The sequence below is a fragment of the Vigna unguiculata genome, chromosome 9 (assembly GCF_004118075.2).
Source record: "Vigna unguiculata cultivar IT97K-499-35 chromosome 9, ASM411807v1, whole genome shotgun sequence".
Lineage (NCBI taxonomy): Eukaryota > Viridiplantae > Streptophyta > Magnoliopsida > Fabales > Fabaceae > Vigna > Vigna unguiculata.
In genome coordinates, this window is record NC_040287.1 from 24,439,795 (window position 1) to 24,511,883 (window position 72,089).

The 72,089-nt window shown below is 38.0% G+C and overlaps 5 protein-coding genes across 5 annotated transcripts; 4 read left to right on the plus strand and 1 right to left on the minus strand.

The window, feature by feature from the left end:
• The first annotated feature begins 10,372 nt into the window (after window positions 1–10,372).
• Window positions 10,373–19,859, plus strand: LOC114163154 (CLPTM1-like membrane protein cnrB). The gene is made up of 12 exons (XM_028047284.1): window positions 10,373–10,665; window positions 11,127–11,273; window positions 11,390–11,504; window positions 11,595–11,689; window positions 12,818–12,942; window positions 15,360–15,397; window positions 15,760–15,995; window positions 16,840–16,933; window positions 17,041–17,231; window positions 17,518–17,737; window positions 18,490–18,657; window positions 19,373–19,859. The coding sequence occupies exons 1-12, from the start codon at window positions 10,468–10,470 to the stop codon at window positions 19,516–19,518; spliced, it is 1,773 nt and encodes a 590-aa protein (XP_027903085.1). The 5' UTR covers window positions 10,373–10,467; the 3' UTR covers window positions 19,519–19,859.
• A 2,807-nt stretch (window positions 19,860–22,666) lies between these two features.
• Window positions 22,667–25,278, plus strand: LOC114195873 (protein phosphatase 1 regulatory subunit INH3-like). The gene has a single exon (XM_028086300.1). The coding sequence runs from the start codon at window positions 24,692–24,694 to the stop codon at window positions 25,052–25,054; it is 363 nt and encodes a 120-aa protein (XP_027942101.1). The 5' UTR covers window positions 22,667–24,691; the 3' UTR covers window positions 25,055–25,278.
• Window positions 25,279–36,808: 11,530 nt separating this feature from the next.
• LOC114163176 (acyl-coenzyme A thioesterase 13-like) lies at window positions 36,809–38,274 on the plus strand. The gene is made up of 3 exons (XM_028047314.1): window positions 36,809–37,075; window positions 37,160–37,309; window positions 37,875–38,274. The coding sequence occupies exons 1-3, from the start codon at window positions 36,905–36,907 to the stop codon at window positions 38,016–38,018; spliced, it is 465 nt and encodes a 154-aa protein (XP_027903115.1). The 5' UTR covers window positions 36,809–36,904; the 3' UTR covers window positions 38,019–38,274.
• A 90-nt stretch (window positions 38,275–38,364) lies between these two features.
• Window positions 38,365–42,822, minus strand: LOC114163175 (calcium-dependent protein kinase SK5-like). Its single transcript, XM_028047313.1, has 7 exons — window positions 42,153–42,822; window positions 41,481–41,624; window positions 41,228–41,380; window positions 41,035–41,150; window positions 39,029–39,196; window positions 38,724–38,948; window positions 38,365–38,634 (listed from the first exon to the last, which is right to left on the minus strand). The coding sequence occupies exons 1-7, from the start codon at window positions 42,703–42,705 to the stop codon at window positions 38,500–38,502; spliced, it is 1,494 nt and encodes a 497-aa protein (XP_027903114.1). The 5' UTR covers window positions 42,706–42,822; the 3' UTR covers window positions 38,365–38,499.
• A 15,410-nt stretch (window positions 42,823–58,232) lies between these two features.
• LOC114163039 lies at window positions 58,233–60,431 on the plus strand (the record flags this gene model as incomplete). Its single annotated transcript, XM_028047086.1, has 2 exons — window positions 58,233–59,460; window positions 59,503–60,431. Coding segments are annotated over exons 1-2 (2,157 nt in total), but the record flags the coding sequence as incomplete, so codon positions are not given.
• Window positions 60,432–72,089: the final 11,658 nt, after the last annotated feature.

Below are 72,089 nucleotides of genomic sequence, written 5' to 3' on the forward strand. Positions count from 1 at the left end.
CGCCATGACTCCAGTCGCGGTGTCTTCTTCCTCATGTCTCCATCGCACCTCCATCTTCTGCAACTCTCGGCCACCATCGTCCCACCATCGCGCCACCATCACGCCTCCATCGCTGCACCATTCTCGAGGTCCTTCATGCTTCCTCGCGTAAGAACAACGTGCTCCTTCATTCACGTCGCCAGCAACCACCATTGTTGCGGCACTGGCGAGTCCTGCAGTAGCCAACGCGAGCTCCGCTGCGTCGTTCTCGCGCCACCATCGAAGCTATGGAAACCACCACAAGTTTGCCATGGAAGCCACCACGAGTTCGCGCTTGCGCCCTCATCGCGCTCACGTCTGAACTGCGTCGACAATGGCAGCCACCGCGACAACCACCATAATCTCGCCTGAACCACTCACGGCAGCCAAACCCTAATGGGGAGAGAAACTTCCCTGACACGTGGCAATCTCTCAATGGGCTGTCAAAAAGTTAAGACTGGTCAACCAGTCAACTCTGGGCAAGGCTTAGTCACAATTGGTCAAATAGACTATGTGTCACTATTTTTGGCAGGTGGTTCCTTTGCAGGAACCCTAATTGGCCTAGCAAGGAAAAGATAGTCTGGCGGTAGTTCACCACCAACCAAACTAATTATGGAAATTTCCCAGAATCACAACTTAAAAAAATGGAATATACAAATCCTACATAATCATACCAAATTCAGCATACCAATTAGAATTAAATTAATCAACGCATGAATTACCCTATTTAGCATGCCATTCAAATTAAAAATAAAGTTAACGCGTAAAACTCCCCTAACCTGGAATTCCTTCGCTTAAATTGAATTGTTTGAGATACTCTAATGATCACTACGTCTCCCCCTTCTTGATGTGGTCACTCAAACCTCACCAGAACCTTACTCAAACCTTACCAATCTCTCTGATTTTCGTGCTCTAATTCAGGTTGCTATTTCAGTTTGCCAAAACCTTCCCTATGGCCACTTTTTACCCTTTTAAACTTGGCTTTTAGTAGAGTTTAATTACCCAAAACGAAATTTACCTAATGGTACTGTTAACTACCATTTAATTGACCTTTATGATCTGTTTTTCAGCTACCCAAGGCTGCCTCTCAACTATCTAGGGTTTTTTCCCAACCTTTCATATTCAATTCAAAGCCAAAATGCCAAAAATAATGTTTTTAGTTTGGTTCTCCAAGGTTTGAACCCATAACCATTCAATCACAAAGTAATTACACCACCAATTCAACCAAGTCATGTTTCATGCTTAACAAATCCAATTCAGACATCATATCATACCAGAACATAATTACATAGATTTAAATAATAAAACAATAACACAAAAGTTAGCATACATAGGACTCGAACCCAAGTCCTCTCACACAATTTAAGTACTCTCAACCACTTGAGCTAGTACTTTTCCACGTCATACCAACCATAATTTAATGTCATAATTATTTCCCCTCCCGTATTTATTAATTAATTATTTAATTAATTAATTAAATTCTACGGGTCTTACACTTGGATTGGGAGATGCTGTGCCATGAGCGGGTAGGTTCATGGATGGTTATTGACATGTGATGATATGAGCGGGGAGGTTCATATCAAGTTACTCTCACGTGGGGATACGAGCGAGGTAGGTTCGTATGTTCCGTGCTCACGTTGAGAGATGCCACGTGCGGGGAGGTACGGGGGCTGGTGGATCACATGTGTTGGACTACGGGCGGGTAGGTCCGTAGAGTAGGACTACGAGCGGGGAGGTTCGTAGAGGTAGGACCACGAGCGGGCAGGTTCGTGTGAGCATCATGTTCCCGAGTCCAAGGCTAACCAATTGAATGATTTGAAGACTGATAAGTCTTGGGGTTAAGGTCTTGGCCAAGAAATAGATATAATGAATAAAATGGGTTCACGATTTATCTTATGATTTATATACTTGTTATTTTATTTTCTCAGCTCACCCTTTCTGTTTGTGTATGGCGATGATCGTGTAATTCGTTACACGGGAGCAGATGTTGATACAGGTGGTGCTGAGGACGTTCAGATGGCGGAGTGAGGGCTAGCCTGGGACTACAGCTAGGATTTTTCTCTTACATGTATTATTTTAAGTTTTATTATGAACACGAATAATGGGAACTTGAAACCATTGACTAATTATGATATAAATTTTGGCGCGTGCTTTCATGAAATTGAAAATTCCCGCGTTGGGATTCTTACCGAGATGACTATTAATGAATTTATTTCTTTTATTATTTATTTTTAAGTAATATTCCCTAGGGATGTTACAGATTGGATCGTCGATTAGATGTCTGTAGATTGAGAAATGTGTCACGCATTACTATAGTGATTTTGGTTTTGTGATAATAAATTTTCTTAAGAATTTTGATGTAAGAATTATGGTTGTGTGTTGTGCTTGATTATATGGAATTGCAAGTACTTAAATGTTGGCACTCACTTATTTGGAATGAATATTATTTTGTGATATATGTATGTCATGGTATGCATTTATAAAGTATGAGATTAAATGATATCTTGTTATGTTGAGTATGAAATGGAAAAGATGACTTGTTTGGTTGGTGGTGGATTGGCCTGAGACTTGAATGATTGAGATGGCATGTGGAAATTGTTGGTAAAAGAGTTTCAAGGGAAACTCTTAGTGATGATGGTTAGTGTATACCTTGATATAAAAGATGTCTAAATAAAGGAAGGTATCCTGAACTCTAATAATCGTTCACGCTCACATAGAACAAAATGATTTATGTGATGAGAGTGGTAGGAGGTCCTAGTCTTGGGACATATTGGGCCCAATACATTAGAGGATTAATCCTGTGTGTGGTTGGGTGATAACCACTTGTGTCTAGACTCTGCAGAGTTTAGAAACCAGCATAGGCACATACTTCCTTTAGAATTCTATATCAAGAGTATAATCCGTATAATTGAGTCATAAGGTCCTGCATTTGTTTGCTATCACACGAATTGGGTGCTTAATGTTTTGTATGTTTATAACCTGATTTAACATTTACTTGCTTAATAACATGTTGAAAATTATTTTTACTCTAGCTTACCCTTTCTCTTTGTGTTTGTTCTCTTCTTTAGCTTTTCCTTTTTGCAATTATCACTAAATCCTTGGTGTGAGCAGATATGGAGACTCTTGGTGGTCGTGATGTTGGCAGGGAGGTTGCGGTGTAGTTAGGCTTCCTGGATCCTTTATTGCTCATTGTTGAGCCTTTCTTGTACTGTTATTTTGTAGTTTCTTGCTATGTGAGCAAATTTCCAGTTTAATCTAATTTGTGTTTAGATTCTATTCATGGCATTGTGCTATGTCTTTGGGTTTCCATTCCAGTATAATTTGGGATAAATGAAAAAGGTTAATTCTAAATATACTTTATGTCGGTACCCTATTTTATACTATAAACATGCGACGTTCTATTTATTTGAATTATTCAACTAAATTGGGACGTTACAATAATAAAATGATAGTAAAATAAAGTAAAATAAAAATAATAATAATAGTAGTTATAAAATTAACTAAAATAAAAACAATAAGAATAAGAATAATAATAATAATAATAAATAATAATAATAATCATATGTGTGCTATAGAAGAAAAACTCTAAACATCACGTCAAGCCAAAAAGAAGAATCATAATAATCATAGCAGTGATGGGGTCATAGAGAGAACTCAATACAATGGAAACCACAAGCACATACATACTCTCTCTAAAACCATATACGACAAATGTAACATCCCTAGGGAATATTACTTAAAAATAAATATTAAAATAAATAATTGCATTAAATAGCCATCTCGATAAAAATCCCAACGCGGGAAAATTTTAATTTAATAAGATAGCGCGCCAAAACTCATAACTGAATTCATAATTGATTACAAGTTACCAAAATTTGTGTTTAAAACATAAATTACACTTTATCAAAACCCTAGCACTACTCCCATGCTAGCCCTCACTCCGCCATCTGAGCATCCTCAGCACCACCTGTATCAACATCTGCTCCCGTGTAACGAATTACACGATCATCGCCACACACAAACAGAAAGGGTGAGCTGAGAAAATAAAATAACAAGCATGTAAACACAAGATAGATCATTTACCCATCTTATTCATTATCTATAAATCTTGGCCAAGACCCTAACCCCAAGACTTAACAATCTTCAAGTCATACAATTGGTTAGCCTTGGACTCGGGAATCTGATGCTCACACGAACCTGCCCGCTCGTGGTCCTGCCTCTACGAACCTCCCCGCTCGTAGTCCTGCTCTACGGACCTACCCGCCCGTAGTCCAACACATGTGATCCACCAGCCCCCGTACCTCCCCGCACGTGGCATCTCTCAACGTGAGCACGGAACATACGAACCTCCCCGCTCGTATCCCCACGTGAGAGTAACTTGATATGAACCTCCCCGCTCATATCATCACATGTCACACCATCCATGAACCTACCCGCTCATGGCACAGCATCTCCCGATCCAAGCAAAGCATCATTGTCAGTTAAAAACAACACACCAAGTAAAGAACAACAGCGTTTCCGCCTGGCCCGGCCCACACGCCGCCAGGCGAAACTGTTCCAGACCGCCTGGCGGTATGCACTCACCGCCAGGCGCCAGCGCCTTTCAGAGCCACTGTTTCCTCGTCACCGCCTGGCGGACCTCACCGTGCCGCCAGGCGCCTCTCAGTGCAGGGTTCCCTCACGCTGCGTCTATCGCCTGGCGGTGATCAACAAGCCGCCAGACGCCATATTAGAGACATTCTGCAGCTGATATTTGGCACTCCATTTTGGTCAATTCTACAGCCTAAGTTACTCGAAAAGCAACTCACCTTCTGGACTCAATACCCTATTCTGATTTATTGCCAATTCCCATCCTATTTTAATATCGTTATAGCCCAACCTTATCCTTCCCTCATTCCAACTAGAGGTTTATTTATTCTTAAGTCATGCCACCAGGCCTTAATTCACAAATTAACAGATCCGATTCCCATATCTCCCTTTTTCACAATAATACTCACTCGTACATCTCGTATACTCAATTGACAGTCCATACATGAAATCATCCTTCACTCTATTCCCACTCCTCTTCACTATCATTGACCCTCAACATCCACTAATAATTTAGGGTCATGTTCAGATTCGATTAGCACCCAAAACATTCCAATTGCACTTTCCTCCCCCTCATTTCACTCTATATAATCAAAATTCATTTCCTATCCCTTTTTCTCTGCCTCCTTTCAAGCCATCTCTCTCTTCCAACTCCCACTCACATTTCTCTCATTTCCACTATAACAACCTTTACAATTCCCAAGACTCTCTCTCTCTCTCTCGCAGAACTCCCCTGTACAACACTCATTCAAGGCTGCCCCACGTCATCGCCTGGCGGATAGAACAGCCCCGCCAGGCGGCACACCAGAACCGGACTCTCTGCAATGCGTTTCTGCACTTCCCACAAACCTATTCTATTTTCCTCCTTCCCAGATGACCACCATACAGTCCCAACCTTTCCAGCGGCTAAACTCCACACTATTATAATTATCACATTCCTCAATCACAGTTGATTCCTAATTCACGCAACAATCCCGCTTACAAGACCCCAATATAAACACAATTATTCCCACAAGGAGTATATGACAATAATCCATCACACAATCTTATACAATCATTTGGCACTCAACAGTTCATTACACTATTCTAATTTAGCATCAACGACATCAAACAGAACACAATCAAGGTCGCGCCGCCAGGCAGGAACTCATCGCCGCCAGGCGACTCAAACCAAAACAAGAACACACGCTCATCCCTGATGAGCCGCCTGGCGGTAGGGATCAAACCGCCAGGCGGTTTCTGGGAAAAACCCAGAAACCCAATCGAACAGTACAGAAAACAGATGGAATGCATATAGTTTCGATCACAAAAGCATAAAACAATGTGTATGTATCTAAAAGCATCGAAAGCAACTCCCCTTACCTGGATTCCTTGCTAAATTCGAGTTAGTGTGCTTATCCCTTCACCAAAAACCTCTCTAGCCTTGACTTCCCACTCCAACCTTTTCAATTTCAGCCTCAATGCCTTACTCTATCAGCCCCAATCCTCTGAAAAGACTACTCTTATGATAACCATGACCCTAAATGCTATTTTCCCCCTCTTTTAACCTTCTCTCCCACTCTCACTCTCACTTAATTGTCCCTTTAGTGACTTGCACGAATTTTTAAATAAAAAATGATGCAAAACTAACCAAATGCTTATTTAACCCCCTGTTTTCCAGCCCTTAAATTACCCCTCCTTGGCTGCTAGGTTTCTAACCCTTCCACATTCATGCACAAGAAAAATTTGGCAAAAAGGAATTATTTAGTTCTCACCAAGGTTTGAACCCACACTCATGCATACACCAAACCAATGCCAAACCATTCAACCAACACATGTTTCATGCTAAATCCTACAATTTTAAGAGTTTATCATGATCCATACGAGTTCAATATATAAGCACACAAAAACACATAATTTAAATAACATCCAATTGGCACACATAGGACTCAAACCCAAGTCCTCACACACAATAAAGTACTCTCAACCACTTGAGCTAGTACTCTTCCATGTCATAGCTCCTCGCATTTATTGCTTTAAATGTGCTCGCTACCCGTCCTAATTAAATAATTAATTAAATAACTATTTAATTTTCCCGGGTCTTACAACAAACATCAAGAACTTAAACGATACAGGAATTTGGTTCATGAGAAAGCTTTCTTGCATCAATATATAACGCAATTGCATATAATATCATTAAAACAGGAAATGGCAGCTCCCCTAACCTTGATTTCCCGAATCAAAGCTCTTATAGAGTTCTTTTTGCTCCAAAGAGTCACACATTTGCCTCCACACTAAGACGAGCATTAGCTCTCTTTGAATTCAGGTGTGTGCTTGGAAAATTCTTCCTCTGTCACCCACAATTGAATCCCCACCAAAACCTTATTGTTTCCTCTCTACTTTGATCTTAACCTAAGTATTTCACTAACATTACTAAAAAAAAAGAAAATTAAATGGAAGAGGTAAATGACCATCAATTGTCATTTACTTGACAGTTTCCAGCCCTTCTAGTTTCCTTCTATGACAGCTAGGGTTTTATGAACATCTCTCCTCACCGCCAAAATAATATGAGCGCAAAAGAACTATTTTTATGTTCACCAAGGTTCAAACCCACACCCTCACAAATACAAATCCAAAGCACAACCAACCAACCAATTCATGTTTTATGATGTTTTATGCACACATGTGTTTATACATTAAGTCACGAGATCTTATCCCCACACAAAACAAATTAATAATCAATTAACACCACAATGTCATACACAAGACTTGAACCCAAGTCCTTTCATATAATCAAGTACTCTTAACAACTTAAGCTAACATTATTCCTTGTCTTTTCTCTCCACATTAATGAACTTAGAGATTCCCGCCCTCGCATTTATTAAATAAATATTTATTTATTTATTTATTCCGGGTCTTGTGGGCAATATATAGTATAATTATGTTTTGATTTATAACTTGAGAAGAAAAACATGGACCAAAAGTAAGCAAGTTTATCAAGCCATAGTGCCCACGTACAAAAAGTATCAACCCATTTAAAGAATCAAATATAGTTTTGAAAGAAAAGCATGGACTAATATAAGGGAAGATTGAAAGTTTATCAAGCGATACTGCTCACACATGCCGTAAAGTTTTAGCATTCAAACCCATCAAAAGAATCAAATCAATTTCATGTAGAAAGTAACTATCCAAATATATACCAAAATACCTTAAAGGAAACTTAAACTCTCAACTAATCCCAACTCCCTAAAGGGCCTGGCACTGTATCAGGCAAGGTGGATTTTCCAAATGGGAAAAGTAAGCAGTTCAGGAACAGAAGCACCAATAGATGAATAGATGAACAGATGAAGAGAAATGAGAGACTAGCCAATTGATTTGACATAAGTTCTAGATGTATAGCAACATCTTTAGCCAAAAGGGATTGGGTCACTACTAACTAGTCAAGTACATATATGCAAAATAAATACATGGAAGGACATCTACCATATGTCTTAATTGTAGTTGGATAAAGAAAAGTTAGATATAGATGTATAACAACACCTCATATCAAATGAGCCAAAAAATACTCTAGAACAAGGTAAGAATGGTCACACCTTACACCTTCAGTATTAGACAATTCTTGGACCATTCATGGATGTTTCAGTTCAGGAAAATTCACATGTAAAAAATGTTTAATCATCAACGTAAGTGGAAGTGTTAAAGACTCCACATCATCCAATGATATAGTAAAATAAAAAACATATAAGTATGGGTTAAACAAGAAACTAGTTTCAAAGGAATGAACCACACCTAAACCCAAATTCTAAAAGTTCATTTATGTTAGATTAGTTCAACCTTGCGCAACCTACTCATGCAGTATTGAGATATGTTACTCTTTGATTATGAAATAAGATATACAGGCATAATAGTTATCTTTAGTCACAATAGTCCTCGAAGGTAAGAAATATTTGTATTTGTAATTTTAAGAATACCTTCTTTCAATACATAATTTTGAGCATAACCTTTGACATATAACAACTAGCTTAAAATTTTAGTTCAATGTGTTCAGCTAATTTTTGTCTCTATTATTCTCTAAAACATACAAGTTCCACATTTGTGTTGTCGATGCTGATTAATTTATACTTTATTCTTGAAGGGAGAAATAAAAATAAATTGACTATCATATAACCCACCACAAGAATGCAATACCATACATTTCATTTATTGACTATCATATACACCTCCAAGAATTTAGCAGATGTGAATATCTGACAGGGGAAAACTAAGTGATTGTTTGGGTAGCACTTGAAATCCTGGTCGTGGGACGAAAACTGTGTTTTTATAGTACATTAATTGTTTGGGTGCCTTCCAAAATTTCAAAATGAAATTTGAGGCAAGAATTGATATTGAGAACCGTGATCGAGTATTAAACGTGCCAGAGCGGACAATACCTCAGATACATAATGATTGACCCTAAACATTGTCACTCTACAGACTTAATATCGGAACACAAATATTTTTTATTTTCAAATTAATTATACATCAAGTTAAATTCTCAAATGCATAATAACCTATGTGCACGAATACGATACATGTATCAGATACGACACGTATCCGATACGTTGATACATTTATTTTGAAAATAATAGGACACGATACGTGATAGATACATGATATATGAATATTGAAAAATGTGTACAATAATTCTTAAAAACATAATAAATATATTATTGTTATTGTGTTAATCCAAATTAAAACTATATGTACTAAAGTATCAACATAAAAAATATAAATTATTACCATCATAAAAGTACCATATAAGAAAACTCTTAAATAATGACCAATTTTAGTAACCAAAAATATTATAGAGACCAATTTCCTAATTAGAGACCAATTAACTAATTATTTTGGTAGCCGAAACTTCGGTAACTAATGTTAGTGGCTAATTTAGAAACCAATTATTTTGGTAGCTAATGTTAGGGATCAATTTATAATAAAAAATATTTTAATTATCAATTTAGAGACTAATTATAATTTTTTAGAACTATTTTAGTTGCCAATAATTTTTAGTTTTTTAAACTGATACTTAAATTGGTTACTATAGAGTGACTAATTATTTTTGTTACTAAAATTGATCATTATTCAAATATTTTCTTGTATTACGATTTTGTAAATTAGGTACTTAACTGATAGGTATTGATAAAATATCCTAAAATATCATAGATGAATACGTGACCGATACAGATACATGACTCAAATTGAAATATTGGTGCATCATAGATAATAACTATGAATATTTTACGATTTTGATTAATTACGTGTTGTGCGTTCCGGTATCATATATTTTTTTCATAATCTACTCATTTGCTAAACATATAATAACAATATACTTGATATGTCATCAAAATAATAAAAAAGGTCATTTAATATTAAAATTTTATTATAATGATTTTATTTTATTTATTTTTTTAACACATCTTGTGCTTTTAATTGATCGATAAAATATAACAAAAATTGAAAATATATTAGGAAAGTATATATAAACCATTGAAAATGATGATTCTTTTATGTTATAATGTTGAATGATAACTTTTATAATTAAGTGAATAATTTTTGTGTCAATTTTTTTAAAATTATATTTTTTTGACAGTATTGTTGAAACAGATTATCAAGTGTAATGTTTTTTTTTTTTAAGTTTTTTATATATTTGCATAAAGCGGGGTGGAGAAGATTGCGTGGCCACCCAGTTCTAAAATAATTCCATTTTTCTTTTTTCTTTTTTCCCTTTACTAATACGCATCTCATATACCGTCTTACTCGAAGTATCAGTTTTCAAATCTTCGATTCCATCACTGATATTTCTCTCCTTCTTTCCCTTTCTCTCTCTCTCTCCCTCCGCCGAAGATGGCGCCGCCTGCGGCAGCAGTTGAAGGCGGCCAGGCACCGCAAGGGAGGCAGCAACAGCCGCAAGGAGGGTTCGGCCTCACAGGAATCATACGCATGGTCGTTTTCTGGTACTTCGCTTCTAAATTCTTCTCTCCCAAAAAACCTACCGAACCTTCCGCTCTCATCTCCAATCTCTTCCAGAAAGCACAGCCTCTGGTACTCTCAATCTCTCTCTCTCTCTCTCTCTCCCTCTCTCTCTCTCTCACACACACGCCCACTTTTACCTCTGCTAACTCAGCTTATATTGCATGATCTCACTTCGATTTTAGCATTATTATTATTTCTCTAAATTCGCTTGTTTTGTAGTCACTTAGATTGATTTTTAAACGTAGGTTAGGTGCTTATACAATTTCGATGATACTTTTAGGTTATGATTTGTGATTGAAATTTCAATTTCCTCGTTTCGTAGTGTGATGAAGAGTTATGAAGTTAGTTTTGTTCACGATCAGAAGTATCAATAAGTAACATTTACTGAAAATCGAAATTAGGTTGTTGTGTAATTATCTTACTGGTCTGTGTTCTGATGCTGGCGCGAGCTGCGGAGGCTTTCCTAGTTGTTGTTGCCTTTTGTTTTTGTTGTTAATTAGGTTGTCTTCTGGATGCTATTTTTTGTTCAGGATATGTGGCTTTATCTTTCCGAGAACGAGAAGTTCAACGACTTTGGTTCTGAAAGTTCACTTGTATGGCATGAAACCAATATTCCGTATGCTGTTTGGGGAACTGAGAGTACCAGGACTCTTACTTTGGACTATAATCCATCGGAGGTATAAAATTGAAACTTGAAAATGCTTACTACTAGCTATCCCTCGCTTATTTACATTCCTTTTCGGAGAACGGTTAAAGTAGTTCCCGTAATTTATGGTTTCTTTTTCTACTTTAGTCTTTGAAGCATAATGGGAGTCTATATGCTCATGTTTTCTTCGCACACTCTGGCTTTTCACCCGACCCAAGTGATCCAGAATACCAGCCTCAGGCAGCATTTGGAAGGACACATCGTATGTCTTTTTCACTTCTTATTGATATTTTAGCATTAAATATGTACGAAAAAGTGGTTTACGTGTTGTCTTTATTTATGTTGGTCTCAGCTGTTGTGACGTACTTGCCCAAGTCTAAGGCAGATAAAAAGAAAAGTCTGTTGGGAGGTTCGCCAGATTCTAGTGAGGCTCAAGTGACATCCAAGGTTTGTTATTGCTCCTATACTTTTTTATAATTAGCTTGATGTGAAACTGTTATGATGGCACTTTGCCTTGAGCTCAAGATCTTTATTAGAGTGATTGGTTTTTTAAACATAAAAACATCATATTTTATTCTGCATAATGTCAAAAGTTCAGTTACCTTTTTAAATATCCTATTTCGTCTTCATGTCTAACCCATATATTATTGTTATGCAATATACAGTTTTCATATTCCTTTTGCCCCCTATTCATGGAGCCTTTTGGAGGAGCATATAGTATGCTGTCATTAATTCTGTAGTTGAATCAGTCGTTAGAAGTTTTGGCCATAACTTATTGTTAAAATCTTAATCTGTAATCCTATTTCTTAACCTTCTTGGCCTAGAAGAGTTGCCCCTAGATCTAATCCTTATGATTTGGCTCAGTATGTTTACATGGAACAACTTGCACCATTCAAGATATTTTATTTTCTTAATCATAGTAGTAAGTATCGTACGAAACGAGACGATTCTCATTGGTGAGGATACGAGTTGCATGAAGAATTGCTTTTGTTCCTGTATCATATTTGAATCACATGAATCACATTTCGAATCAGCAATCGTGGCTTGAACCACAACCTCTATGGATCGCTTTTTGCAAGGGTTCGCTTTTGCTTCAGTCCTCGTCTTGAGAGGGGAGCAAGTGGGGTGGCTGAGGCTCTGGGGAGTGGTGGTGGAGGGAGGAGGAGGGAGTGGAGTGTTGACAGAGGAGGCTCCCACGAGAGTTCTCATGGCAGTGGATTTGAATGCTGCGGTGGCCATCGGAGAAAGGAGAAACTGAAGTTCAGAATTCTAGGTTTGCGGGTGGCCATAGGAGAAAGGAGAAATTGAAATGCAGAATTCTAGGTTTGCGGAAGGGAAAGTGTAGTGAGGCATTATTGGTCTTCGCAAAGTACCATACTATATAATAATAAAACATATTTATATTTATGGTAAAAGAATATACAATGAATTAATTTAATAAATGCATTTTTCCTATTTAATTATATATTATACTTTTTAAAGTTTATGAATCTTATGATTCATGATAGATTCATGATATGTTAGTATTTAGTGCTTTCCATGATGACATGTTACTGATTGTTCTCTTTTTGTTAGGTGGTCGATGAACCTGAAGAAGATGATGATTCTAAGGATGATGACTCTAAGGATGATGGTCCTGTGGAGTGGGTTTCATATTGGAAACCAAATATAACAATTAACTTGGTTGCTGACTTCACTCAGTATGTTTCTTTGGATTCATTTAATTTTTGGCACATATTTTAAATTATATGTTCTGCCTTTTTCATTAACATAATTTCTGTTTAAATTAGATGACTGCAGATTATAACTTTATGAAGGAAGTGTTGTGCAGGAGTTTAGAGAGATTGTCAGATAAATTAACTTCTTTTAATTAGAATTTAGTTTTACATGAAGTATAAGAGGGTGGTTGGAAATAGTTATGCATTTCACTTGGAATGAGATTTCATTTTTGGGGTGAATTGGGTGTTTTGTTTGGAACTTAAACAAAATGTAATGTGGAAGATGCAGTTGGTTAACCATCACGTAATCCAATCTCCAGAACTAAGAACGTTATATTCTCATAAGAAATCAGCTAAATTCTTTCAAATTTTGACCATTGTATACATCTTATGAATCGGAATCCTATATATTTGTGACCCACGACACTGCTGCCATCAATCTTCCATCTCTCGAGGGTACATCTTAGCTCCTTCAATCTGTCTTTCTCCTGATCTCAAAACACCAAGATGCAATGTAATGTAGCCCATGGCGGATAACTCATTCATTGTAGTTAATACCAGGAAATTGTGCTGCCATAGCAGTGATGCCGAGCCAAGTAAACCCTGTCTGCTTTAAATTCTGTTACTTTACATATTTCTTTGTGGTGAAGATTATGGCCTTTCAAGCACAGAGTTACACTTGAGAAGTCAGAATAGATGGAATCCCTGTTTTGTTCACTCTTGTTTTGGCAGAGGAAGGATTTTAGGGCTAGAAATTCTTCATCCATAAAATTATCCGGCTGCTCACATTTTCCAGCCCATCCAGTCCAGTCCTTTTACTGGTCTTTGCTCTGTTTAACACAACTTGGTCATTTCCTGCTTCTCTGTATTTTTTTCTAGCTCTCCATTTTTTTTACAAGAGATGTCCTGAATTGCGTGTTCTCCTCCTTATTCTCCTTGACTCTTTATGTTTGTGATTTGCTAGCTATGTCTTAGAATGATTATGATTGCATATGTAGTCTATAATCTTGATTAATTTTGAAAGAGAGAAAAATAAAGGCAAGAGGGGCTGAAAACTGAGTATGAACTACCAAGGAGTCTGTTTTATATAAGCTGATTACAATAAATACAAATAGGATATTGTATTCATGTACATGATATTTTATGTGTATAAATCATATTCTAATAAGTCTAATTCTAATCAGATATCCCAATGATTATGAGGATCCTGATTAAATAAGGAAACAAATCATAAAATATAAAAGAAGAATAAGTCCCAAGAAATCATCTAGGATATTGTAAAATAATATGAACAAATATTTCAAACAATTATTAATGATGAATTTGCCCTTAATTTATTTTTCAGTTGTATGTGGAATATGGGTTACCTATCTTTTAGCCATCGTAGTACCTATTTGCTATTTAGTGAGTGGTAGAGCAACCCCCACCCACACACACACCCCACCACCACCATCAAACATCAAAGGAAGTTGCCATGAAGCAGCTCCTTGCAGTAGTGACTGTTGCACCACCATCTGCAGCTGAAATTGTAGTCAAAATGAATTTTTGGGGCCACTCCAGCTTTTGGGCCATTGAATATAAAAGTACCCCTGAAACCAGATTCATTTAAGGGAGGTTTTGGAAGGTGACAACTTGTAAGCTTGAGCCTTTCTGCTAGTCAATCTCCTTTTATTGACCATTGAGATCATCTGCTGCTTTTCTTACTCTTAAAGAAGAAAAAGGAAGGTAAAGGGGGATAGGATGGGAGAAACAAATTATGGTGTTTTTTGTGGGGGTTGGTGTTGGGCATGCACTCATAACTGGCGACTCTCTATTCTAAGTAGACTACTACTGGACAGGTTTTTTTTATTCATCATAAATTATATGTTCTCCATAGTGTTTTCTGTATAATGCCCATCTCACAAGCATTCTTTAGATTGAGCCTTCTTTGCCTTTGGAAACAGTGAGAAATTGAGATGAAATAAGAATGCAAAATGATGAATCTTAGTAGTAGAGTTTTTACTGATCAAATGTGTCTGTCTTTTCTTTCTAGTTGTCAGTTTTTGGCTCATGGGCAGGTGTTTGATGTTTATATTTTGAGACAAAACTTGAGCTTTTAACAGATGGACTGTTACATGGTGAAGTAATGCCACTTAATTCTCTCTGTGGTTTTGATAGGTTGATCCATGTTAAACCTACGAAGCCAAAACCCAAATGTGATTTTGGTTTTTTAACCACTATTGGTTTTTTAACTACACAATATGTATTTATACCATTGAATAGAATCAATTACAATAAAGACACCTGATAATTAGGAATCAATTATACTAATTTCTGAGATTATTTAACAGTTAATTTTCTAGAAATCTGTAAAGGTTGATTATACTCTAACAATTATAATATATTTTTACTGTATGCAGGTACCCAAAAACAGGTGTAGCACCAAACATTGCTCCATGTATCCTTATTATTTATATTTATTTTGTTCGTTATTAATTATTAATTATTATTATTATTATTTACTTTTTTAATTTTTCTCTCTTTCTTGGCAGTGCTTTCTGGATGTCTTGTCTATCATTTAACATAGTATGTTCACATTATGTAAGATTAATCTTGAATCATGGAGAACTTATAGATGACAATGCCTTATTAGCTGAATACTTTGTGTCATTTCACTTTCCGTAAGGTCTTATTTTGACATTTCTCTTATTTTTTGAGTTTCACATTTTTTTGTTTGACTTTCCGGTATATTGACAGAGTAACTGGTATGTTCATCCAATATGTTTATTTGACCTAGTTTCCTTAACTTTGGGTTCCCAGACTTGAACGTTGATCCTTTCACCGGGAACTACTATCCAATTGTTTATTTCAATGAGTTCTGGTTACTCCGGGATAAGTTGATACGTTTGAATGAGACAGTGACTGAATTACGTCTTAACCTGGAAGTTGGTCCCATTAGTATGACAAAGTGGCAGTTATTCCTGCAGATTGACCAATCCTTCCAGATTCACCGTAATTATGGAAGCATGCTTGAAGGCGAGGCTGATGAACTAAAGGTTTGTAGGTTCACAAACTTCTCTCAATTTTACATAATTATTAATTTGTAGTATATTTAACTTATTTGATGAAACGTTCATGTTGAGTACTTGTATACTATGTTGAATAATGATTTGTTTGAACTCTGAGACCTGGTTTTTGTTTTCCTTTTTTGACTCCTCTATGTACTTGACGTCACGTTTTTTCAGTTGTGATATCTTGTTCTTGAACTATTGTCCTCTTTGGTTGTACTGAGTAGTTTTGCTCTGTTCAACTGCTCAAGTACCGCTAAATAGAATATTAATTTGAAATAAAATCTTGATGAAAATTGCTCCTTTTGGTTTTTTGAAGATATTTTAATAAAGATAGTATTTGGTACTTAATACAAAATCCTGTTTATACCTTGTCAAATTTATTTTATTGAAAGAATGAGGGCGGTAAGGGTTGAATTGAATTATTAACCACTTGGGCATAGAGGTTCTAATATTATGTCACGAGCTAACATTCCTAAAAGTTTGAGCTCTACTGTGAAAAACCTGATTTCTGCTTGATTATTTTCTTTTGTTGTTTTTTCTCTTGTTTGTGCACCCATCATCAACCCTTAGCATGTGCAATTTTTCATTACATCTTAACATTTCCTACCAGATATTCACTTCACAATACTCATCTCTATGTTATCTCGTAGCATCTTGGCATTTCAACCATAAAGTGGCTTATTAAGTACTGTATATTAATACTCTTAAAGATTTTAAAATGTAATTATGTCAGAGGGTGTATTAATTGTGCATCTCTTTCTCACTGTATGAATTGTTGACTGTCTTGTTTCTCTAATTGGCTAATATTTGATTTTGTTAATTATGTCAGAGGGTGTTCTTGGAAGGAAATCCTTACCTCCTGGCAATTACCATGGTTGTTTCACTTCTTCATTCAGTCTTTGACTTCTTGGCTTTCAAGAATGGTAAGTCTATTGTCTAGCAATCTTTGAGAAAGCACCTCCAATAAGGTAATGCATATGGGTTTGGTTAGAAGCATAGGTTATCATCTAATTATTTTCTTTCTACCCAGACATCCAATTTTGGAACAAAAATAAATCTATGGAAGGACTCTCGGCAAAGACTGTTGTTGTTAGCTTTGTTTGTCAGCTTATTATCTTCCTTTATCTGCTTGACAACGACACCTCTTGGATGATTCTTGCTAGCTCTGGAATTGGTTGCGTTATTGAGTTCTGGAAAATTGGAAAAGCCATGCGCATAGAGGTTTTTTTCGTGATCTTTTGGCTTTTTTAATAAGTAATTTTCACATTTTGATTGGTACCATTTTATGTATTTTTAATATAAAAATGGCATGATACTTTTTTTCCCTCTTTGTTGCTATGATACTTTCTACTGGTTTGCATGTGCAGAACATCTGCTGAGACCTTTCATGCTTACACATACAGTTTATTTTTCATATTACATTTACATTCCGGCTTTGTTTGCCACTTTTCTGTTGTTCCTTAATTATTTTCATTGACACCTGCAATCTGTAATTTAATTTTTCCAGATTGATAGGTCAGGAAGGATACCTATGTTGAAGCTTCGTGATCGAGAGTCATATGTCCGAAACAAGACAAAGGAATATGATGATATTGCGATGAAGTATTTATGCTATGTTCTGTTTCTCCTTGTTGCTGGATTTTCTGTTTACTCACTGATGTATGAGCGTCACAAGAGCTGGTATTCTTGGATTCTGTCTTCTCTCACAAGTTGTGTATACATGTTTGGTAAGCACTCTTCTAATTGGGTATGCTATGATTGTGTTTTCATTGATACTACCATATATTAAATTGTCACAAAGCTATCTAAATTAATTAAATTAAAAAGAGGTGCTTTGACTCTGGTAAATTTGGTATTAATTTTCCTAACCATTGTGACTCATGCTTCCCTGGCAATATTGTACTGAATGGCTGAATCACTAGTTCTTTCATGCTTTTTCGGGTGGTTGTCTTAATCTCAAGTGCTTCTAGCAAAGCCGGGATTTTGTGAATGAGTTGAAAATTAAAATAGAAGAGCATTTTTACATTATTTTGAGTCAAACTTTATGCTGAAGTAAACATCACTATTTCTGAGTAAAAAATAAATTAGAAACAAAATTAGAATACTTATTCTCATACTAATCATTATTATGCTGTCCTTGTACTGAAATATAATAAATATGAAATTCACCGATGGGAAATACACCGCTATTTTTCTTTGCTGCGTTTTTACTTTTCTTTTGTTGAATAAAAGTATTGACAATGTCTTGGTTCTTCTGTTCACTTTTTTACCCTCCTTGTTTTTCTTATGGGCAAGGAAAACCATGGTATTTTTCATAACAAAGTATTCACCGAGGATGTAGAAGTTACTAAGTGGACATGCATGAGAATTCAAACCCAGTCATGCATTGGACCAATATCCATGTAGATTATTATGATCATTAAATTCACTAGTATTGTAAACTTTGTAATGTTTGTACTCTACTGGAAAACTGTTGCAGGTTTTATTATGATGTGCCCTCAATTGTTCATCAACTACAAGCTCAAATCTGTTGCTCATCTACCTTGGAGGCAAATGACTTACAAGTTTCTCAACACCATAATTGATGACCTTTTTGCCTTTGTTATTAAAATGCCAACACTGCATCGGCTTTCTGTTTTCCGTGATGGTAAGATTATGACTATGACCACCTGCTATTCTGTGCAACTTGACCTGATAGTTGAATAACTGTGGATAAAAATCTCATTACTTATCGAAATTAGGAAGCAAGGTGCTACTAAGCTGACAAAGCTTATGATATTTGAATTTGTTCTTTGGTGGAAGCTTTGTCTCTTAAATTTATATTTATATTATATACAATGATGAGTTTGAGTCCCAGTCTATCTGAGAGCTAATAAAGTTAAATTTGAACTTAATGGTTGTGCATTAGCATTATGAGGTTAAAGTAAAACTTTGTTTCTTTGAGAAGGATTCCCAGAAGAAAGGTGTACCTTCTCCATCAGAGTTTTGAAGCTGAAATTATTAGTTTTTAGGAAGGAAAGGACCTTGCGTTTATGTATCTTACTTCTTCTGACCTCGGCTTGCATTCACGGACCTTCATGACTTCCATATAGCTGAAAGAATTTCCATTCTTGAATCCATTCTTCGCTCCATAAGTTCACCAATTTGAATGTCATTTATGAAACTGTATTCTAATTGTGACTTTTCTCTGAAGATTAGGTACTTCGCAAGTATATATCACAGTTCATCAAATGCCATTTATGAAACTGTATTCTAATTGTGACTTTTCTCTGAAGAAGATTAGGCACTTTGCAAGTATATCACAGTTCATCAAATGTCTTGTATCATTTGTCTTATTATCTTCTTTCGTCCCTGCCTTGCAGATCTTATCTTCCTCATATACTTGTACCAGAGGTGGATTTATCCAGTGGACAAGAAACGTGTAAACGAATTTGGTTTTGGAGGCGAGGATGATCAGGCTGTGGCCGAAACAGACGCTGCGAAGGAAGAAGAGAAGAAAACTAATTGATTTGGTTTTCTCTCAACAGTTTGAGAAAATTTTACAGTAGATACTTGATACTGTAGAATTTCAACGGGGATTAATTTATTTTTCTCCCCCTTTTGTTACACATTTGCATTTAGAATTTTGTCTAAAGAAAGCTTTAGTTTGGCCTTGCCTACTGGAATTTTTACTAGGACCAAAGGATGGCGACTATTTAACTACTGAGACCGTCTTGCAGCTTTTAGTTTACCCCTCTGTAGCTTTTCTTTATTTTCAAATGTCTTATTTTTGTGATAGATGACCCTTTTATGTATTATTTTATTCCACCCATGTGTAGTTTTAACTAATTTATTCTTGGTTTTGGTTTATTTTGTACTGTAATTTGTTTAGCGTTTTTATGTTTAAAACCAAATCAATTCAGTTCCACTAGCTCATCTTCACGAATCTGGACTGCCATTAACTCCAATCAGGGAGTAGGAAAAATATTGCTTCCTTTTATATTGCAACACGTTGATGCATATGTACCATTAGTTGTTAGTTTAATTACGTGCAACTTAATAAATCGATTTACTTTTCAAGGAAAACCATATTGTGTGGAGTTGCGGGTTGGGGGAGGCTGGTTGACCAAGTTCATGTTAGTAGGCTAGAAAGTGTCAAATTGCTATGATGCTGTCTTCTCGATGGTGATCTTTAATTGCATTTTGAATGAAATTAAAATTCAAGCTGGTCTTTTTTTCTTTTTCTTTTTTTTTTAATCTTTTTTCTTTCATGATGCGCTTTGACTGTCATGATAAAGAATAGGTATTCAGTATCCATATGCAGATTGTTAAAAATACTATGTTTTCATTTACTTTCAAATCGTTTTGTCAAATATTTCTCTCATTGTTAACGAATCAACTATAGGTTGAAGTGATGTTTGTTAGCTTATAGCACATCCATAGGGCTGAATAGATCTCTTGTCAAAAGGATACTCTTATTTTGACATCATATTTTCTTTTTTACTATCATATAATACTATTTTTCATAACTATTCTTTCTTTTATTTAAAAATATAAAAAATTATTTTTGTTAAAATTATTTTATCTTTATAAAAGTTATCAAATGGTATCAAACAATCCATAATGTATTTTTTGTTTTATATTTTGACTTATACAATTCAAAATGTCTTTAATTTTTACATTACAAACTATACAATCTAAAATATAAAATTTTGTATTTTGTATTATATAATCCATGCAATAAAAGTAAAAAATATGTTTTAGATTATACAATTCATAATATTATTATTTTTATTCTGATCATAAAATCCAGAATATATATTTAGTAAGACAAAAAAAGACGACTTAAATACGCGACAGGGTATTGTAAGTGGCAGAGTGGCCTTGCTGCCACGATCCACTGAGATTTAGCCCTTGTCGCTTTGATTCGTCCCTCCCCTTCATCTACCAAATCAAAATGTTTTATCTAAATGTCTTTGTAATCTCTTAAAAAAAATGTAAGTTTTTCGTTATAGAGGCTGACACTAATTGGTCACATGGAATAGACTATGATGTAGCCATGTAATGTACTTTACCTTGCTTGGTGGGGAGTTTTGTGAAAAAGTGAAATTCGTGGTTTTTGAGATGTGAGGGTTGGAAAGGCCTCCAAATGCCCCCAAATGAATACCATGAAAGTCTTGGTGCACAAAAGTTTTGAGTTGGTTGGGTTTTGCACATGGCCAAGTTGGTCGGTGCACCACGGCATAGGTAAATGGCTTGTGGGGAGTTTTGTGAAAAAATGAAATTCGTGGTTTTTGAGATGTGAGGGTTGGAAAGGCCTACAAATGCCCCCAAATGAATACCATGAAAGTCTTGGTGCACAAAAGTTTTGATTTGGTTGGGTTTTGCACATGGCCAAGGTTGTCGGTGCACCACGGCATAGCTAAATGGCTTGGTGGGGAGTTTTGTGAAAAAATGAAATTCGTGGTTTTTGAGATGTGAGGGTTGGAATGGCCTCCAAATGTCCCCAAATGAATACCATGAAATTCTTGGTGCACGAAAGTTTGAAGAAGGGAGCTTTGGAGCGCGAAGTGGTCCATGTGTGTAAAGTTGTCAAGATGGGTTAGAACCTGTGAGTTAACTCGGTCCACTACAGTGCGGGTCGAGTTAGGTTAAATTTTTTTTACAAATTTCAATATGAGTTGATTTTTGACCTGACTCACCTAGAATCCGGCTCACCCGGATTGAACTCGTGGTAAGTCGGGTTGGCTCACCAACCCGCAAATAAAGGGTCACAAAAGTATTTTTTGTTAAGTTAGTCTTTGGGTTATGTTAGGTTGTTTTTTGTAGCCAAAACATATATAATTTTTATTTTTTTGATTTTGGTTTGTATTTGGATTGTATTAAAGTTTATTTAGATTTTAATTAGAATTATATTTTAGTTTTGACTGAAAAAAATTAAAAATTGTATTTTTTTTAAATAAGTGAGCCCATGAGCCAACCCGTTTAACCACCAATTCGTGGTGATTTCAAAATTTTTCGCTTGCTAATAAGTAAGCCGAGTTGGATTAACTCACTAAGTGATTAACCCGTGATGGATCAAGTTGGATCGGACCGAATTATCCGTTTTGATAGCTCTACATGTGTGGAAGGAAAGAGAGTATTGTGTGTGTCTAATCAACGTGTCTATTTATATTTTTTCATCTTCTTCCATAATGTTTTTCGATGTTTCCTTTCACTTAACTTTAAAAAATTGGATAGGGGATAAAGAAGAGAGAAAGAAGGGGAGAGTGGAGAGGGGGTGCACATGGAAGAAAAAGATTGGAATAAGATAGTGGTAAAATGGTCTTTTCATTTGACCAGTGGAAATGTAGGAAAAAATTATGGAGGTGCAGGAAGAAAAGACCAATATTTCATTATTCAAGGATAGTTCACAAAATGCCAGGCCCATCCCAAACACCCAGCCAAAGCCCAACCTTCGCAAGCCCAAACATAACACCCACCCAGACCACGCCACACTGAGTGCTAGCCGCATCTCCGCCGTGAGCCGCGAAGTTTAGGTCGTGGGTTCTCTTTTTTTCGTTATACATTCCTAAGATACATTGCTAATTTTGTAAAATTTTTATTTTCAAAAAGTAACTCGAAAAGATAAATGAGTTTTAGTATTTTTTTAATTATGATATTTTTATCACTTGACATTTCCTCATTTTGTTGCAATTAAGAGAGTGTAGGTGTGAACGGAGTCTAAAATGGTAAAAAACAATTGCCTCTCAGTAGCCTGCCTTTTCCCATTCGCGTCTCAACTTCTTGTATCCAAAACGGAACCCTAATCGCGTCTTAAATCAAACTACATCAGCTACGGATCTTCTCGTTGTTCTGTTGGATTTCTGATTCTGTATGTTTTTGTCAATTTTCCTTCCTTTTCATATTTTTTTTTAATTCTTGATATTTTCTTGTGTTTGATTTAGTGCAGAGAGAAAGCATAATTCTGTTAGTACGTATGACGGTGGACATACGGCCAAAGATCTTTAATTCTTTCCAACAAGGTTTGAACGAATTAGTTACATCGTATGATATGCTGATTATGTTGTTTGTTCCACCATAAGTGATACTTACAAATGTGCGCAAATGCCTAGAAAATTATTCTTGAATACTCCTAAATACTTAAATAGATGCTATTGATGTTGTTGTTTCAATTTTGTTATCAGTTTCTGTTGATTATGACAAATTCGATGTATGGGTGTATATATAAGCAAGATCGATTGCAAACAAAATTGATTGACACTTAAAAAACACCAACTATTCTTTTCATCAAAACATTGAGCAAGTAATAGTACTTTGGAGGGGGTAAAGAATCACAGGGTTCTGGAAAAGAGATAGGACTAGAATCGAACCAGACTAATTTTTGGCCAGTGAATGTTACATGCCATTCCTACAACTAAATTTTTTTTGGTCTATATTTTGATAACGAAACTTTTTTTAATAAATAACATTTTGAATTATATGATATTATATTTATATTTTATATTGTTTATTTTAAATATGTCCTGGAAAATATATCTCTATGAAAACTCTTAGTTCGGTTCCTACGTATAAAAAATTATTGAATTGATTCTAATACGAATAAAATAGTCCCTTATGCATTCTTTATTTACTCATTTATATGTAATACATTCTTGATTTGGTTCGTATTCTATAACCTTTTTTATTTTTTGTACCTTATATGTAAAGATTGACAAGTTGTTGGTCAAATTTAGCTCTTTTGTCTCAAATCTAGTCTTGTGGATGCAAAAAGAAGTAATTGAAATGAGAATTATAATCAAGGTGACTAGTCAGATTTTAACAAATGTATTAGCCATGAATAACCAATTCAAGGGTTGTTGGAATTTCGAAAGTTTTGTTATTTGGAGTTTCGAAACAGTGGCTGGTCACATTATGTTTTTGGGTTTTGTGCTTTGTAGTGATTATTTGACATTGGATTTGTCGGGATCTTGAAACCTTTTGCGATGAACATACTATAAAATGATCTTTGGATTTGTCCAAAGTTGTTGGAATTCATTTAATTGTTGTACTAGGCTTGTTTTGGTTTTGGCAGGTTTCATATAACAGGATTGTATAGTGGTGGAATATGGGTATCCTTAAATATTGCCTAAGATGTGGAAGGTTTTGATCCTTTTGTACAGGTGGGGGAATTGATGATTGTTTTCAAGATTGGGAATAGATTATGCCACTTTTCAGTGTTGGTATTCTTCCTTTTCTAAGTAGCAAAATTAGAGAGTAGATGTAAAATTTTGTACTAACAAATTTAAAAAGTGAGACTTGATCAAACCACTAAACTTATCAATAGCTAGTCATACTGTCAATTGTTTTCTTAATACTAGAACGTGCAAACAAGCTATTTAGGGCATATCAAATATTGAATTTGTGATTGCGTTTTATTTTTTTCATTCCCCACTTTATTGGGGATAGCAACAGGGACACTGACCCTTTTTATATCCTGTTGTAGCACTTTGTGACATGGGATAGCGACAGGTACATTACGCTAAAATAATACAAAAGAAGTTGAGAAACACATAACTTTGTCAAAATAAATTTGATTATTAACATTGACATTATTTCATATTCTAAGTTGAACACAAATTGAAGGAGAACAAACAGGAACAAAACAACCACAAAATTAGTATTTTTGTCTCTCCAATCTCTTGAACTTTAAGAGAACAGTCATGGACAGACGCACGACCACCACCAGGCCAGTAGTGATGTCTTCCTCTTCCATCACTGGCACCACCACCATAACAATTCAAAACTCTGAGCCATCTACCTCTTCATCTCAACACCAACAACAGCAACCAGAAGAAGTACTTTTCCTCCCCCTCAATCGCAAGAAGAAAAAGGTCAGTTGGAAAGAGGGCACCGTGGACAATGAGTTCATGCAGAAGAAGAGTTCCAAAAGGTGTTGTATCTTCCATAAGGAGAAGCCCTTTGATGAAGATGACAGCGATGAAGATGATCATCACTCTGATGAACGCCCTCACGATAGTAGGTTTTGCTGTAAGAATCATGATGAAGCTGGCCCAAGAAGCTAGAGAATTGATTCACCTGAGCGGTGATTAATGAAACCTAAAACATATATTTGTAGAGTAAATGGTGAAATCGTTGAACTTAGGTTTGCAACTCAATAATTATTTAATTTCGGTTGCAATTATATGATTATGACATTGAAACTAGAGGATGTTCAATTTAAATTTAAGTGTCACAAATAGTTGCCTACTTTAGTAGTGAATAAGAGTTTCACTAATTTTTGTCTCAATTCCTGGGTTCAAAGAATGAGGGTGTTTTTGAAAAGAAAATTCATTCTTTTGTTTTACCTTTCTATCTTCTCTACTGTACCATACTTACACCGGAAACAGAGTATATTGCAAGTGTTAGAAACAATGGAAGGTAAAAGAGAGGATACATAAAGAACAAGCATACACACACGAATTAATGTGTTAATGAACTTCAAGCAGAAGGTTCATTAAACCAGAGATTACAACATAGAGATTTTTCTTCACGACAAACTTTTCACTTAAAACAACTCGAATGTTAACGTAATACTAGAGCTAAAAGGTCCTATATATGAAGACACAAGTAAACTCATATTTGAAGACACTCGCTTAATGCATGAACAATGCTTCTAACAAATAAGCTTAGTAGCCATTAAATGATATGACATACTAGATATACTAGATATACTAGACAATACTAAAGGATACAAGAGTAATCCTCTAATCTTCATATACTACATGTGTTGTCTATTGCATTTAATTACTGAATCATTTAATTACGTCATTCGTCTAGGAACCTTTTAAACAGATCATACTAACTCAAATCTTCACAATTTTATGTGTTTTTGTAAGGCCCATTTTATTTGTTTTTGGTTTCAGCCCTAATGTAGGTGGGCCGCCCTTGTAATTGGGCCTAAGGCCAGCCCAACATATATACCCTTAGGTCTGCCCTAAAAACCTAGGGTACCCTACTTTCTCAGGATCTTTGTCCTTGCCTTGGGCAGCAGCCACCGCACACACACATCCTCTGCTAGGGTTTCGTTTCTTTGTCTCGAACCAGTCCATCCCGAGAGCTCGACTAGTGATTCCCGCTCCACGTAAGTAACTCTAACCTACTGTACTTACCTTATGAGGTTTTACATTCGTTTCCACCGATTAAAATCCGAAAATCATTATGTTCACCGCTGTTCCGCCAGTTCTTAGGTCCATCGCTCGAGCTACTGTGCTCCAAGGTTCCGCGTCGAAGTTTCATTAGCTCTTTTCCAGGTACGGGAAGTTAGGGTTATGGTTTCGAGTCTCTTTTTGAATGGTTTGTGCGTTATTTGTTGAATGTATGGTGGGATCTGTCGTTTGGGTGTGTGAGAGTACCTTGCATGTGATGTTTGGCCGGAAATCATGGCCGTACAGTGAAGAACAGTGGCGAGACCTGTTAATCTCGCCCAAGCGAGTCCATCTCGCCTAGGCGAGATGAAACAGGGAGCTCGCCTAAGTTTTTTGCGCGAAACGTCGCCCGGGCGGCTCGCTCAATTTTTGAGCGAGCAGGCAACTCGCCCAAGCGAGAGGGATCTCGCTTAAGCGAGATCCCGCGTTGCCCAGGCCCTTGTTTTCTTCGAATCCTCGCCTAGGCGAATGGGGGGCTCGCCTAAGCGAGCCTGTCTCGCCTGAGCGAGACCCCTCAGCCTGAGCGAGGTTCTGGGCGAGACTGTGCTATGTATTGGATGTTTGATGGTTCCCGAGTGATCTGTTTTGATTGGGCATGATTGTGTGATGATGGACTTGTATATAATGGAGTATGTAATATATTTTTGGCATGATTCATGAATTGTGAATGAGTGGGTTGGTATGAGGCTTAGCATGTGAAATGGATGAATGCGTTGGAAACAAAAGGATACGTGATTGATATGAGATGAGACCCCAGACTCATTGGGGTGGTGATGATCAGAGGTATGGACTTGAGAGGTGATGCATATGAGGATTTGATTTCAAGGGTTGATATGGGATTGAAAAACATGATTTAATATTCTCTTATCGATGAAATATGAATGTTGGTCCGTGTCAGCGTGTAATTCCTTGGGGGTCTCTAGGCGAGACTTCTGGGGGTACGCTTCAGTGGTCGGGACGTAATTCCATGGCCCCTGTTAGTGGGTGTCCATGGTGGTGCCCCATCTGTATAACTAGGTAAGGATTCAAGGTAAGGTTGCATCCTGACGCTTCGAGGAGCCAGTTAGTCTCACTTAGAGCGGACTGACTCTTGTGGTGGGAGTAGCAGGAGGCCTGAAACTCATTAAGGGCTAACCTTGTGGTGGGGGAGATTTTGATTCATCATAACACTTGTATTACAAGGCTCAGGGATCGAGCAGCTCAGGTTCGAGCAGAGGTACCCACACAAGTGCAAGCATCCGCTGAATCCGACCAAGTTATACGTATCCGGATGAGTCGAGTCGAGTCGTAGTGTAATGGATGAAGAGTCATAACATGTTTTGGTTGCTATGTGGATATGAAATGATGAAAATAGGTTTGACTGCATGATGTATGTTGTTAGCTCTAGCTTACCCGTTTCGTTGTATGTCTGTGTTGTATGTGGCTGTTCTTTCTTGCGATGATCATCGACTTGGTTGATGGGAGCAGATGGTCGAGGTCCTCGTGGTCAGCAAGGGAGCGGTGATCCAGTAGCTTAGCCATCTGGGCTGGAGTCGTCCTCGTGTTTATTTAGGGCCACGACCCATGTATTTCTTTCCGTATTTCTACGATTCATTCTACGATGTATTCGTATACAGTTATCCTACCTTGATCGGCATCGTGGTGTGCCTAGTTTTGTAGGGGTGATATTAAGGACCCCAGGACTGCGTTGTTATGCTTTTATCACGTGACGTTTCCTTTGATTTTACGTATTAAATTAAATGGGACGTTACATTTATGGTATCAGAGCGGTCATTCCTTAGGTCTGTGGACTTGGATGTCCGCTTAGCTTTCTCTGTGTCTTCTGAGTATTCTTAGTTAAATTCTTGCCTTTATCGAGTCTAACCAAGTGATTTTCTGTGTGCCAGTGGATTATGGCACCTCCTCGCCGAGCTTCTCAATCATCCCAGGGGGACACACCAGATATCGCCAGAGCCTTGGAGGCGATGGTAGCAGCCATGACTCAGCAGAGTGCTGCGATGATGCAGCAGCACGAAGCATCTATGCAGCGTCAGGCGGCGTCGTTTGAGCAGCAGCAGGCAGTGATGCAGCAGATGGAGGCTGCAAGGGTAGCTGCTGAGGATGCCCACTGGCAGCATATGGAGGCCCTCCGCCAGATGGAGGAGAGCAGGACGACGACGCCTGTGTTTGGTCCTGAGCCGCGACATGCAGTCAGGGAGTGGAGCTTGGAGGACTTTTTGAAGCACCACCCAGCAAAGTTTGATGGGAAGACTAGTCCTGACGCCGCAGACCAATGGCTGAAGGACTTGGAGCGCATTTATGACGCCAAGATGTGCCCCGCGGAGGACAGATTGGCGTTCTCAGTCTATATGCTCACTGGAGAGGCAGAGCATTGGTGGAGCAGTACCAGATCCATCCTGGAGGAGAGGGATGACCCAGTGACATGGGAAACCTTCAGGGAGAGATTCCTCTCCGAGTACTTCCCAGACAGCATCCGGTACGCCAAGGAGGTGGAGTTCCTCCAGTTGACCCAGGGAGGGAAGACTGTCACAGAGTATGCTGAGAGGTTTAAACACCTCAGCCGTTTCTACACACTGCCGCTCGACGAGGAGTGGAGATGCCGGAAGTTTGAGAACGGGCTTCGCGGTGACATTCGCTTGATGATGGCACCCTTGTCCATCAAGGATTTTGCTGCTCTGGTAGAGAAGGCCAGAGTAATTGAGAAGACGAAGCGCGAGGTGGAAGGCCAGCGCCCACCGCAGCCTCAGCCGCCTCAGAGGATTGGTGGACCATCTGGGTCCAGGCCCCGACATGAGGAGAGGAGGAGACCGTATGATAGACCGCACCATCAGCCTCAGGAGTCTAGGAACCTTCCTCCGCAGCAGGGTCGAGTTCGGTGTTACTCATGTGGAGGACCCCACCCGAGGTGTGCGTGTCCACGTAGGGAGGGTTACCGTCGGTGCAACAACTGTGGCAAGGAAGGCCACTTTGGGAGAGATTGTCCCAACCTTGCCAGGGCAGCGACACGCCTTCCAGTTCAGACGCCCCAGCAGCATCAAGGGAGAGACAGAGGCAACAGGCCTCAGGCGACGGGCAGAGTGTACGCCATGTCAGGAGCTGAAGCATCAGGCTCAGGTAACTTGGTTATGGGTAGTTGCATGATAGCTGGTTCTTCTTGTTGTGTGTTGTATGATTCTGGAGCGACACACTCTTTTGTGTCTTTTGCTTGTGTGGAACGGTTGGGTTTGCCAGTGCGCGAGCTACAGTGTGAGCTTGCGGTGTCTACTCCGGCGTCAGGTTTGGTCAGGACGTCGTCCTTGTGTGCTAGGCTTCCAGTGGAGGTAGAGGGGCGCAGGTACAAGGTGAACTTAATCTGCCTACCTCTACTGGAGTTGGAGGTAATCTTAGGGATGGATTGGCTCTCTGCTAATCGCATTCTGATAGATTGTCGGGAGAAGAAGCTGTTGTTTCCCGACTCGGAGGAGCATGAGCTGGTATCCTCCCAGGATGTTATGAGAGAGCTAAAGGACGGTGCGCAGTGCTACGTGATCTTCACACATATGGAGGTGGAGAGGGGAGAGACGACGTCTGTGATACCAGTCGTCCAAGACTTTGCGGATGTGTTTCCGGAGGAGGTACCAGGGTTGCCTCCCAGTAGAGAGGTGGAGTTCTCTATTGATCTAGTCCCAGGAACAGGCCCGGTCTCGATGGCCCCATATCGCATGGCTCCGGCAGAGTTGGTAGAGCTCAAGAAACAGATAGAAGACCTGATGGAGAAACAGTTCATCCGACCCAGTACTTCGCCTTGGGGAGCACCTGTGTTGTTGGTGAAGAAGAAAGATGGGAGTTCACGTCTGTGTGTGGACTACAGGCAGCTGAATAAGATGACTATCAAGAACAAGTACCCGCTCCCGAGGATTGACGACTTGATGGATCAGTTGCATGGGTCTTCAGTGTTTTCGAAGATAGATCTGCGATCAGGGTACCACCAGATTTTGGTAAAGGCTGATGACGTACAGAAGACCGCCTTCAGGTCGAGGTATGGCCACTATGAGTATGTGGTTATGCCGTTCGGTGTGACCAACGCCCCGGCAGTGTTCATGGATTACATGAACAGGATCTTCCGACCTTTCCTAGATAAGTTTGTCGTGGTCTTCATAGACGACATCCTTATCTATTCCAGGACTCAAGAGGAACATGCAGAACACCTGAAGTTGGTGCTTGGGATTTTGAGAGAGAAGCAGTTGTATGCCAAGTTGTCCAAGTGTGAATTCTGGTTGGACGAAGTCCAATTTTTGGGGCATGTGATATCTGCCCAGGGGATTGCAGTGGACCCGGCAAAGGTCGAGGCCGTGGTAAAGTGGGAAAGTCCTAAATCAGCCACAGAGATCAGGAGCTTTGTGGGGTTAGCAGGATACTATAGGAGATTCATAGAGGGATTCTCCAAGATTGTGGCACCTTTGACTTTGCTTACCCGGAAGGACCAACCCTTCACCTGGACGGATAAGTGTGAGGAGAGTTTCCAGGAACTGAAGAGGAGACCGACCAGTGCACCGATACTTGTGATTCCGGATGTCGGAAAGCCGTTTGAGGTCTACTGTGACGCCTCCCGCCTTGGACTTGGATGTGTTTTGATGCAGGAGAAGAAGGTTGTGGCATATGCTTCGAGGCAGCTTAAGGTGCATGAGCGTAATTACCCCACTCATGACCTTGAGTTGGCAGCGATAGTATTCGCCTTGAAAATCTGGAGGCATTATCTTTATGGTGCTCAGTTTCGGGTGTTCAGTGACCACAAGAGTTTAAAGTACTTGTTTGATCAGAAGGAGCTGAATATGAGGCAAAGGAGGTGGATGGAATTCCTGAAGGACTACGACTTCGAGCTTCTATATCATCCGGGGAAGGCAAATGTAGTGGCAGATGCTTTGAGTAGGAAGACGGTGCACACAGCACATCTCATGATAAAAGAGGCAGAGCTACTAGAGAAGTTCAGAGATATGAGGATACAGGTGGAGTTGGGGTCCGAGTTCATTAGGTGTAGTACCCTTACTATATCTAGTGACTTCTTGGGCTCGATCAGAGAGAGACAGTTGTTAGATGCTAGTCTGAACAGAGTTAGAGAGCAGCTTGGATCAGATGAGGCTAGAGACTTTGCTGTGAGTGATGATGGCATCCTGAGGTTTCGAGGCAGAGTATGTATACCGGATGATGCTGAGTTGAGAAAGTTGATCCTTGAGGAAGGACACAAGAGTCGTCTTAGCTTGCATCCTGGCATGACTAAGATGTACCAGGACCTCAAGGAAACTTTCTGGTGGCAGGGGATGAAGAAGGATGTGGCTCAGTTTGTGTCCGCCTGTCTGACATGTCAGAAGGCGAAGGTGGAGCATCAGAGACCCGGTGGCCTTCTACAGTCGTTAGAGGTACCAGTGTGGAAATGGGACAGCATCTCCATGGATTTCGTGACTCATCTTCCACGGACTTTTAGAGGACATGACACTATCTGGGTGATAGTGGATCGGTTGACCAAAAGTGCACACTTTCTGGCAATGAACTTGAGGATGTCCATGGCCAAGTTGGCCCAGCTGTACGTCAAAGAGATTGTGAGGTTGCATGGAGTACCTTCGAGCATAGTTTCCGACAGAGACCCACGATTCACATCCCGGTTTTGGCAGACGTTACAGAGTGCTATGGGTAGCAAGCTCACCATGAGTTCAGCGTATCACCCTCAGACCGATGGCCAGTCTGAGAGGATGATCCATTCGTTAGAAGACTTGTTGAGGACATGCATATTGGACCATCTGGGAGCTTGGGATGAAGTGTTGCCTTTGATAGAGTTCACCTACAACAACAGTTTTCATGCGAGCATTGGCATGGCGCCATACGAGGCTCTTTATGGCAGAAGGTGTAGGACTCCTCTTTGTTGGTATCAGGATGGAGAGGCAGTGTTGGTCGGACCCGAGTTGTTAGCACAGACCACCGAGAAGGTGAGGATGGTGAGGGATAGGATGTTGGCTTCGCAGAGTAGGCAGAAGGCTTATGCGGATCGCAGAAGGAGGCCTTTGGAGTTTGCAGCAGGAGATCATGTGTTCCTGAGGGTGACCCGAACCACGGGCGTGGGGAGGGCTCTCCGCTCAAGGAAGCTTTCACCTAAGTTCCTTGGCCCGTATCAGATCACGAGGAGGATCGGACCAGTGGCTTATGAGATAGCCTTACCCCCGCAGTTGGCGAACCTTCATCCAGTGTTTCATGTGTCACAGCTGAGGAAGTATGTATTTGATCCGGCCCACGTGTTGGAGGCTGAAGACATACAGATCAGAGAAGACCTCTCAGTGGAAGTACCACCCATAGCTCTTGAGGATATTAAGGTTGAGGAACGTCGTGGGAAGAGTGTTAGCCTTGTTAAAGTCATCTGGGATCAGAGGACGGGTGACTCGACTTGGGAGTTAGAGGAGGACATGAGAAAATCACATCCACATCTGTTTACCTGGTAAGTCTTTATTTTCGAGGTCGAAAATTTTCTTGTTGGGGAGAATGTAAGGCCCATTTTATTTGTTTTTGGTTTCAGCCCTAATGTAGGTGGGCCGCCCTTGTAATTGGGCCTAAGGCCAGCCCAACATATATACCCTTAGGTCTGCCCTAAAAACCTAGGGTACCCTACTTTCTCAGGATCCTTGTCCTTGCCTTGGGCAGCAGCCGCCGCACACACACATCCTCTGCTAGGGTTTCGTTTCTTTGTCTCGAACCAGTCCATCCCGAGAGCTCGACTAGTGATTCCCGCTCCACGTAAGTAACTCTAACCTACTGTACTTACCTTATGAGGTTTTACATTCGTTTCCACCGATTAAAATCCGAAAATCATTATGTTCACCGCTGTTCCGCCAGTTCTTAGGTCCATCGCTCGAGCTACTGTGCTCCAAGGTTCCGCGTCGAAGTTTCATTAGCTCTTTTCCAGGTACGGGAAGTTAGGGTTATGGTTTCGAGTCTCTTTTTGAATGGTTTGTGCGTTATTTGTTGAATGTATGGTGGGATCTGTCGTTTGGGTGTGTGAGAGTACCTTGCATGTGATGTTTGGCCGGAAATCATGGCCGTACAGTGAAGAACAGTGGCGAGACCTGTTAATCTCGCCCAAGCGAGTCCATCTCGCCTAGGCGAGATGAAACAGGGAGCTCGCCTAAGTTTTTTGCGCGAAACGTCGCCCGGGCGGCTCGCTCAATTTTTGAGCGAGCAGGCAACTCGCCCAAGCGAGAGGGATCTCGCTTAAGCGAGATCCCGCGTTGCCCAGGCCCTTGTTTTCTTCGAATCCTCGCCTAGGCGAATGGGGGGCTCGCCTAAGCGAGCCTGTCTCGCCTGAGCGAGACCCCTCAGCCTGAGCGAGGTTCTGGGCGAGACTGTGCTATGTATTGGATGTTTGATGGTTCCCGAGTGATCTGTTTTGATTGGGCATGATTGTGTGATGATGGACTTGTATATAATGGAGTATGTAATATATTTTTGGCATGATTCATGAATTGTGAATGAGTGGGTTGGTATGAGGCTTAGCATGTGAAATGGATGAATGCGTTGGAAACAAAAGGATACGTGATTGATATGAGATGAGACCCCAGACTCATTGGGGTGGTGATGATCAGAGGTATGGACTTGAGAGGTGATGCATATGAGGATTTGATTTCAAGGGTTGATATGGGATTGAAAAACATGATTTAATATTCTCTTATCGATGAAATATGAATGTTGGTCCGTGTCAGCGTGTAATTCCTTGGGGGTCTCTAGGCGAGACTTCTGGGGGTACGCTTCAGTGGTCGGGACGTAATTCCATGGCCCCTGTTAGTGGGTGTCCATGGTGGTGCCCCATCTGTATAACTAGGTAAGGATTCAAGGTAAGGTTGCATCCTGACGCTCCGAGGAGCCAGTTAGTCTCACTTAGAGCGGACTGACTCTTGTGGTGGGAGTAGCAGGAGGCCTGAAACTCATTAAGGGCTAACCTTGTGGTGGGGGAGATTTTGATTCATCATAACACTTGTATTACAAGGCTCAGGGATCGAGCAGCTCAGGTTCGAGCAGAGGTACCTACACAAGTGCAAGCATCCGCTGAATCCGACCAAGTTATACGTATCCGGATGAGTCGAGTCGAGTCGTAGTGTAATGGATGAAGAGTCATAACATGTTTTGGTTGCTATGTGGATATGAAATGATGAAAATAGGTTTGACTGCATGATGTATGTTGTTAGCTCTAGCTTACCCGTTTCGTTGTATGTCTGTGTTGTATGTGGCTGTTCTTTCTTGCGATGATCATCGACTTGGTTGATGGGAGCAGATGGGCGAGGTCCTCGTGGTCAGCAAGGGAGCGGTGATCCAGTAGCTTAGCCATCTGGGCTGGAGTCGTCCTCGTGTTTATTTAGGGCCACGGCCCATGTATTTCTTTCCGTATTTCTACGCTTCATTCTACGATGTATTCGTATACAGTTATCCTACCTTGATCGGCATCGTGGTGTGCCTAGTTTTGTAGGGGTGATATTAAGGACCCCAGGACTGCGTTGTTATGCTTTTATCACGTGACGTTTCCTTTGATTTTACGTATTAAATTAAATGGGACGTTACAGTTTTTATCATACTATTTTATTTTATTAAGTTAAAATTTAATTGGTATAACTTTTATTATTATTTTTTTATCAATGCTTATATTCATAATGTTATTATTCTATATAAGCTAATTTATTTGTGTGTTTATTATTTTATATTGGGTAGTAAAATTATGAGATTATTTTTGTTCATATGGTTATTATTTTTAACTTCAAATAGTTAGGTATTACTATGTTATTAGATGGGTTGTTGTGAAATGGGCATAAGTATATGATTTCCAATATATTATATTATAATAATTAGGCTTAAATACTTTTTTGATCATCATTTTCGTAGTGTTTGTTGCGGATGGTCCTCATTTTGATAGAATGTTTATAATGGTCCTCATTTTGCGCAATTCATGTTTTATTTGGTCCTTTCCTGTAACGCCGTTACCTGTGTACAGGTGGCTAATTAACGTTAATTTTTTTCAATTTAGGGGAAATTTTGCAATTAGGGAAATTTCTTCATCTTCGTCTTTTTTGAGCTCGGATTGGCAGAGGGAGCAGCTAATACTTGTCATTTCATCATTGGATTGCAGTTGTGCTCTTCATTTCAATTTTCCAATTAATCATCATCAACGAGGTAAGTCGGTTTATGGTTTTCTGGGTTGTGTTATGGTTTTCATAATTCTATTTTGTGATTTATTTTTCTTTTGATTTATGTGATGTTCTGCATGGTTTCTAAATTACCTGCTGAGACTCCACCAGATGCCCAAACCGCTGAGAATGCACCAACTGTTGAGAATGCACCAACTGTTGAGAATGCACCAACTGCTGAAACTCAAACAACTCAACCACCAAGGAATGAAGTGGAGAGTCAAGCAGCACCACTACCAACACCAAAAGAACCATCTTAGCAGTTTAGGATGAAATTACATATTAGGAGGAGGTCATGATAGCAGTTACAAACGTCTTAGTTATTTTTGGAATTTCTGATGTAGAATTCATTATTGATGTACTACATCTTGACTTTCCTTAAACTTCGTTCAATTTCACTTTTGACTTTTGCCAAACATTGATGTAGTGCATTTTGATGAGGATGAATTAACGTTATGAATTTAACTTCTTCCAGACTTACATCAATCTAATTTTTTCCAAGCTTAGATCAATATCACTTACTTCAATGCTCAAATTAAGATGTCATTTTGAACATGTTAGGACTAATATCAACATAATCAAACTAATTCATTTATTCGTTTAACAATAATACAAAATAGATTGGACTTTAAAAGATTACACACAACAACCGTACGAATAATATAATAACAACACAAGTGAACCCTATTACTAATTGCAGCCTCTTCTCAGCAACCTTTAATGACTTCTCCAAATCATTAATCTGCCTCATTTGTGTCATGATGATGACATACTTTTCATCAACACCACCGTTTGAAAAAGTTGCAGCCCACATTATTGGAACCACCACTTTGTAAATCAATAAACCACAAAATAAAACCAATTTATTATTAACACAAAAATAAAAACAGATTGTACCCAAAATTTTCTACCAATATTCTTTGGAGTTCTTGCCATCCTCAAAGCTGTCATCTCTCAGTAGCTACAACTCAGGGTTAATCCATTTCTCGTGGAACCACCAACAGTGCACGAAGATTGGGACCGTAACATACCTATATAATGGGATTGCAGGAGGAAGAAGATTGCAACAACACCAATTGGGAATGGAGGAACAAGATTGCCAAAACTCACAAACTGCCCAAACATTCCTTACCCAAACCCTAGCTCACTTATTTATCCCCAAATATCTAATTACACACACCTGTACAGTACACGTAACACACCCTAATACAAATCGTATCACCTGTATAATGTTCCGTTAATGATTTAAACAGCATTACAGAAAATGACAAAATAAAATACGAATTGCGAAAATGAGGATCATTTTAAACATTCTGTAAAAATGGAGATCATTTTAAATATTCTGTGTCAAAACGAGGGTCATCCACAACAAACACTACGAAAATGAGGAAAAAAGAATATTTAAACCTAATAATTAGAATGAAGGATCAAAAGTCAACTTTGGGGAAGGAAGAAAAAAGTGAAATTTTGGGAACATATAAAAGAACCAAAATAATTTAGGAGAAGCTTGGAATTGGATTGGGAGAGAGTGAAAATGGACTTGGATGCAGTGAAGAGGTACTTGGAGAAAGGAGTGGGAACATCATCGGAGGTTGATGGGTTACCACCGAGGTTTCTGGAACCCTTAATAATGAATTCGCTTAAGGTTGATCTCATCGAACCTGGTCGCATTCTCTGTTCCATGAAGATACCACAACGTTTACTCGTACGTGCACTTGCTCACACCTTTTTCTTCTTTCATTTTTATTTTTTCTCGTTTTAATTCTTTTATGGGATTTTGTTTGTGCAGAACGCTGGCAATACGTTGCACGGTGGTGCCACCGCTGCGCTGGTGGATGTGGTGGGGTCCGCCGTGATTCCCACCGTTGGGTTCACAGGTCCCAATACGGGGGTTTCCGTTGAGATTAATGTTTCCTACGTGGATGCTGCCTATGTCGATGTATCTCACCACCTATCCATCTCTTTTGATTATTGATTTGTGATTTGTGATTTGTTATAATGATCCATTGACTTGATAATGAATCATAGTAATGGGGTCAGGTTTGGTTTGAGTGATTGATTTTTGTTCCATTAATTGCTCTTCGGAAAGTTTTCGTGTGTGAATGAATCATCTTTGGTGTTTCTTCCTTGGACTGTCTGTCACATTGTATTGAATTGAGTAACAGTGGCGTTAGAAGAACATTAGTTTAGTATGTATTCTGAGACTTGGTTGCTGAAATGTGTAGTTTTGACCAAACACGTTGCTCAAGTTCTGGACTTGGTTACCTTAACTAAATTCTCTGATGATTTGGGAACTATTTTGCAAATGATTAGCAGAAAAGTAAAAATCTTTGTCTTTTCTATGTTAAAGTAGGTGAGTGTGGGTGTGGTGTGTAGGAGAACTTGATTGGTTGACATGGTCTATTCTTTGAGTGGAATTTATGGAGTTGTTATTGTGGTTTCTGATAATGGATGTAATGCAAAAATATTAGTGCAGTAACAATAGTTTTGCATTGTTATGTTAGGAGGAGATTGAGATCGAGGCCAGAGCATTGCGTGTTGGGAAGGTTGTTGCTGTTATAAGCGTAGAGTTCAAGAAGAAAAAAACTGGCAAAATTTTTGCCCAGGGGCGTCATACCAAATTTATTCCTGCTTCCAGTAAACTTTGAAGGACCAAATTGCACCCAAATAAACGGTTCAAGTTAAATGTTGTATCGCCCTTCTGTACCAAATACATACCAAATTACCCTTCTGATTAAGTTTCCTCCATCTCAAACAATTACTTCAATTACTTTGAATTTTCTGTACCAGTTCTTGTTATTGTTAAACGATGAGGACAATGTATGCTCGAAGTTGTTCTCTACCTTTTGATTTTGATTATGTATATATTATTTGACTCAAGATAATCATTTTTACTTGAATCTTCATTTAACCACACTTATCTCGTCATGTGTAAAAGTTAAAGTGAAAAATATAAAGGCGTCCAATTCTTTTCCTTTTCTAAAACTATACAGGTAGTGAAGGTAATTTTTTTTATCCATGGGTGTATTCATAAATGCAAGTTTTGGTCAGGCTACTGAAGTTGTCCATGCTCACCAAAGTTTTTCTTGTTCAAAATTTCATGACAAAAGTTATTTAAGGTACAATTATTTAATCATGAGAGCCATGTCCTATAATTCCCAGAGCATCTCTGAAGTTGAGGGTGCTCCTCATGGTTCGCCTGCCGATTCCTCCATTGCCCTTTCTCATCATGGCAGCGAATTCCCCATAATCTATCTGTCCATCCTGCACGACAAATCTTCCATTAACAACCCAACCTTATAATCAAGTGTTGCAGAAACTTACGACAACCACAAACAGAAACGAATACTTACGTTGTCTTGATCAATTTCCTTGACAATTTCATCAATATGGACATCCTCCAAACCGAAATCCTTACAAGCCTGTTGTATCTCATCAATGGTTATGTAACCACTTCCATCTTTGTCAAAATAGGAGAAAGCTGACACCAGATTTTCCTCCCTCTCCAACTTATTCAAGTGAACCGTAGCAGCAATGAATTCACCATAGTCAAGTGTCCCACTGTTATCAATATCTGCCTGTAACCACGTGCAAGATCATACATCAGAACCAAATATTGGATGCAAAACAGCACAGATAACAAAGTAAAGGGTCTTACTGCATCCATGAGATCCTTGATTTCAGACTCCATTAGATCAGATCCTACCCGCTTTAACCCTTCTTTTAGCTCATCAAATGTTATAGTTCCACTGTTATCTGCATCGATCATCTTGAATAACTCCTTCAGACCACCAATTTCTTCCTCAGAGAGCCTCTCCGCAATAACCTTCAAACCATACAAAATTGTAAATATCACGGTATTAGGATTTCACATGGAAGACTAGGAAATGGATTTCAACTTCCCATTCCAAAACCAAGCCATTAAGTCAAAGCTGAAAAACTTGAAAAAATTTAATACTCAAACTAAGAAACACAATCATGGCCCGAGGCTGGGAAGAAAGTGACAATTCAACTGATGTACAACATAGAAAATTGGCATTGATAAAAAATATCAGAAAAAAAAAAACCGACGTAAAGAAACAGTTGTAGATAATAATCATGCCAAATGTAGAACAAGGTCAAGTTCCTTCAGAACTGAAACCCTGCAAGCCACATGAAAACAATACAACTGTGTCAGGTTGAAGATGTCTTTGGTCCATATCGAAAACTCATCAATGAAATTCATCTAATTGATGACAGCTACTGATAAAAGACATTAGCCTCCACTTCGACCATATGTACATTATGCCCTTGCTCTTGCTTTGGTAATAAGGGTCGTCAAGAGCCTGAGCAAGAGTTAATCTTGATTTAATGTGTTTTTAACAAGAGTACAACGTGTACATATAAAAAGCCATTAATCATATTCACTGCAAAAAAAATTCTTCAAATTCAAAATTTGTTCCTGCAGGCAAAAACACATTCATATGCCAAACAAGGTAGGTATCCCCTACAACCATCTAAGACAACCTCATAAAACTTCAGCAAAAATTAAGAAGCTCTGGCATCGTTGTTGTTGAATGAGATAAAAATATTGTCATGCATTTTATTAATCTCTAGAATCAAAAAACCTTTTAATGAATGTATAGGCAATTCCCAAAGGCCTTATGATAAGGAAGCAACAGTTTGCACCAGCGGCGAAACTTTAACAAAAAAAATTGAGGGAGTCCAAAATAATAAAAGAAAAAAGATTTTTAATATGGTTGATTTTAAACGTTTTCCTATCAAATTCTTCTTTCCATTCGACCAAGAAGCAGACTAAATAAAAAAAAGTATAAATTAAAGACATTTATTATACCAATGTTGTACTGAAAAATAAAATAATGACAAATCATACAACATAAAATGCAAAACATTTGAAGATAAATAATATACATACAATAATAAGTTTTTATTATGACACTAACTGCACTACATTACTTTGCATAAGATATCTCTTATTGTACCAAAAGCCCATAACCAAAGAGAATAAAAAAATAAAGTTCAAATTACACTATGAAAAATAACTATTGATTGTTATATTATAAACTATCAAGATAAAAACACACTCAATGTATGGGAAATATTTATTATAAAAATAACAAAACATTTTTTTAAGTAATCACATAACATTAAATTGTACCTTTCTCTTTACTTATTTCTTTCACTCGTATTAAAATACCATTCTTACTAAATATATCTACATATGTAGAAAATGATCAAATTACACTATGGTAACTCCAAACTAAAAGTATTACACCTTCTTTAACCATTCATTATATTATATGCTCATAGTACTGATATAATCAATTCAGTAATTTACGTTAGCAAAATCCATCTTCAATCATAACCATGATAAAATGGTCCACTACCAAGATCTCACTATACTTCACATTGCAAATGAAAATATCCATCCATTCCCACCATGAAGGAGTCATGATATTATAAATTTTAATTAGTAAATTAAAAACTAAAAACGAGTGATTCTTTAAAATAAAAAGTTAAGAGAAATTATAATTAACCAAATTCCTACAAAAAATGCATATAATTAAGAAAAAGGATATTCTAAAGAGATTAAATTGTTTTTAAATAGTGGGCACTCAGCACACAGAAATCATTACGCCCAACTAAAAAGGTTTGCAGTCTTACTCGTAAAGCCATCTTTTTAAGTTTATTCATTGCAGAGAACTGCTTCAGGCGTGATAAAACAGCAGAATCAAGAGGTTTATCTGGTGCAAGGTTGTCATCAACAATCCATGGATGACCTGACACAGAAACCACACACATTCATTCAAATCATGCTACTTGCTTGCTCAATATAAAAGAAGTTGAATAGACTCACAGAGTACTTTGTGAGCTGTGAGCCTTGTCTTTGGATTCCTATCAAGCATTTTTCGAATCAGATCCTTGGCACTGTCTGAAATGCTGGGCCATGGCTCGGACTGAAAATCAAGTCTTCCTAGTAAAATCTGTCGGAAAATCCCCTGTTCAGTTTCTGGAGGTGACAAAAATGCCAGACAAGTATCAGTAACGATGAAGGATACACACACGAAGAAAACAATTGATAATTTAAGGTGCAGGTGACATGTAATTACCAGCCCAAAATGGTGGCACCCCACTTAATAAGATGTACAAAATAACACCAGCACTCCAAACATCTGATTCAGGTCCATAATGCTTACGCAACACCTCTGGGGCAACATAGTACGGGCTTCCAACAACGTCACAGAAGGTCTCACCTGAAAATGAAAAGTACATCACTGTGTTAACCATGCACAATGTGGAAGGGATTCCAGATTATCTCGTAATCATTGTGTTATAGATACTCATAATGATTGCTGGTTCCTGATATACACCATATTACCTTTCTGGCTTCATCTCCGTTGAACCCGATAAAAACCATAAAAATAAAATTCACTTTTTATACATCTCCCAAAACATAAAGATCGTGATTTCAATTCAATCTACGAGACAAAAATAGAATTCAGACCAACAATTGCTGCTTTTACAGAAAAAGAGTACTGAATAAATAGGCTTATTATATCACCATTTAATGAAAATCTCAACAACCACTAAAGCACTAAGAAAAGATAAGAAATTCTAAAATATGAATTATGTTTTTCGGATTCCAAGCAGCAAGATGGATCGAAATTAAACAATGAGTGAGCATGAATGAAGGGAAAGATAAGAAAAAATGGAAACGAGGTTATTGAGAAAAGTAAAGTGAGATCGCAGTGAATGAGGAATGAAATAGATCGGAAGCTAACCTGGCTTGTAAAAGACAGAGAGACCAAAATCGGTGGTTTTGAGCTTGGCATCTTCCTCAACAGTGTCGAAGAGAAAGTTCTCGGGCTTGAGGTCCCTGTGCATGACTCCAAGGGAGTGACAAGCCTCGACAACCTCAAGAATGGTCTTGATGAGGTTGGCGGCCTGACGCTCACTGTAGTGGCCCTTCTGAACGATCCTGTCGAAGAGCTCGCCTCCCTCGCAGAGCTCCATGACGAGGTGGACGGAGGAGGTGTCCTCGTAGGTGCCGTGGATCCTCACCACGTTAGGGTGTTCCGAGAGATGGTGCATTATCTGAATCTCCCTCCAAACGTCCTCGTAGTCCTCCTTGCACAGAAGCTTCCGCTTCGGGATTGACTTGCAGGCGAAGGTGCGACCCGTGGCGTTGTGCGTGCACAGGAACGTCGTGCCGAATTGCCCCTGACCCAGCTTCCGCCCCAGCGTGTACACCTCCCTAAGGTTCTCGGTTCTGTACGGCAGCACCCACGCAGTCTTCGCTGCGCCCGCACCGCTACCCGCCTGAGACTTCGACATTGCCAACACTCTCTCTCTCTCTCTCTCTCTCTGACTCAGATAAAGAGAAACCAATGAAGAAAGGAAGACCCGGTAAAAATTTAAAACAAATAAAAATTAAAATAAAAACAATTTCTGTGTTTTGTGTGCGTGACTTCGAGTCTTACCACCTAAGACACGCTAAGCTTCTGTTTTTATACTACTTTTCTATGTTAAGGTCTCACAAAAAAAATAAAAAAATACAAATTCAAGTTATACATAATTGTAAGAAAAACTGTTTTTATTCATACCTGCAAGAATTGTTAACTATTTTCCTAAGGAAGAACAATAGTACATTTATTTAGCTTGTTGATTTTAATAAATACTTAAACTAAGTCTGAATAGGGTTAGGACAGGGATGCAATTACTTTTTTTTCTGCAAAAACTAACATAACTTCTCTTAATTTTTATGTATTAAAAAAATTATGAAAAAATTAGTTTAAATTAAGTAAAGTTATGTAACTTTTCTCAAAAATAGTCTCCCTAATCAAATAATAATATGTCAACAATAAAACAACATTATATTTGACAGTAATTCATGTACTAAGTTGTTAGGAAATTACTTCAGAGTTCGGGCACACTACAATTAACGAGTTAGATTTCAAGCAAAATAAAATTTAGGTGTAATTTTGCGTTCTCAATAAATAACATTTTCACGTGTTGGATAGGTATTTACTGATTTCTTTTAAATATATAAAATGCAACTAATTAAAAGTAAAAGTAATTAAAATAAGTTATTATCATGGATAATAATTTATGTTCTTGAAATATAAGATACGAAATTCACTCTTTCGTATACATACTTTTTTTTTCTGGTAATACATATATCTGAAAATATATAAATATATTTCAATAATTTTCTAAAAGCGGACTCTCGTATCAATGGTCGAATTGAAGGTTTATTACTAGGTCAAAAATTTAGTCAAGATCCAACAATTTATGTACTAAAAATTATAAATATTACGATTCGATTATAACTTATTATAGGATAATTAATGTTACTGCAATAAGGTTAACATATTTATCAGTGTTTACAATTTTTTTTAATTTTGCTTTCGTAAGTAATTGTTTTCTAAATTAAAATAATTATTTTTTTTAATTCTTTAGTGGATGTGTATTACAATTTAACTATTTTTTAAATTGAATAATTTTATTCTTTTAAGTAATTATTTATTTAAATTTAATTATTTTCTAAAATTAATTAATTATTTGTAGTAAAAAATATAGATACATATGGTGTATGTGTTTTAATTCATGTATTGTAAAATTGATTGAGCAATTATAAATATTGCATTTTTATTCTCTTTGACCAAATGATTTACAATTAAAATTTATTTACAATGATTTCAATGAGGATACATGACACTTTTTGCTATAAATTAATTATACGTATTTTTTTTCTAATTTTGTTTACTCCATGGTAAACAGTTTTTTTATTTTTTATCTCGAAGCTCATATTGATTTATCCCAGACGGTTCAAGTATTAAAACAGGAATAATTTTCAGCAATAATATATTTTTATACAATTTCAAATTATTTATTTAACATTTAAATATGTTTGAAATCTAAAAATATGAAAAGGGGTTCATGTGAGAAAATTTAAAAAATATGTATAAAAGATAATAGAATTCAAAAGTTGAGAAAAAATAACATCCAAACATATAAGAAGATGTGAAATTACATGCAATGGTCACATGGTGGCTGAAAGAAGACGAAAGTCTGAGTTACAAGTCGGTGTATTTTAAATTATTTATTTCCATTTATAAAATCACTTATTGAAATTTCTGTCTCTCAAAAAGTTATATCTTTGATGTTTTTTTTTCTTTCTATAAAAGTAAAGCTATCTTATACTTTTTTGTTAATCTTCTTTTACTTTTTTTACTAATACAATTTTTGTCTTCTAGTTTGTCCTGATAAACACCATGGATCTCTTACTTTATTTTATTACGATTTATTTATTTAAAACTAAAATGGAGATTAAGTTAAAAATATGCAATATAATTAATAAACTCCTATATGTTTATTTGTTCAGATGTAATTGATTTGTTTTGTAAAATTAAAAATGATAACTTATAACAACCTGAAGACTTACAAGTTAAATAGTTAAATTATATATATATATATTAATAATAATCTATCAAAGATATTTTGTTTAAAGAAGTTGATACGACAGGCCTCTCATATATGTCCTTTTGTGTTCATGAAAAATCTAAACTTAAATCTGTGATGATAGACACATAAATCAATATATTACATTTATATGGTTAAGATTAAAGGAAAAAAGGTATATACCTTTTTTACATAGTAATGCGATTACTACCCAACTTTTTAATTAGTCTCTATGATTATATATTTGAAAAATACTAATGTACACTAATCGATTTTCTTAATAGTTCTTGATGAGTTTTATTGTGTTGCTAACACAAAGGTGTTGTGATATTGAATTTATTTTCAAATATAAAAAATACCATTAGATTAGATTGTTTTATTGACGAGTGTATATATAATTATTGATCTCAACATGTTTAGTTCTATTTCTATTTAAGAGATAATAGAAAAAAAGAAAAAAAGAAAAAAAGAAAAAACAACTAATCCTAGAAAACACACTAGTTTCCTTACCATTTCTTTTAGGAGATATTGGCCTATGAAGTTTCGATGTTATTTAGACATATTACAAAAATATCTTACAAAATTAATTTATCAAGTAAGATTTATAAATATGAAATGTTCAACCATTTTTTTATATTGTCAATATATATATATATATATATATATATATATATATATATATATATATATATATATATATATATATTGCAAACATAAAATTAGATAGTAACAAGTGATATAATAAATTTAGCAAATTATAAATTTTCGTAGAATAATTTTTAAACAATTTTAATATTATTTTAAATAATCAACTTTAAATCTATAAAATTAATTTATAAAATAAAACTTACACCTATTTATATATTTATATAATATAAATTCATTTTATCACCGGTAATATAAAAACTAAAAAAAAAAAGAATTCTAACTTGTTTCGAACTAACAGTCATAGAGAAAAATAAGGTAGGTATGTGCTTGGTTTAGGAACATGATTTGGCTGAAAAGACAACCTACCTTTTGACAAGGAATGAAAATCCAGCAACTTTATCTACATATAACGTTGCATGTGCGTAGCATGGATATATGGGTGATACATTAATTCATCACATCAAATTGAGCACTCACCCTATTTTTTCTTTTTCATTCATGACCTCTAAAAAATCACACATTTTCTTTTTTATTATGAGAAAAAAAAAACGAGTCATTGCTGTTCAATAAGTGTGTTTAATAAAGATTTGATAAATCATTTTTTTTTTTTAAATTTGTATAAGCATAACATGAATAATTTGTATACCATTGATGAAACTGGGCCCAAGTGGAGCTCTTACATTTTGGCACAGGTGATTTTCATTTAATGGCTTTTGGGATGGGAATTTGGCATATTCAATGTATGAAACTAACATGTCATTTTCATGCAATTGGAGATGTTTATATAACATCCCAATAATTTTTAAAATACCACATCTTTTTGTCAATTCTATTACCACCTAGACTTAAATCATTACTATTCAAATTTATTTTAATACAACATTTTTCAAGGTTCCTTATCTTTTTTAATGTAATTTTTAACTTAAGATATATATTTATTTATATTGTAATTGTACTTAAAAAAATTATATATAAAAATATATTAAACTAATAAGTTGAAAAATATTACAAAATGATAATAGTGTTTTGTTTAACTATAGTACACTACTCTAGCAATGCTTATCCATGATAGCTAACCAAAGCCTATGAAGACGATTCCAAATCCATCGTTGATTAAGTCTTCGTTAAAAGCAGCAAACAACAACGACAATTTTATAACTGTCGTCATTATTAACTAATATGATCACAGTTTGAAGAGCCGTCATTGAACTATGAACGACAACAATATGGGTTTGGACTTGGACTAGAAGTCCAAAGAGTAACGACGATGGTTTTGGCACCAACCGTCGTGGATTAGACTTGTTTTAACAACGGTTATGGTCATAACCGTCGTTAATTATGGTTATTTTTTAAGAAAGTGAGCTTTGTTTAATGTCTTATATGAACCTGCAATTCAGAAAAATAGACCCAATGCAAAAACAAAATTCCTATTCAGATAAAGTTTCAATCCAGATATAGTTATAATCTATAGAAAGTACTTTGTCTACGCTTTTTGAACATAAGTTATTGCTCTTGAATCCATTGGACTTGGTTCATTGAATTTCTACAAAAGTGTTGGAAAAATTAATAGCGATACATATGTAAATTATGTTAAGTTAAAATTAGTACATGAAATAAGTTAGTATATTACCACATCCCAACCACTTTCATAATTGCCTTGAACAATTGTTGTCATCCATTGCATCGCATAATAGCCACACTCAAAGCTCCCAGTTTGTTTATTACACTACAGTGACAGTAATTGTATTTAGTTATAAATACACATGACAATACTAAGTAAATAAATGATATATATAGTATAAGTACCTGGAGGGAAATCCAAGTGCCCTTTTTAGTATTGACAGTCGATCTACCACTCAATATACTTTGTCCATTAAAAGTACAAAAGTTAAAATAATCAATACAAAACATGAGATTATATATTCAAGATTAATGTATAAATGAAGGCATTTATTGAAAAAAACTTATGTATCAATTATGCTCTTCAAATAAGGGGGATGAGGTCTATGATAAGAGCAAAACGATATAGCGGTACGCTCTGTCACATCAACGACGATTTGGGGTAAAATCGTTGTTGTTTTTGTCCAACTATTTACAAAAAAAGCCATCGCCTTTTTTTCCACAACATGTCGTTGGAACCGTTGATATTTGGTGTCGTTGAACATTGTTTCTACACTAGTGGTAATTAAATATGTATTCATAGATTTCCTTTACCCTGATCTTTATTGTGTTTAAAAGAATTTTATGAAACTCATATTTTAACTTAAATCTTATCTTATTTCGTAAGTTTTGCATACAATTATAAGAAGAAAGATTACTTAAACTAAAGAAATTTTGATTCCTTTTCTTCTTCAAAGTATGCCTCTAAAAGATCAATAAGTGATGGGATACCAAAAATGGCATTTTCACTTGAATAAGAGTTTGGATAATATTTATCAAGAAAATAAGTATATATATATATATATATATATATATATATATATATATATATATATATATAAAGTCTACATGCATAATAAAAAATATTCTCAATAGAAACATAATCGAATATTGGAATAAGATAAACTTAAATACTCTTTCCTAAAATCAAATTAAAACATTGACACATTAAGCATTAATGCTAATCAATGACACATCCAATCAAAGTTTACATTTGTATCACTCAAAGAACACAAAAAACACAAAGAAACATAAAAAGAAAAGACTTATTTGCTACTTCAGGACTAAGTTAACGAATCAAATTCATAGAAAAGAAAAAGGAACAAGACGTAGTTAAGACTGAGACAATGAGGATCACGAGGGATAGGACGTTCAACACCAATGAATCGATATTGTTTAAAAAGTTGGAGAAAGTACTCCCTCTACCTTCTTTGTCTTGAATCAATGGGTCACGAGGAGTCAGATGTTTAACAATGAATTTGTCTTGTTTAAAAAGTTGGCAAAAGTACTCCCTCATACCATCTTTGTCTGGTTGAAAATTGCCCAAATATGTGATATGGGATAATATGAGATATTTATATGGTAAATTAATTCCACATATGTGGTCCATTTATCAATTAATTTTATAATTATTGCATAAAATTTTGATACTGTAATTCCATGTAATTGACAACAATTTAGTATGACAACTACTATGATGGACAAATATCTTGATAAATCTCACAGGTGCTCTATGTTTTAGGTAATCAAATATGTTATCTTCTATAGTATACTATACCACCCAAGTTTAGAGATTGAGGATTTGAAACGAAAAAGCACATTAAAGGATTCTCATGACAATGTGTCAATGGTTGAAGGTTAGTCCTTAATCCTTTCTCGCATTAGTTTTACATTTGGTATAAGAGCAATGTTAAATACCTTTGCCTTGTTGTTTGAATCTTTCGTGGTTATCCTTTTGGATTCATTATTTATGTTTTTCATGTGTTTAATATCGAACATATATTTTCGGCGTTGAAGGTGGCACTATTGATGAGGTGATGCTAACCATGGTTGGGCTTTGTGGTTATGGGTACAAAAGATCTCAGAACATCTGAATTGTGGTCCTTTGATGCTTTGCCAGAATCGCTCTAGGAATCCGAATCCAAGAAGTATATGGGATCATAAGAATAATGTTGTGTTTAGAAATACAAAGGTTGATGGGATGAAAATATTTGCAAGTGTACAACTAAAAGCATGGACTTTGACTAGAAACAAAATCCCAAAGCTATTTTCTCATACTCTGATTAGTGTCTATGCCTGAAAACATGTATTACAAGTATCCAAAAATAACTCTATATCTCAAATGTAACTTCAGTGTGAGTTAGAGGCTTATCTCTTTGTTGCATTTTGTTTTTGTTATTTTTGTGCAAGTATGCATGAATGAAAAAGAAAATTTTGGTCTTAGTAATTGTAAGACCCGAGAAATTTAAATGATTAAATAAATAATTATTTAATAAATGCGAGTAGTAGGAGCCTTATTACATTTAATGCGAATTGTTATGATGTGAAAAAGTACTAGCTCAACTGGTTGAGAGTACTTGGTTGTTGTGAGAGGACTTGGGTTCAAGTCCTTTGTGTGCTAAATTGTGTGTTATTTTAATAAGTGCATTATTTTGAATGTTATGTTTGGATGTGATTAGTGATAATGTAATCCTAAAATTTTAGGAATTATCACGAAACATGAATTGGTTGTGCACTTACCTTGTGATTGAATGGTTGTGGGTTCAAACCTTGCTAAGAATGAATTAAGCTTTCTTTTTGCCAAATTTTCTTTTGGCAAGAATATGAAAAAGGAGAGAAACCCTAGCTGCAAAATGGGCAGCCTAGGGGGTTGGGGAGGCAGCCATTAATGGTCTTTGAAGGGCCATTAACTCCACCTTCAAAGTCATTTTCGTTTTCATCTAATTAACAAGCATTAAGGCTTAGTTAATGGTCTAATTAAGCTGGTTTTTGGAGAAGAAAGAGAAAAAAATGATGGAGCAAAGAGGGCACACGAATTTGGCAGTGAGGGAGAGAGTTTGAAGGTGATTTTTAGGGGAATTTAGCATAGCATGAAGTGCATTGGGAGAAGTTTAAGGCTGGACTAGTGGTGGCACAAGAAAAGTTCTAATTCTTCCAAGTGAGCAAGAATTATCCAGGTTAGGGGAGCTGGAACCGAACCTTTTATTTCGTGTTGTTATTTGTATGAAATGTATGAGAATTTGAATGCATGTACTCTGCTATTTCATGTATTTTTGTGTTTTATGTAATTTTCCAAAAATCGCCTGGCGGGTGATGAATCGCCGCCAGGCGACTCATCCTATTTTTGGGTAATTGGGGGTTCTAGAGACGGAACCGCCTGGCGGCACGGGCTTAACCGCTAGGCGACGCATGTTGGTGTACTTAGTTTTCTGGGTTTTATGAAGGGCCTGGCGGTGATGAATACCCGCCAAGCGACACGAGCCACTTTTGGCTCAATTTTGATGTTTCTCAGGTTCTGGGAGGTTTCTGATCGGGGAGAAATCGCGTTCTAATCTTTATGAATGATTAAACATCGTATTTCATTGGAAATTCGTGGAATTGGGGTTTAATGGAGATGAAAATTGCATGAAGGTTATCTTAGGGTTGATGAATTGGGGATTTCGAAAACAACACTAATCTAAATGGAAAATATGAATGAATTCGGGTATGGGAAGTGTTAGAGAATGAATTCTAATCCTAAAAGATGGAATTGTATCTTTAGAGTCATAAATTGGTTGAACTCAAAGTTGTTGTGAATGGGTTGAGGTTTGCAGGTTCAAAGAAGAATGTTGGGGTTCCTTGAACAACAAGAACCACTTGGCGGCACCTTGGTTGCCGCCAGGCGCATACCAGTGATGTGTGGTGCTTTGATTCACGAAAAACGTTGTTTTTCATATCTTTCGTGGAACAGGAACTGCTTGGCACTAGCATAGGCCCGCCAGGCGCCGCCTTCCTCACTTCTGGGCGCTAGGCGCCACCATCGTTTCTAGTTTGTGCAGTTTTCGTAAAACTGCATTTTCTGATTTGTTAACTGTCCGATTTAGGTGAAATTTTGGAAGGTGATTCACAACATGTTGTTCTTCACTTTGAACGGTGGAGATTTGAATTGGATGCCTGATATACGTCACTCATGATTGGTTGTTTGAATTCCCTAATAGTATGATTACTAATGGATGATTAAGTGTGCTCAAGTGCTGGTATGGCCTTGATTGATGAAGGTATATATATATAAATATATAGATGTGTGATTGATGAATATATTTTTGATAGTGCTTGCTGAGACATGTTGAATATATGAACATATATATGTTAGCTCGAATGTATGATGTTATAAGTGTATGAAAAAGGTCACTATTGATGATATCACTATGGCCGAGTGTTGCATGATCATGACAGGTTTTAGGAAAGTATGGGAACATGATAATCATACTTTAAATGTAATGGAATTGCGAGAGCATGCAGAATAAGTATATAGTTTTGATTGTGTCTTATGTGGGGTAGGTGACTTGTAAACATGCAAAGGGTTGGGAAAATGAGAAGGGGAAAATAACGTGTGTTGGAATTGATTTAAGAGGTAAGTATATATGAATTATAAATGAGAGGAATGTATGTTTATACTTGAAAGATGCATATGTGTTGTGATGTTGTAATTTGGAATATATGAATGTGTATGTTGATTTCTGGATGGTTGAGAATTGAATGGTTGAATGCTAGGAAAGGAATTAGTGTATCTAAAACCAGTAGTTGCACATTACTGGTGTAGCGCCTGGCGGTGAAGAGTGGACCGCCAGGCGATAGTAGGAAACATGGATGTCTTGTGAGTTGTGGTGCCAGGTGGTGATGTGGAACCGCCAGGCGGTCTGTATTGCCATTTCGCCTAGCGGTGCTTAAGCTACGCTAGGCGATGGTGTAGTGGCAGGGTGCATTGTGATATGTTTTGCATGACTTGTTGTGTTGGTTCTTGATGAAGGATTATCTTGTTTCCTTTTACAGTTATGAATATGGTGAAGTTGTTTAAGAAAACTTTTTGAAAATTCCCACTGGACATTAAGATAGCATGCTATCTAGATGTGAAGGTTCATTTCTCAAGCTCATGAAAAGAAGAAGAGAGTTAGATTCAAGCTTAAACACACACAACAATAACAACACTAAAGAGCAAAATGAGAGAAGAAACAATAAAAATGGAAAGCATAGAAGATGAAGAATGGAAGAAGCACGCCACTCATAGGGGGGGGATCTAAGCCAACCAAGCCCTAGAGATGAGTGATGGTGCCGCCACTTGCAAGCAAGATAAGGCAAAGGTGAGTTCACTTCTAGGAAGGAGAGCTCACGAAAATTGGTGGTTGAATGCACAAAGTTTATAACAAAAGGATCAACCCTTTTACAAGACAAGGAGCACCCTTTAAATAGGAGTTCATAGGGGTCCTTTAGCAAATACAAAAACATGAAAAAGGATTAACTAGCAAACCCTAAACCTAATGTGAGAGTGAGTCTTGGCCAAGTGAAGGGAGATGATTGGTGGAGGCATTCCCATGAGGATTCTAGGCCAAAAGAGGAAGGAGACCAAGTGACCTTCTAAGGCATAAACCACAAAGGCAAAAGGAGACAAGGTACATGTCTACTTTTGCTTTTGCTTTATGCTTTTTGCTTTCCTCTCTCTTCCACTTCATCCAAGTGCTCCAATCACCAAGTGCCACCTAGCCATGCTCTACTTTTTCTTAATTACCTACAAAACAAGACAAACAAGGATTAGCATGTTGGTTTAAGTTAATCTAATCTTGGTCAAATGTCAACTTTGGATCAAAGTCAACAAGTCAACCAAAATAAATCAACTAGAAACCAACTTAGGGAATTCAAACTAAAGTAATGCAAAACAAAGATAAAGGTGATGGAATAGAAGACTCCCCTCTAGACATGCTTCTAGTGATCCTTCTTGAGGGAGCTTCTAAGGAGGTGGTCATGCCTTCATCATCCTCCCCTTCTTGGAGAGAATTCGACCACGAATTCTTAAACGCTACATCAAAAGGAAAAAGGTCACAAACATTAAATGAGTTACTTATGTTGTAGCTTGGGGGTAAGTCTAACTCTTAAGCATTGTTGTTATTTCTCCTAATGACTTGAAAAGGGCCATCCCCTCTAGGGAGGAGCTTAGACTTCCTTTGAGTAGGGAATCTCTCCTTTCTTAAGTGAAGCCAAACCCAATCTCCCTCTTGGAAGATGACTTCCTTTCTTCCCTTATTACCATCCTCTTGTTGTTTCTTAACTCTTCTCTTAATGGTTTCCTTAACTTGTGAATGCAAGTCTTGGATGTACTTGGCTTTGGCCTCATCATCTTGGCAAGTCCATGCCTCATGAGTGGTAGGGGAAGGAGGTCTAAGGGAGTTAGGGGATTGAACCCATACATAACCTCAAAAGGGGAATGAGAGGTAGTGGAATGCACAACCCTATTGTAGGCAAACTCTATGTGGGGAAGAAGTTCCTCCCACTCTCTAATGTTTTGCACTATCATACATCTTAGCATTTGCCCTAGGGTTCTATTAACCACCTCGGTTTGGTCATCACTTTGGGGATGACAAGTGGTGGAGAAAAGAAGCTTGGTGCCAAGTTTACCCCACAAGGTTCTCCAAAAATGGCTTAGGAACTTGGAGTCCCTATCACTTACAATGGACCTAGGTAGGCCATGTAGTCTTACCACTTCCTTGAAGAAAAGATTTGCAATATAAGTTGCATCATCAATCTTATGGCAAGGAATGAAATGGGCCATCTTAGAGAACCTATCCACCACTACAAAAATGGAATCCCTACCTTTTTTGGTCCTTGGGAGGCCTAAGACAAAATCCATAGAAATGTCAACCCAAGGCTTGGAAGGGATAGGCAAAGGGGTGTAAAGACCATGGGGTTGGACTCTAGACTTGGCTTTCATGCATGCTATGCAACCTTTGCAATGCCTATCTACATGCTTCCTCATGTGAGGCCAATAGAAATGTTCTTTCAAGACTTCCAAAGTCTTGTTTGGCCCAAAATGCCCCATTAATCCTCCCTCATGTGCCTCTCTAATGAGTGAGGCTCTTAAGGAACCTTGGGGAATGCAAAGTCTCTTACCTTTGAAAAGATATTGATTGAGAAGGTAAAAGTCTTTGTAAGCCCCTTGGTGGCACTCACTAAGAATGGGGGAGAAATGAACATCCTTTGGATACAATTCCTTAATATGATCAAAACTAAGAAATTTAGTTTCAAGAATGGAAATGAGGGAATGCCTTCTTGAAAGTGCATCCGCCACAATGTTAGCCTTTCCTTGCTTATGTTTGATCACATATGGGAATTGTTCTAAGAACTCTACCCACCTAGCATGTCTCTTGTTTAACTTGTCTTGGCTTTTCAAAAATTTGAGTGACTCATGGTCACTATGTATCACAAACTCCTTTGAAAGAAGATAGTGTTGCCAAGTTTGCAAAGTTCTCACAAGGGCATAAAGTTCTTTGTCATAGGTGGAGTAGTTGATGTGACTCCCCTTGAGTTTCTCACTAAAATAAGCTATGGGGTGCCCTTCTTGGAGAAGCACGACCCCAATGCCTACATTGGATGCATCACACTCAATTTCAAAAGTTTTGGAGAAGTTAGGGAGGAATAAGAGTGTTGCATTGATCAATTTTTGTTTTAAAGTTTCAAAAGCCTTTTCTTGATCTTTGTCCCACTTATAGGCCACACCTTTCTTGACCAATTCATTGAGAGGGGCGGCTATGGTGCTAAAGTTTGGCACAAACCTCCTATAGAAACTAGCTAACCCATGGAAAGACCTAAGCTCACTTACATTCTTTGGGGGAGGCCAATCCTTGATGGCCATCACTTTTTCTTGGTCCACATGGACCCCATGTTGATTTATTTTGAAACCTAGGAAGATCACATGATCCATCCCAAACACACATTTCTCCATGTTAGCATACAAGGATGCCTTCCTTAAGGTTTCTAACACACTCCTTAAATGATGTAAGTGGTCATCTTGAGACATACTATAAATGAGAATGTCATCAAAGTACACCACAACAAACTTCCCTAAGAACTCTCTAAGAACATGGTGCATGAGTCTCATGAATGTACTAGGTGCATTGGTGATGAGTTCAAATTTTTGCCCTCATTTAATATTTAAATTTGGGGATTTAATTGAATTTTCTGTGCTTAAAGATTGATTTAATTAGGATTTGTGATTATTGGATTTATTGAGTAAGTTTGGTAAAAGTGGCGTAAAAATTGATTTTAGTTGCATAAAATATTATTGGATATTCTAACGTTTGTTAATGCAGCTGGAATTTATTTTTGGTCAATTAATAGTGTGATTTTGAAATATTCAAAGTTACAAAATAAGTCCAAAATCAAGAAATTCTGGAAAAAGAATAAATCAGGAGCTAAATGCACCCCCAGTTTTTATTTGCACACTCCTTCCTCAAGTGGACCACAAAAACCTGTTCTGCACCCCCAGTTTTCACTAAGTTGCACCCCTCCTACCACTTAAACTCCACTCAACCAGATCATGCCATGTGGCAATCCTCACCTTTTAAAATTAGCCAACCATAAGCCGCCACGTGTCATAATCCTACCCTCACCAAAGTAACCAATCAGATCTTGCCACGTCATCATCTCCTCCATCTCACACATGAAACCCTAACCCTAGTTTCCCTTCCACCCTCCACACAGCCGCCGCCGCCAATCTCGCCGGCCACCGCACCTGCAGCGACGCGCATCTCCATCACCACCGCAACCATCTTCTTCCTAACGCAGCCGCCGCCGCTACTGTTCCGCCATCTCCTTCTCGCGCAGAACAGCACCGCAACATCACCATTCACGTTCTCTGAACCTTGTTCCGCCATCGTTCAATCACCACCGCGCCGTGAATGAGAAGCAGCAGCAGCGACGAGCAAACCTCCGTCGAACCATCTCCATCTTCAGCCGCATCCAACCTCTGCAGCGCGCCTCCGCAACACCATCACAGATCTTCGCGCGAACCAGCGCCGCCACTGCACCGCGAAGCGCCACCATCTTCTTCTCGCGTCTTCTCCGTTCACGCTGCACAATCACCACCTGCGAGCCAGATTTGAACCACCATCTTCGTTCACGGTGCGACAGCAACAACCAGAACAACAACACCTTCATCTTCACAGATCTGCGCTTGCGAGAATCACCGTGAGCCACCTTTCGTTTGAAACGCCGCGCACCAGCAGACACGAACCTGCAGCACCTCTTCCGGCCACCACCACGCCTCCGCATCAGCAGTTCACCACCAGTTCTGCGCAGCCACCACGCCGTCAGCCGCGCCGTCACGAGGGAGGGAGAGGAGAGTGTGAAAGTGAAACCCTAATTCTGGAAAGTGTACTCTGCGCCACGTGTCAGCGTCTGATAGGCAGTCAACTAGTCAAACTCTGGTCAAACTGGTCAAACTCTGGGCAATTTTGTAAAAATGCTTAAATAAGAGGGGCAGAATTAGAAATTGGACAGAAATTAAGTTGCTAATTAATTAAATAAAAATAAAAGATTTTAGCAACTGACAGATAAAGCCCAAAGTCCAGTGGAAGCCTATATAAAGAGACTTAAGGGAGCAGAGGGGGACTGACGACTTACAATTTACAGCTTACAGCTTAGACACTTAGAACTCTCTGGTTTTGGCAGATACCGTCTCCACCACATCTCTCATTCTTTCTTTTATTTTCTTTTCATCATATTATCATGTATTCCATCAAAGCCATGGAGGGCTAAGCTTTAAGGGTTGATTCCACTGTAATTTCTTAAATGGATTCTGAGGTTAGATGAATTTATATGTTTTGTTATTTTGATTATTGTTGTGGTTTTTGTTTATCTATGTCTTTTGCTTCTTAATCGAATAGAAAATAATGATTTTAAATCTACATGCATGCTAATCAAATGAGTTAAAAGGTTTTTAAATTAAATTGAGACTTTACTTTGATTTTGTTTAGAAACTTTCATTTGATTAAATAAGTTTTTGCCAATAATTGAGACTTTAATTTGATTAGAGGTAATTACTTTAACTAAAATTAGTCAAGACTTTACTTTGATTAATTAAGTTTTCTATTTGGTAAAGAAACAAAGGAATAGACATGATTAGGCATAGTAAAATTAATTGAGACTGTACTTTGATTAAATTTACTATGGACAATCTAACAATTCTCACTTTTAATTGAGACTGTACTTTGATTAAAAGTGAGGATGCCAACAAATGAATTGAGTCTTTACATTGATTTATTTGTAAATCAACAACAATAATTAATTTAACAATAATCTCTAGATAACCAATGAAGAATCTGATTTAGAAAAAGCAGTGGAATTGACCTATTTACTATTACTGTGTTTACAATCTTCTGTGTCATTTTCTTTGCATATCAAAACCCCATATTTTTATAGTTGCTAGTTTTAAATTGCATTTTTGAGAATCAAATATTTGAGATCAATTCCGTATTCGTTGTGAGACGACTCAGGGTTATCTTAACCCTAACTATTTTCTTCACTACAAACTGGCAATACTGAAGTTGCTAAAGTAGTGGTAATTTGATCGCCTAACGACAGCGATATCAAATTTGGCGCCGTTGCCGGGGAGTACGGTTAGTATTTCTTTTATTTTGATTCTGTTTTTATTTATTTATTTATTTTATTTTATTTTATTTTATTTTTTATTTATTTTATTTTTATTTTACGCATATACGTTTGATATAGTTTGTTATTTTGTAGTATCTAGTTTTCTGTTAATATACTCCAAGTAAAGTTCTATTTTTGTTTTGATTAAGAATTTCTTTTAAGAAATTTTTGAGACTAGTTTGGAAAACTCTGTCTAGGAAAGACTTGGTATTTAAGTTGTCCATTGTGACGCACCTCTCTTTCCTGGGAGTAGACCCAACGACATCTTAACTCATTTCTTTCTTGAAATCTTTCTCCAAAACAAGAATAGGAAGAAAAAAAAAACACACAGGGAAACACTTTCAGGTGGACTTGCATAGTGCATGACTCGGGCCAATCCGGGTCAATTTTATCAACTTGATTCAGAACTTGAAAGGAACTTGCGTAAATCACGTAGGAGACTTGATCTCAGGTGTTCTACTGAAGGAGCACCATCATCATCAGAACCTACCACTGAAAGTGTACCACTAGAATCACCTCCGGTGATTAACATATCTTCTGATCCATCACCTGAACCAGAAATTCAAGAAGATAGAATGGAAGAAAGAACAATCAGAGAGTTGGCTTCACCGGATGCAGCAATTACACAAAACATGTGCATCCAATATCCAGATGGAGAATGTGAGCTTAAGTCTGGGTTAATCCATCTTTTACCCAAATTCCATGGATTAGCAGGAGAAGACCCGTACCATCATTTGAAGGAATTTCATGTTGTTTGTTCATCCATGAGACCTACAACAGTGACAGAGGAACATATCAAGCTTAAGGCTTTTCCATTCTCATTGCAAGATGCCGCTAAGAATTGGTTATACTGCCTTCTGCCAGGATCCATCAATACTTGGGAGACTCTGAAAAGATTATTTTTGGAAAAGTTTTTTCCAGCATCTAGAGTTGCTGCTATTCGCAAAGATATTTATGGGATAAGGCAACAAGAAAGAGAAAGTCTTCACGAGTATTGGGAAAGATTCAAAAAGTTATGTGCTTCTTGTCCTCATCACCAAATAAACGAGCATCTCCTCATTCAATACTTTTATGAGGGATTGAGTATCATGGATAGACAAATGATAGATGCTGCAAGTGGAGGGTCATTGGTGGACAAAACGCCAACAAATGCAAGACAATTGATTGAAACTATGGCATCGAACCATCAACAATTTTCCACAAGGAGTAATTCTATAACTCTATTGAAGGGAACCCATGGAGTAGAAGCTTCATATGTTGCAGATCACAAGAAATTAGAAGGGAAGTTGGATGACTTAGCGGCAATGGTAAGGACCTTGACAGACTTACAGAAAAAGCCTATCCCTTCTACTTTATGTGGAATTTGTGCTTCTACTAATCATCCTACAGAGGCTTGTTCTATGTTAAAAGAGACAGGGACGTTAGACAATGAACAACCTCAGGCATATGCTGCAAACATCTATGGCAATAATAGACCACCTCGGCAGCAATACAACCATGATTTGTCCTCCAACAAGTACAACCCAGATTGGAAGGAATATCCTAGCCAGAAATGGGGAAATCAACAGCCTCAACACCAACAAGTCTATGTTCCACCTCAACAGAGGCAACAACCACAACCAGCTGCAACCTCTGGTGATTCAAACATGGAGGCAATGATGAAAATGATGGCTGATATGATGAAGGGACAAATCAATGAGTTGAAACAGACGATGGAAGCAACCAATCAAAACTTGCAGAACCAGATTGGACAAATGGCAAATGAGTTAAATCAGATGAAGTCTCAACAAGGCTCGAGCAATTTGCCTGCACAAACTGTAATCAACCCGAGAAATGTAAGTGCTATTACTTTAAGATCGGGTAAGCAAATACAAGGTCTTGGGGATGCCCAAGAAGATGAAGATAAGGACAATGAAGTTGTACCTAATGATGAAAGAGGAAGATCAGATGAAGCAACACAAGCAACATCTGAAATACCTGCACCCAGTGATAACTCCAGGTTGGTATCCCCTAATACTTCCTCTGAAAATCCTTCTCCTTATTCTCCTCCTCCTCCCTATCCAAACCGTTTGAAACCAAAAACTAAAAAGATGGAGGAGTTAGACAAAGAAATCCTGAATACTTTCAAGAAAGTGGAGATAAACATTCCTTTGTTGGATGCTGTGAGACAAATTCCTAAATACGCCAAGTTTCTCAAAGAATTATGTACACATAAAAGGCGTATTATGGACAAAGAGGTAGTGAACATGGGAAGAAATGTCTCTAGCTTAATTAAGAAGCCTGCAGTCAGAATGCCGCAAAAGTGTAAGGATCCAGGTATGTTTTCTGTTCCCTGCATTATAGGAAGTACTAAGTTTGACAATGCTATGTTAGATTTAGGAGCTTCCATTAATGTAATGCCTTTATCTGTTTTTACTTCACTTCATCTTGGACCTCTTAAGTCTACTGGTGTGGTCATTCAATTGGCCAACCGTAGCACAGTTAACCCTGCAGGTGTGCTAGAAGATGTGCTTGTCCGTGTGGACAAGTTAATTTTTCCTGCAGATTTCTACATCTTGGATATGAAGGACGATGAAGGAATGAGTTCAACCACAATTATCTTGGGAAGACCATTCATGATGACAGCACGTACCAAGATAGACGTGCATGCAGGATCCTTGACTATGGAGATAGGAGATGAGAAGGTGCAGTTTAACGTGCTAGAAGCCATGAAGCACCCAATTGAAGACCATTCTTTGTTTTGCATTGATTTATTGAGTAATGTAGTGAACAATTATGCTTTTGGACTTTTGGACGTTTTATCTGGTTTTTCTTCTTCTTTGGATTTTTCTTTTTCGAATATTTCGGGCTCAATTTTAGACGAAAGAGAAAATTGTAAAACAGGTGATGTTGAGGACGCGGTGTCACTATTTGATACCTCTGTGGCGTCCAAGTGTGATGCTGAGGTGGCTGAAATTACCTTAGGAAGTAAAATGTTGCCATCTGTGGAACAGCCACCCACTTTGGAGTTGAAACCTTTACCATCTCATTTGAAATATGTTTATCTTGAGAGGGATGGGAAACTCCCTGTTATTATATCTGCCTTGCTTACTGACGAGCAGGAACAAAAGCTATTGCAGGTTATCAAAGATCACAAGCGAGCAATAGGATGGACTTTGGCAGATATTCCTGGTATTAGTCCTTCTTTCTGCATGCACAGAATACTCTTGGAGGAGGATGCTAAGCCAGTAAGGCAACCTCAGAGGAGACTGAATCCTCAACTGATGGAGGTTGTGAAGAAAGAAGTCACCAAGTTGCTACAAGCAGGTATTATATATCCCATTTCTGACAGCACTTGGGTGAGTCCTGTACATGTGGTCCCCAAGAAATCTGGGATCACCGTGGTCAAGAATGAGAAGAACGAGTTGATTCCTACTCGTATTCAGAATAGCTGGAGGGTCTGTATTGATTATAGAAGACTAAACCAGGCCACCAGGAAGGACCACTTTCCTTTACCATTCATGGACCAGATGTTAGACCGATTGGCAGGTAAGTCTCATTACTGTTTTCTTGATGGATTCTCTGGGTATTTTCAGATTTGTATTGCCCCAGAGGATCAACATAAAACTACCTTTACTTGTCCATTTGGTACATATGCTTATAGGAAAATGCCATTTGGCCTTTGCAATGCTCCTGGAACATTTCAACGATGTATGATGAGTATTTTTACAGATTTGTTGGAGCATTGTATTGAGGTTTTTATGGATGATTTTAGTGTATATGGTTCATCTTTTGATCACTGCTTGTCTAATCTTGCTAGAGTCTTGGAGAGATGTGAAGAAACTAACCTTGTTCTAAATTTTGAAAAATGTCATTTTATGGTGGAACAAGGTATAGTTTTAGGTCACGTTGTTTCCAAGAATGGTATATCTGTAGATCCTGCTAAAATTGATATTATTTCACAATTGCCTTACCCCTCTTCTGTGAAAGAGGTTCGATCTTTTCTTGGACATGCAGGATTTTACAGGAGGTTTATCAAGGACTTCAGCAAGATAGCCAACCCTCTCTCCAACTTGTTGCAAAAGGATATAGTATTTGACTTTGGAGAGAGGTGCAAAGATGCATTTGATACATTGAAAAAGGCGCTTACCACCACTCCTATCATCCAGCCACCTGACTGGACATTACCGTTCGAGTTGATGTGTGATGCATCAAACTTTGCAGTAGGAGCGGTGCTTGCACAAAAAAATGGGAAGCTATCACATGTGATATATTATGCTTCCAGAACGTTGGACACAGCACAGGCTAACTACACCACGACTGAGAAGGAATTATTGGCTATTGTGTTTGCCTTGGACAAATTCAGACCGTATATACTTGGTTCCAAGGTAATTGTTTATACTGATCATGCAGCATTAAAATTCCTTCTGAAGAAACCAGATTCGAAACCAAGGTTGATCAGATGGATGCTACTGCTCCAAGAGTTTGACATTGAGATTCTAGACAGAAGTGGAGCACATAACTTGGTAGCTGATCATCTTAGCAGGATTGAAAATGGAGAAGATAACATTCCTATTAAGGATGACTTTCCTGATGAAGTCCTCCTAGCATTGACTGCTGTGAAAGGTATGTTTCCTGAACCTTGGTTTGCTGACATTGTTAATTATTTGGTTGTTTCTGCTATTCCTCCTTCCTTCTCCAAATATGAAAGAATCAAGCTAAAAAGTGAGGCAAAGTACTATATCTGGGAAGACCCAATCTTATGGCGCATTGGTAGTGACCAAGTCATAAGGAGGTGTGTTCCAGATATCGAGATACCTCATGTGCTTGAGTTCTGTCATTCATCTCCTTTTGGTGGACATTATGGCACACAACGAACAGGTAGGAAGGTGTTGGATTGTGGATTATATTGGCCTACCATTTTTAAAGATGCACAAAGGGTATATGAAAATTGTGAGCAGTGCCAAAGGGCAGCCAGATCCATTACAAGAAGGGATGAAATGCCTCAACAACCCATGCTATATTGTGAGGTATTTGATATTTGGGGTATTGATTTTATGGGTCCTTTTCCTCCTTCTTTTGGGTTTTCTTATATTTTGCTTGCTGTAGACTATGTCTCCAAATGGGTGGAAGCCATAGCTACAAGGACTAATGATTCTCGAGTTGTTATGAGTTTTGTCAGGTCTAACATTTTCTGCAGATTTGGGATACCACGGGCCATCATCAGTGACCAGGGGACTCATTTCTGTAATAGGCTACTTGAGAACATGTTGAAGAAGTATGGGGTGACACATCGCATTGCTACACCATATCACCCCCAAACCAATGGACAAGCAGAGATCTCTAACAGAGAGATTAAAAAGATACTAGAGAAAGTAGTGAAACCTAGTCGAAAGGATTGGGCCACAAGATTGGATGAAGCACTTTGGGCACACAGGACAGCCTACAAAACACCTATAGGTATGTCACCTTTCAGGGTGGTTTTTGGAAAGGCTTGTCATCTACCTGTGGAGATTGAACATCGGGCCTATTGGGCCGTGAAAGCATGCAACTTGGATTTGGAAGAAGCAGGAAATGAGCGAAAACTTCAGTTGCAAGAACTAGAGGAGATTAGGCTTGCAGCCTATGAAAATTCAAAGTTCTACAAAGAGAAAACCAAGAAGTTCCATGACCAAAAGCTTGTGGCTAGAAAGGATTTCAAGGTAGGCCAGAAGGTGTTACTATACAAATCCAAGCTTGGTCACATGAGTGGTAAGTTGCGTTCTACTTGGGAAGGACCATACATTGTTACAGAATTCTTCCCTTATGGAGCAGTGGAGATCAAGGAAGAATCTTCAGCAAGAACTTTTAAAGTTAATGGGCATCGTCTTCGGATATTCAATGAAAATCAAGATATGCTGAATAAGACGATGGATGGGATGAACTTGACTTCTCCCTCATACCTTCCACCTTGAGGAGGTAAGTACACTTCATACTTTTTCTTTGCATTTTATACATATTGAATACATTGAGGACAATGCATGGATAAAGTGTGGGGGTGTGGGGAGATTTCCCCCTTTTCTGTTTTTGTTTTCTATTTGTTTTGTTTTTTTTCCTTTTCTAATTTAAAAAAAAAAAAAAAAAGTTTCTGTTTTCAATAAAACATATTGACATTAGATTTTTGGATTTGATTTACTAATTGGAACGGTCATAATTCTGGGAAAATAAAAGTCATGTGCTATGAATGGATTGTTTCTGTGATTTACTTGATTGAGTTGATTTGAGAGTTTCTGGAATAAATCTTTTGTGAAAGAGTTTTTGACCTTGTGAGTTTTGAGCTTTATTGTAAGGATGAACTACCATGTGTCATTCCTATTTTTCTTGTGTGATTTGCTCATGTTTTGTTGGTACTCAAATGTTTAGCTTGATTCTGTTGTTCTGCATCTTAGGTGAACATGCATGATTTGATATGACTGAGGCATTTCTTGTTTTTAGCTACTTGGCCAAATAAGCTAACCATAACATTGATCCATTGGTAGCCCCTTGAGCTTAAACCTCTTTTTCTTGTTTTGAGCATACTGTTAAACCTTAAAAAGAAAAAGACCATGTTTTTCCTTACCTTAGGGAGAAAGAAGGAGCTAGTGGATTATGTTGAGATTGGTTGAGGAATAAAGTGTGGGGGTGAGTATTTCCCCCACAAAGTTGTAAAAATGGCAAAAAGGAAATAATTGTTGATGACAAAGTGTTGAAATGAAAAATGATTGCTGTCTGAAAAAGAGAAACAAAGGATAAAAGAAAAAAAAGAAGAAGAAGTAAAGATTGTTTTTGAAACTGTGCTCCATAACTCTTTCTTCCTTACTATTTCAAAAACACACAAATCCTAAAGTTTTTCCTACCTTTGCCTTGGCCTCATTATAACCTGTGGAAAGTCCTCATGATTTTTGAATGCATGTTTTCTGAAAGCTGTGAATATTAGAGTCTTGCTAAGCATTGAGAGTGTTTACTTGCATGGGTATTTTGAGTGAAAACACAAGCCAAAACACTTGAGCGAATCTTGGTGAGAAAATATATATTTAACTTGAGTGTTTCTCTTTCATATTTGATTATCTTGTAAACTCAAAAGATTAACTCATGTGTGAAAAACAGAATTTTATCCATTTGTTTGTGCATGACAACATGATTTCTAGAAGTTTGATCTGTTTCCATTGGTATTCATTTCTTTAATCCACTGAAAATATGGAATAAAAGAGGTTTTCCATTCATCACCTTCTTTGATTCTAATTTGATTGTACCCACTCTTCAAGTCTATTTTGGAAAATATGGTTGCACCATGTAACTCATCAATCAAATCATCTAATCTAGGAATAGGATGCCTATACTTGATGGTTATGTTGTTGATAGCCCTACAATCTATGCACATTCTCCATGTTCCATCCTTTTTGGGGACAAGAATCACGGGCATTGCACAAGGACTCATGCTATGTTGCACCCACCCCTTTTCTAACAACTCATTCACTTGTTTTTGAATTTCCTTAGCCTCCTCGGGACTAGTCCTATAGGCTAGCCTATTAGGCAAAGATGAGCCTTGTATGAAATCAATTTGGTGTTCTATACCTCTTAGGGGTGGGAGATCCTTTGGAGGTTCTTGAAAAACATCTTTGAACTCATCTAAGACTAATGACAAGTCTAAGGGACATCTAGAGTGAGGGTTTTGGAAGGAGGGGGAAGATTCACTAGGATAAGCTAGGAAGATGGGTTTTTGGGCAAGCATTACCTTCTTCACCCCTTTGAGGGTGATCATGCTCTTCTTGGACTCATTGCCATGCCCTTGCGCCTTCTTTTGTGCCTTCTCTTCTTTTCTTTTCTTTATCATTTGCAATTGGTCCTCATTGACTTCTCTTGGTGAAAGAGGTAGTAATGTGATCTTTTTGCCTTGGAAGCTAAATGTAAACTTGTTGGCATGGCCATCATGAAAAGCTTTCCTATCAAATTTTCATGGCCTTCCTAATAAAATGTGGGTTGCTTCCATGGGCACTAAGTCACGTAATACCTCATCTTTGTAGTTTCCAATGGAGAAGTTAATAAGGACTTGTTTGTCCACTTTAATCTCACATTCCTCACTAAGCCAAGAAAGCTTATAGGGCTTGGCATGAGGGATGGTTTTCAAGCCAAGCTTGTCCACAACCCTTGTGCTAGCCACATTAACACAACTTCCACTATCAATTATGAGGGAGCAAGTTTTGTTGTTGATTTGGCACCTTGAGTGAAAAATATTTTCTCTTTGGTTTTCAAATTTTTTAGGCACTTGGCCTAGCATGCGCCTAACCACCAACAAACCTCCTTCATTAGGTTTGATTTCATCCTCACTTGAAGATTGGGAAGAAGTGTGGGAGGAAGAACCTTTAGGGGAGGGGGGAGAAGAATGTTCACTTTCAACCTCTCCTTTAGGGTTCAAGATCATGTTCCTCTTTGTTGGACAATTTGAAGCAATGTGACCATAGCCCAAACACTTAAAACATTTGATGGAACTAGTTCTTGAACTTTGAGAAGAGTTTGCACTTTCATGGGAGGTTCTAGATGAATTAGTCCTAGGTGGGTGGTCTTTGGAAGGTGGTTTCTCATCCTTTCTTTCTTTTCCTTTCCAAGTTCTAGAGTAGTATTCATTGTATGAAGTATTCTTCTTGGCCTCTTTTTTCTTTTTCAATTGACTTTCAACTTTTAAGGCCAAGTATAAAATTTTGTCAAGAATGGAATACTCATACAACTCAACTACATCTTGAACTTCTCTTCTAAGACCACTCACAAATCTAGCTACCTTTTCTTCTTCACTTTCAAATTGGAGTCCTACTTTGAGAAGCATGGACTCCATCATTTTAAATTATTCATTCATACACATAGACCCTTGTTGAAGCCTTTGGAGCTTCAAAAGAGTCTCCCTCCTATAGTAGGAAGAAACAAATCTAGCGCGCATCAAAGTCTTAATGTCCATCCAAGAGGCCGCGGGTGGCTCTTGGTTAATATTGTCCATACACAATTGATGCCACCATGTCATGGCATAATCTTCAAATTCTAAAACTACTAAATCTACTTGTTCTTGATCACCAACTAAATGAATGTTGAAGATTTGGTCCACTTTTTGCTCCCACTCTATGTAGAGGTTTGGGTCATTCTCCCCCTTGAACTTTGGAATCTTGATTGGTGGAGGTTGTCTTTGTGGGAGTTGATTGCGCCTTCCACCACCATCATAGCCGTGCCTTCTTCTTCTTCCACCATGGCTAGAGTCCTCGGAAGAGGACCTCCTCCTTCTCCTCTCATCTTCCCTAAGCTCAAGTCTTTGGATGTGCTCTTGTAGGAAGATCTCACTTTGCCTCCTATCCGCCCTCAATTGGTCAAAAGTTTCTCTCCTACTCACTTCCATCTCATGTAAGATGTTGGCAAGGGTCATTTGTTCACTTTCTTGGGCCATAGGAGTCACCATGGGATGGGAATAAGGTGAGACCGACTCCTCCTCTTCTTCTACCTCCAAGATTGGATCTATATTCATGTTCCTACACCAAATATTCACCAAAAACCGAGACAATGAAGAGGTTAGCTAACAAAAAATTCCAAACCCGAGACCAAGTGTGGTCTTCTCAAGCACCCAAGTGTTTTTTATCACACTCCCAAAGCACACAAGCAAGGCTAGCACTCAAAAACCTTCCAAACAAGTGAAAATACCTTTAAAGAGATGAAAACCTTTTCAAAGCTCAAACAAGTGGCTCGACCACAACACTCTAGGAAGACAAGGAAAAGAAAACTACTAAGACAAAACAAAGATTACCTAAAGACAAGCAAGCAAAGCTCAAAAAACAAGAAAGTTTAACTTCTAAGGAAACTCGTTTTTAAAGACAAAACTTGAACAAGACTAAAGCAATGAAAAGCACTTTCAAAGACTCTATGGAAAGCATTTGAACAAGCCAAGATTATACCTCAAATTATGCATACACCAAGAAAGATCATAACCAAGTTAAAGCATGGAACTAATTTGCCAATATCACCCAAAATCCAAGTATAAAATTTGGTAGCATAACACCTAGTAGAAATGGCCAAATGGATTCACCAAGCAACACATTAGCTCTCGGCCAAACTATTTTTGGTCATGAAAATAATTTTTCTTTTCAAAACTAGGCACTTAAGATGATGAGAAGGATATTTTAGGGTGTCTTGAACACTTAGTTCCCAAAAAAATTAGGTCAAAATCAATTTCAATGAGCATACAACAACAAAAGGCATAGATCTCATGCAATAGCTCAAATACTTAGAAACAAGGACAAGAAAACTCAAAGAAGCATATGACAAGAGACTCAAGCATCCAAAGACATGTTATCCAACCACATTTAGGAGCAAAAGAGTCACAAAACCGAAGCCAAAATTGCCACAACATAACCTGAAAACGTTGTTTTTCGTATTCTCGGCAGCTCTGACCTTTGCTCACTCATTTGATCATAACTCTCTCCACAGAACTCTAAATGCGTTAATTCTTTTTTTTGTTGGAAACTAGACTCACAGAGCTTTCTTTTGATATAAAGAACGTTACTTTTGGACCACCAAGCTAGCTGCAGTATTTTTTTCAAAAACGCACACGTTGCTGCCAACACTGTTTTTATGTGGACCATTCAAAGATAACTACACAAGACAAGGTTAGAACATGAAAACACCATATTCAAGGAAAACCAAAGCTCTAGATACCAAATGATGAAGGATTATCTTGTTTCCTTTTAGAGTTATGAATATGGTGAAGTTGTTTAAGAAAGTTTTTTGAAAATTCCCACTGGACATTAAGATAGCATGCTATCTAGATGTAAAGGTTCATTTCTCAAGCTCATGAAAGGAAGAAGAGAGTTGGATTCAAGCTTAAACACACACGGTAATAACAACACTAAAGAGCAAAATGAAAGAAGAAACAATAAAAATGGAAAGCATAGAAGATGAAGAATGGAAGAAGCACGCCACTCATAGGGGGGGATCTAAGCCAACCAAGCCCTAGAGATGAGTGATGGTGCCGCCACTTGCAAGCAAGATAAGGCAAATGTGAGTTCACTTCTAGGAAGGAGAGCTCACGAAAATTGGTGGTTGAATGCACAAAGTTTATAACAAAATGATCAACCCTTTTACAAGACAAGGAGCACTCTTTAAATAGGAGTTCATAGGGGTCCTTTAGCAAATACAAAAACATGAAAAAGGATTAACTAGCAAACCCTAAACCTAATGTGAGAGTGAGTCTTGGCCAAGTGAAGGGAGATGATTGGTGGAGGCATTCCCATGAGGATTCTAGGCCAAAAGAGGAAGGAGACCAAGTGACCTTCTAAGGCATAAACCACAAAGGCAAAAGGAGACAAGGTACATGTCTACTTTTGCTTTTGCTTTATGCTTTTTGCTTTCCTCTCTCTTCCACTTCATCCAAGTGCTCCAATCACCAAGTGCCACCTAGCCATGCTCTACTTTCTCTTAATTACCTATAAAACAAGGCAAATAAGGATTAGCATGTTGGTTTAAGTTAATCTAATCTTGGTCAAAGGTCAACTTTGGATCAAAGTCAACAAGTCAACCAAAATAAATCAACTAGAAACCAACTTAGGGAATTCAAACTAAAGTAATGCAAAACAAAGATAAAGGTGATGGAATAGAAGACTCCCCTCTAGACATGCTTCTAGTGATCCTTCTTGAGGGAGCTTCTAAGGAGGTGGTCATGCCTTCATCAGTTCTGGTCTGGGATATGCTTGATGTTGTCATGAGCGGGTAGGTTCATGACTGGTGATGAACACGTGACGATATGAGCGGAGAGGTTCATATCCTATTACTCTCATGTGGGGATACGAACGAGGTAGGTTCGTATGTTCCGTGCTCACACTTGAGAGATGCTACGAGCAGGGAGGTTCGTAGCTGGTGGATCACGTGTGATGAACTACGAGCGGGAAGGTCTGTAGACTTGGACTGCGAGCAGGAAGGTTCCTAGAGTTGGACCACGAGCGGACAGGTTCGTGGAAGCATTGGAATCCCTAAGACCAGCTTGAGTATGTACCTTGTTAGCGTAGGGTGCTTTTCTTGTTTCGTTATCATGTTGTGATGTGAGACTTGGATCAGGGGATGTTGTGCCATGAGCGGGTAGGTTCATGGATGGTGGCGAACACGTGATGATATGAGCAGGGAGGTTCATATCTTGTTACTTTCGTGTGGGGATACGAGCGAGGTAGGTTCGTATGTTCGTGCTCACACTTGAGAGATGCTGCATGCGGGGAGATACGTAGCTGGTGGATCACGTGTGTTGGACTACGGGCGAGTAGGTCCGTAGAGTAGAACTACGAGCGGGGAGGTTCGTAGAGTGTAACATCCTGTCAGGATATTACGGATTTAATAAAATCAAATAAATAACAAGTCGCATTTAAAATAATTCCTCATTTCCCAAAACGCGGGAAATTTAAAATTTTATTACTGCCAAATATAATTCCAAAATCAAAGTTTATAAAACTGAAATAGTGAACAAAATGCCTCATGAAAGTTTACAATTTTATTTCCAAAACAAAATAAGTAAAAAGACTCCCATGCTATCCCTGCTCCGAATCTAAGCATCACCAGCACCACCTGCATCAACATCCTCTACTGACGTGTACCACGCACACGATCATCGCCAAACAGAAGCAGATAGGGTGAGCTTAACAAAATCAACATACAATCATATTGATATACACATAAGTAGTCATTTATATAATTCATGCAAACACCCAAATAAAGTTTCTCACTCTATTTCGTATCACCTGGCCACAACCAAATCATTCGTGTGCTACCTCTTTTAGTGATTACCCCAAGGTGACTTGCTGCCATACCTATAGGCCACAACCGATAGAGCACGTGGGAGAACCATTGCTATGGATCATACACCGTAACGCCATGTGGAGTTCCCAAATACGTACATAGTTCGCATCGTCCCAAGACTACCAAACTCGTCAGCTATCTACTAAGGAGGGCAATCCATATGGACCCATCCGTACTGGCCACAACCAACACACTCCCATCGGTAACACTCGCCAACCTGAGCTCAACTCAAGGGTTCCTCGTGTTCATCCGCCATCCCGAGCTCAACTCGAGGGATGCCATTCCGAGCTCAACTCGAGGAATGCTACGTGCTTAACCCCTATCCCGAGCTCAACTCAAGGGATACGTTCCGAGCTCAACTCAAGGAACACCAACAATTCCACCTTCGAAGCACCACTAAAAGCCTTGTAGATCACGCATCCAAAAATCCAACACCCAAGGCTGCAACAGTCAAATTGCCTAGCGGGGGACACATACAGCTAGGCGCTATTAGCTTCTAGGCCACCCGGCGGGGGGACACGTACCGTCATGCGCCAAGCGCCTTTGAACCCTCAATTTCTGCAGCCACCGCCTGGCAAAATAGACCACACCGCCAGGCGCACGTACCCCAGTAGACCTTTAATCCTGCAGATATCGCCTGGTAGAACTTCCTTCACCGCTAGACGCCTCACGTCTTACAGAGCTCCCTAGAGTAGAGCTATTGCCTGGTGGACTTAACACTGCCGCCAGGCGCCATACCAGTACCTGCATTGTACTGGTTTAAAGGGAGGTTAGACCTACTTCCATCATTCATTTCCTACTTCCAAACTCTCGCTAAGTCATTACCACTTAGGTACATCACTCCTTAAGTGACTAATTCCCTATCCAAACTTCCACTCCCATTCAGGTATGACATCCCAATATGCTTAAACAAAATAAACAGATTTATCTGATGTTAATATTGCTCACACTTACCCATTCACAATTCACTCAATACCATTACCAAGTTGTCTCTAACTTCCCACTTATAGTTGCCTAAAGTCTGCCAACAATTCCTCCCACCTCAACTCAATCCTCTAACTAATACATTTCTTATTCACCAATTAACATTCCCAATTCCATTCACTTGTCAATCTGGACCTCAAAATCCCCCACATCGTCACTGTCTCGTGCAACCACACAGAAACAATACTACTGCGAAGGCGCCTGGCGGCAAGCCCCGTGCCGCCAGACGACACCTGGATTTCTGGGCAATTTCCCAGTCTTGTTGCCCCGGCGAATGATCCTCATACCATTTGGATGCTCTCTTATCTCTATCGCAATCAATTCCCTCCAAGAACCTGATGCTGGTGCCACCAATCATCACTTAGTCTAATACCAACAAAATCGTTTTAGTATAATTAACTTTATCAAGCTTAATTTTTCCAGACCTCCAATATCCAAACCCTAAGAATTCAATTATACTGTTCCATCAGATTATACCATTCATCACACTAGAAATCAATGGAATACACGTTAGATCATCCCTTAACACCTACCTCTTGGGTTATCCTCGATCAAACTCAATCCAAAACACCAAAAATCACACAAAATCGAGCCCAACAGACTCGCATCGCCTAGCAGAAATTCATCACCGCCAAGCAGTTCATCAGAGTAACCTAGAAACCGGGTTGCAGTTTTACGTCGCTTGGCGGTACAGG

What these genes read in the sequence shown, in the direction of transcription:
- LOC114163176 (XM_028047314.1), top strand. Translation starts at nt 36,905, where the DNA reads ATGGACTTGGATGCAGTGAAGAGGTACTTGGAGAAAGGAGTGGGAACA. An exon ending in AGATACCACAACGTTTACTC is followed by an intron (nt 37,076 to 37,159) that starts GTACGTGCACTT and finishes TTGTTTGTGCAG; the next exon opens with AACGCTGGCAATACGTTGCA. An exon ending in TGGATGCTGCCTATGTCGAT is followed by an intron (nt 37,310 to 37,874) that starts GTATCTCACCAC and finishes TTGTTATGTTAG; the next exon opens with GAGGAGATTGAGATCGAGGC.
- LOC114163175 (XM_028047313.1), bottom strand. Translation starts at nt 42,705, where the DNA reads ATGTCGAAGTCTCAGGCGGGTAGCGGTGCGGGCGCAGCGAAGACTGCG. An exon ending in GGTGCCACCATTTTGGGCTG is followed by an intron (nt 41,381 to 41,480) that starts GTAATTACATGT and finishes TGTCACCTCCAG; the next exon opens with AAACTGAACAGGGGATTTTC. An exon ending in TTAAAAAGATGGCTTTACGA is followed by an intron (nt 39,197 to 41,034) that starts GTAAGACTGCAA and finishes TATGGTTTGAAG; the next exon opens with GTTATTGCGGAGAGGCTCTC.
- LOC114195873 (XM_028086300.1), top strand. Translation starts at nt 24,692, where the DNA reads ATGGACAGACGCACGACCACCACCAGGCCAGTAGTGATGTCTTCCTCT.
- LOC114163154 (XM_028047284.1), top strand. Translation starts at nt 10,468, where the DNA reads ATGGCGCCGCCTGCGGCAGCAGTTGAAGGCGGCCAGGCACCGCAAGGG. An exon ending in GCGAGGCTGATGAACTAAAG is followed by an intron (nt 15,996 to 16,839) that starts GTTTGTAGGTTC and finishes TAATTATGTCAG; the next exon opens with AGGGTGTTCTTGGAAGGAAA. An exon ending in AAGTTGTGTATACATGTTTG is followed by an intron (nt 17,738 to 18,489) that starts GTAAGCACTCTT and finishes AAACTGTTGCAG; the next exon opens with GTTTTATTATGATGTGCCCT.